A 60948-nucleotide genomic window follows, 5' to 3' on the forward strand; every position below is an offset into this window, starting at 1 on the left:
GGCTCTCCCACTAGGAGCTGCAGCAGTAGCCCTACCACAAGGCCTGTCAAGGCACCATACCCAGGCAGAGAGAGGACGCAGATCAACTGGGCACACACCACCGTGTACATCACATCTCCACTGAGAATCCAGAAGACATACACAGAGGAGGTCGTCATTGCCAAGCCTGCCTCCAGCAAACCAAACAGTAGGATGGACACCATTACAACCAGTAGAATCTCTTTCTGAAGAAGAAATACATAGTTACATTGTCACGCCCTGGCCTTCGTTATCTTTATTTTCAGTAATTTTTGGTTAGGTCAGGGTGTGACAGGGGGGATGTTTTTGTCTTGTCTTGGGTGGTTGTAGTGTCTAGGGGGTTTTGGTTAGAGTGTATGGGTTAGTGTTGAGTGTAGGTTTCTAGGTATGTCTATGGTTGCCTGAATGGTTCTCAATCAGAGACAGCTGTCATTCATTTGTCTCTGATTGGGAGCCATATTTAAGGCAGCCATAGGCATTGGGCTGTTGTGGGTAATTGTCTATGTCTAACGTTAGTAGCTGTGTGTGCACTTTCGTTTGTAGCGTCACGTTCGTGGTTTTTGTATTAGTTTGTATAGTGTTCGCTTCGTCTCTAATAAAAGAAGATGTATTCATATCACTCTGCGTTTTGGTCCGATCCACGCTCTTCCTCAGACCAGGAGGAGAACGAACGTGACATACATAGAATAAACTAAGGTGTTTGTAAGTAGATTCTACAACTTTCTCTCACCCTTTTGCTGAAAATGTTTTTGTAGATGTTTCGGGGGGAAAGGGATGCAGAAGACAGCAGGGCAGAGTCAATCGATGACATCACGGCAGCAGCAATGGCGCAGATTCCGACAAGAGGTTGGCACAGGTGGTGCAGGGAGATGGGCAGAATCATATTCGCCTTGCCCTGCTCGTAGGGAGGAGGTCACGTTATTGAACGTGACCTCAGCAAAGAAAGAACCGTCCTCTCGCTGTCAACTGCGTTTATTTTCAGCAAACTTAACATGTGTAAGTATTTGTATGAACATAACAAGATTCAACAACTGAGCCATAAACTGAACAATTTCCACAGACATGTGACTAACAGAAATGGAATAATGTGTCCCTGAACAAAGGGGGAGTCAAAATCAAAAGTAACAGTCAGTATCTGGTGTGGCCACCAGCTGCATTAAGTACTGCAGTGTAGAGGTCGACCGATTTAATCGGAATGGCCGATTAATTAGGGCCGTTTTCATAACAATCGGAAATCGGTATTTTTGGACACCGATTTGGCCGATTATTATTATTTCTTTTTTTTACACCTTTATTTAACTAGGCAAGTCAGTTAAGAACACATTCTTATTTTCAATGACGGCCTAGGAATGGTGGGTTAACTGCCTTGTTCGGGGGCAGAATGACAGATTTTTACTTTGTCAGCTCGGGGATTCAATCTTGCAACCTTACGGTTAACTAGTCCAGCGCTCTAACCTGTAACGGTCCTGACCTGTTTTATGTTGTTTTTTGTATGTGTTTAGGTCAGGGCATGTGTTTTGGGTGGGCAGTCTATGTTATCTGTTTCTATGTTGGTTTTGGTTGCCTGGTATGGCTCTTAATTAGAGGCAGGTGTTTTGCGTTCTCCTCTAATTAAGAGTCATATTTAGGTAGGGTGTTCTCACTGTTTTTTTGTGGGTGATTGTCTTCCGTATCTGTGTTATGTTTGCACCATACGGGACTGTTTGGCTGTTCGTTTCGTTTTGATGTAGTCTGTTCCTGTCCGTGAGTTTTACGTTAGTGATGTAAGTTCATGTTCAGTTTTCGTCTACGTCGTTTTCTTGTTTTGTAATTTTGAAAGTGTTTTGTTTTTCGTGTTGCCATCGTCGTTACAAATAAAGAGATGGCTTATTTCCCTAATGCTGCGTATTGGTCCACTGATCCTTCTCTTCTCTCCTCGTCCGAGGATGAGGAGAACGACAGCCCTTACATAACCACCTGCCTTACATTGCACTCCACGAGGAGCCTGCCTGTTACGCGAATGCTGTAAGAAGCCAAGGTAAGTTGCTAGCTAGCGTTAAACTTATCTTATAAAAAACAATCAATCAGTCAATCAATCATAATCACTAGTTAACTACACATGGTTGATGATATTACTAGTTTATCTAGCGTGTCCTGCGTTGCATATAATCAATGCGGTGTGCATTCGCGAAAAAGGACTACCTAATCATGTACCTAACCATAAACATCAATGGCTTTCTTAAAATCAATACACAGAAGTATATATTTTTAAACCTGCATATTTAGCTAAAAGAAATCCAGGTTAGCAGGCAATATTAACCAGGTGAAATTGTGTCACTTCTCTTGCGTTCATTGCACGCAGAGTCAGGGTATATGCAACAGTTTGGGCCGCCTGGCTCGTTGCGAACTAATTTGACAGAATTTTACGTAATTATGACATAACATTGAAGGTTGTGCAATGTAACAGTAATATTTAGACTTATGGATGCCACCCGTTAGATAAAATACGGAACGGTTCCGTATTTTACTGAAAGAATAAACGTTTTGTTTTCGAAATGATAGTTTCTAGATTCGACCAGATTAATGACCAAAGGCTCGTATTTCTGTGTGTTATTATGTTATAATTAAGTCTATGACTTGATATTTGATAGAGCAGTCTGACTGAGCGATGGTAGGCAGCAGCAGGCTCGTACGCATTCATTCAAACAGTACTTTCGTGTGTTTTGCCAGCAGCTCTTAGCAATGCTTCAAGCATTGAGCTGTTTAGGGCTTCAAGCCTATCAACTCCCGAGATTAGGCTGGTGTAACCGATGTGAAATGGCTAGTTAGTTAGCGGGTTGCGCGCTAATAGCGTTTCAATCGGTGACATCACTCGCTCTGAGACTTGGAGTAGTTGTTCCCCTTGCTCTGCAAGGGCCGCGGCTTTTGTGGAGCGATGGGTAACGATGCTTCGAGGGTGGCTGTTGTCGATGTGTTCCTGGTTCAAGCCCAGGTAGGGGCGAGGAGAGGGACGGAAGCTATACTGGTACACTGGCAATACTAAAGTGCCTATAAGAACATCAGATAGTCAAAGGTATATGAAATACAAATGGTTTAGAGAGAAATAGTCCTATAAATCCTATAATAACTACAACCTAAAACTTCTTACCTGGGAATATTGAAGACTCATGTTAAAAGGAACCACCAGCTTTCATATGTTCTCGTGTTCTGAGCAAGGAACTTAAAAGTTAGCTTTTTTACATGGCACATATTGCACTTTTACTTTCTTCTCCAACACTTTGTTTTTGCATTATTTAAACCAAATTGAACATGTTTCCTTTTTATTTGAGGCTAAATTGATTTGATTGATGTATTATATTAAGTTAAAATAAATGTGTTCATTCAGTATTGTTGTAATTGCCAAACCCACTGGCTCCAGGTCATCTAAGTCGTTGCTAAGTAAAGCCCCGCCTTATCTCAGCTGACTGGTCACCATAGCAGCACCCACCCGCAGCACACGCTCCAGCAGGTATATTTCACTGGTCACCCCCAAAGCCAATTCCTCCTTTGGCCACCTTTCCTTCCAGTTTTCTGCTGCCAATGACTGGAACGAACTGCAAAAATCACTGAAGCTGGAGACTCTTACCTCCCTCACTAGCTTTAAGCACCAGCTGTCAGAGCAGCTCACAGATCACTGCACCTGTACATAGCCCATCCAACTCCCTCATTACCATATTGTGTTGTTGTTTGTGTCGCACTGCTTTGCTTTATCTTGGCCAGGTCACAGTTGTAAATGAGAACTTGTTCTCAACTAGCCTACCTGGTTAAATAAAGGTGAAATTAAAAAAATGAATAAAATAAAAAATTCTGCATTCAAATTCATTGTGGTTTCATGTATGGAAACTATCAGACAATCATATTGTTATGTAAATAAACGGATCTTATACGATTCTGTAATATGTTTTCGCAATATTTTCATAAAACAGATCAAAGACAGAACAGTACACCCTTAAAATGTTATTTTATTTCTAAATGTCAGTCAATTATGCAAGTACAGTGTAACATTTTAATATAAATTCAGTCCTATTTTAATGTTCCAATATTAAATAGATACTGTATCACATATTTAATTGGTTTTATATACTTTGTAGTATTTCTCTTCAAGTTCAGTAGACACTTCTTTGATGTTTCAGCATTGAGACATACCCAAGTGTGCAAGTTTAAACTTACCTCAACGTGCAATTTTTTTTATCCTCTCAGAGGAAAAATCAAATGTACTTTGAGAATATCTTCTAACTCCTCCCTCTAGTCCTAGGAGTTTATTAGTGTAGTCAATATAACAAGTTAATAATTGATCATTACAGTACACTCATGTGGACTAAAATGCAAAAACAGTTGTAGTAAAACTATGTGTTGACCACACTGTGAAAAATATATTAGTGGAATTGATGATTTACTGATTTATTTTAACTTTGCACTACTACACTGAGCTGTATTCTGTCATCATCATTTACATCCCTTATAAGGAATCATTATGGTCTGGGATTCCAGTGTGCCAATTTTCTCATGTTAACCATTAAACTGCCTGGCCCATATCCAGGTAGCTATCTGAACAGACACCCTGCTCAGACCAGGTGGTCACTTTGTCAAGAGTCAGCTTGCAACTCAAGCCAAGCATTCTTGCACTGCAGGGAAACTGGGTCAATTAAAATCTAAGCTAAGTAACGCTCTGTTACTCAACTCCATAAGTAAAGAAAAAGGCAAAGGGAAATGTTGAGAGACTTTGAGCAACAACTGACCAGTGGGGGATGTTGACAAACCCAGGGGGTGACATCAACGAGAGACTTTCGAAAAAAATAAACTATCACTGGGTTTCTCAATGCCGCTAGGCTTTAGTTGCCCTGTCTCTTATTCAGCTCTCCACTGTCCTGTCCTCCATGTCCTGTTGCGTGACCACATTCTTTCACAGTGGAGAGCTGAATAAGGGACAGGGCAACTAAAGCCTAGCGGCATTGAGAAACCCAGTGATAGTTTATTTTTTTCGAAAGTCTCTCGTTGATGTCACCCCCTGGGTTTGTCAACATCCCCCACTGTATCAATCACAACTGTAAGAGGGGGATGAAATAGGACATGGCTGAAGAACAGGGGTGGATGGGGCTGCTTTTGATGTGGCTGTATCTTGTGCATGTTGCTACAGGGTTTTGTCTACATAGATGAACTGACAGGTACATTTAATATACATAGACTACATAACTTGAGTTAGTTATAAAGTAAGGCTATTTTCTATTATTTTCTATATGATAGTAAAGTGGAACCCTGAATATGTAAAACTATAGAAAGCAATGTGTTCAGCCAGCCTTGAATGTGTCATAGAAGCCTTTGGAGGGTCCCTGCCTGGTAGCATTTCTGTTTCCCTAGTAACCAGGCAGCCTAGTAATTGGACACATAATGACATGGTATGCCACCAACGCGGAGGACGGCTTGAAGGATCATGTTCAACTGGTGCTTCCTGCTAGGAACATTCCACTGCTCTCCTGGACCTTGATTACTGCTTTCTTCTGGACCAGATGTATTCATAAGCCTGAGGATCCTCACACAATTTCAATTGGAATATGTGTTAATTTGTCGGTTTGGATGACTGACGGAAATGTGAGAGGGGAGACCAAGGGACATGATACGGTGTATTCACCCTCCAAGCGGATACCTGGTGCAACAGGTGTTGTTCCTTATTGGATACGAAGGTACAGAGGAAGTGGAGTCCATGCTTTTTGAACTTTTCTCCCCTCTCCTCTGTATCTTGATGCTGCTGGGATGTGTGTCGAAGTCCCAGGGCTTGGTGAAACCGCACTCTTGTCCTCCAGTGGGACGGCAGCAGGGCCTCCCAAACCGCACAGTCCAAGCTGGGACAGCTTTCTACTTTCCACTCCCCCTGCCAGCCATACGGGGACCTTTACAGCACTATCAGGTGAGCGGACTGTACTGAAAGTTGCCATTTAAATCCAAGGCCATTAATAATGTCAACTAGAGGCTGATATTTCAATAGCTTGGTAGCGAATGTTGTTTCAAACACACGAGTGGGGACATGGTTTACTCATTTGGCTGGAGTGGTATGGACTACACAACTACAATGGAATATGGCCATATAGGCCTGGCAGAATAATTAAGTAACTCATGGAAGAAAAGGGTTACTGAATGAAAGTTCATCCTCTCCTTCAGGTCTCTTTGGCCAATGATGATGCAATACCAAGGTGGTTGGTGTTCACCGAGAAGACTGGCAAGCTATTTGGCTTGGCTCTGAGGGAAGATTGTGGGCAGTACCCTCTTAAAGTGTCCGTCGCAGGCCACTGTGTATCCATTACCTACTTTCATCTTCATGTCCTTAATGGAACAGTGGGAGAGGGGAGCCTACTCTCTACACACATAAAGTAAGAGGACATTGATCCTTTTATATTCATCATGTGCATTGCATGTATTGATTGATTAAATTGAAAAATACATTCGGTCACCCCGCCTGTGTTTCGGTAAAAAGCTGAGGGATGGGCCTGGAGAAATGTAACTACTCTCAAATTCATAGACAGAGCTATAGACGCAAGGAATTACCATCCATTATATCAAAATTAGAGTTTAAACTATGTTTGAAGGCTATACAGACTTTTTTTTACATTTAAATTGTTTGCAAACATTGGAGTAAAACATGTTTGTATTTTGAGTTCTGATGAGGTATGACAGTTGAACTAAGCTCATTAGGCACTTATAAGTTATATTCTTCAAGATTCAATAGATATATATAATTAATTTCGAAGTAAATAAATTGCATTTAAGGATTCCACCTTTAAATAAAGTTGATCTGTTCAATTTATTAATTTAATTGTTAATTTCCAATTTAGGAAATGTAGGTATTCAAATTCACTTTATAAACTGACCGAATTGAATAATACTTTTGATCCTAATCCTGGTTGGTGGTGTGTCTGATAGGGCCATTCTCGTCTGCCCTGTGGGGGAGACTGTCATCTGGGCTGATCTAATGCTTCAGGTGGACCCTGGCAGTTTGGACGCAGACCAACGTGTACGGCTGACCAGCACAATGGCTGACTATCTGCGAATGGCTCCTGGCTCCGTCCACCTCCTCTCGCTCAGGGGCCCCACTGCACTGCAGAGAGAGAAAACCAGGGTGTGCAGGCAGGATCCCCTGACTGCTGACACTACCCAGGGAAAGGGGGAAGGGACCTTGGGAAGAGGGCAGGCTGCCGAGCTCTTGTGGCCGGTCGGTTGTGGGGTGGGGGAGCAGTTATCAGACTTAGCCCGGATTTTGGAGCATAGCACTGCCTCAGGTCGGCTGACCACCATGTTGGGAGTCCCCATACTAGGGTGGAGGGTTCTCTGCAAGGGGTTGCTTCCTAGGATCAGGAGGGGCCTGCAACCTCTGCGTCATACAGCCACCCCAACTGTAGTTCTCCCACCACCAACGCAGGTGCCAGAGTCAGTCAGACTGGAGCTTTCACACATACCTGGTCCGGAGCCTTCTACTAATTTGATGATGTCATACCCCACAGCCATCCTGGAGACACACACTAGGGCCCCAAACCTAGAACTAACACAGGCCTCAAGTTACCCTCTAACATCCTCTGTTGCTTGTGAGGGTGTTTTGCAATCACCACCATCTGGCACGAGAGACGATTTGTTGTCCATGCCTTTCAAACCAACCCTACTCACCCCAGAGTGTTTCACACATTCACTGAAGAGGCCTACATTTCACGCAGCCACCAAAACTGAGATGGTATCAACTGTTAGTATGTCCAGAGAATCAAACCACTCCCAGCTAATCGCGACATCTTCAACTACATTTTTTCCAACACAGCAGACATACACATTCAGAGAACCCAGACACGTTTCCATGGACACACACACCCATAGTGTAACAACATTTGCCTCAGCTCTTCACAACCTTGTCTATGTAGCCTTTATAAGCAGGAACCCAACTTTGTTGCCAGAGTATGATTCTCATGGAAGAACAATGAACCCCTCGACTTCACAAAGTACACCAACCATAAACCTGGTAGACCAGAGCACCAGCAGTCAAAGATTTCTACCACTGACACTAGTCCAAACTGCACCACCATGGACAAAAGAGCACAGTAGACATACATCTATATTGGAGCCCTCCCAGCTAACATTAGACCCACCCGGAGACACAAGAGCACAGCTAAGCCAAGCTGCACAGAAGACTATGGTGATGAGGACCACTATGGGGAAACTAGTGGGACCAGACTCTGTGCTTACTTCAATAAACCTGGAGCATCCAGAGAGGCCTGACCCCATTTATACAGACTCCCACTTGAGCTCCATTGTTCCAGCTTCTCACTTGTCTTTGCTTAGTGCTGTGGGAGTGCCAAAACAGTCCTCCATTATTTTGTCTATGAAAAGTATATCGGCGTCCCAAAGTATCTACTCTATGACGTTACTTGAGACCCCTTGGCCTGCACCAATATTATTGGAAACCCTTCGACTCCACAGTATTTACCCTTCATTAGTATCAGAGACCGCTAGACTTGAAAGCGTTCTCTCTACAGGGTTACTGGACAACATCACTAAACAATCAAAGGGCATTCCTCAATCTCCATGCCCCCTTTTAAAGGGCCATGGATCCCTGACTGCATCAAGGCTAGCTGAGGATACTGGCTCAGCTCTTCTACCCACCTCTACTTTGGAAGGCGGGCAGTCAAAGTATGGCCTAGACTTTTTTGGTAAGTTTTATTCTTCCGGGCTTCTATCTGTGACTAACTTACTCTCCAACCCTCCTCATTGACTTGCCCTTCACGATCTGAGAGGATTTGGACAAGTGTGCGTATGTGTTGTCTGAGATTCCCAAAGATTGGAAAGCAGCTGCGGTCATCCACCTCTTCAAAGGGGGGGACACTCTTGACCCAAACTGCTACAGACCTATATCTATCCTATCATGCCTTTCTAAGGTCTTTCGAAAGCCATGTCAACAAACAGATTACCGATCATTTCTAATCCCACCATACCTTCTCCGCTATGCAATCTGGTTTCAGAGCTGGTCATGGGTGCACCTCAGCCACGCTCAAGGTCATAAACGATATCTTAACCGCTATCGATAGGAAACAGTACTGTGCAGCCATATTCATTGACCTGGCCAAGGCTTTCGATTCTGTCAATCACCACATCCTCATCGGCAGACTCGATAGCCTTGGTTTCTCAAAAGATTGCCTCGCCTGGTTCACCAACTACTTCTCTGATAGAGTTCAGTGTGTCAAATCGGAGGGCCTGTTGTCCGGGCCTCTGGCAGTCTCTATGGCGGTGACACAGGGTTCAATTCTTGGACCGACTCTCCTCTCTGTATACATCAATGATGTCGCTCTTGCTGCTGGTGAGTCTCTGATCCACCTCTATGCAGACGACACCATTCTGTATACTTGTGGCCCTTCTTTGGACACTGTGTTAACAACCCTACAGACGAGCTTCAATGCCATTACAACTCTCCTTCCGTGGCCTCCAATTGCTCTTAAATACAAGTAAAACTAAATGCATGCTCTTCAACCGATCGCTGCCTGCACCTGCCCGCCTGTCCAACATCACTACTCTGGACGGTTCTGACTTAGAATGTGGACAACTACAAATACCTTGGTGTCTGGTTAGACTGTAAACTCTCCTTCCAGACTCACATCAAACATCTCCAATCCAAAGTTAAATCTAGAATTGGCTTCCTATTTCGCAACAAAGCATCCTTCACTCATGCTGCCAAACATACCCTTGTAAAACTGACCATCCTACCGATCCTTGACTTCGGCGATGTCATTTACAAAATAGCCTCCAATACCCTACTCAATAAATTGGATGCAGTCTATTACAGTGCCATCCGTTTTGTCACCAAAGCCCCATATACTACCCACCACTGCGACCTGTACGCTCTCGTTGGCTGGCCCTCGCTTCGTACTCGTCGCCAAACCCACTGGCTCCAGGTCATCTACAAGACCCTGCTAGGTAAAGTCCCCCTTTATCTCAGCTCGCTGGTCACCATAGCAGCACCCATCTCCAGCATGTATATCTCTCTGGTCACCCCCAAAACCAATTCTTCCTTTGGCCGCCTCTCCTTACAGTTCTCTGCTGCCAATGACTGGAACGAACTACAAAAATCTCTGAAATTGTAAACACTTATCTCCCTCACTAGCTTTAAGCACCAGGTGTTAGAGCAGCTCACAGATTACTGCACCTGTACATAGCCCATCTATAATTTAACCCAAACAACTACCTCTCCCCCAACTGTATTTATTTTGCTCCTTTGCACCCCATTATTTATATCTCTACTTTGCACATTCTTCCACTGCAAATCTACCATTCCAGTGTTTTACTTGCTATATTGTATTTACTTCGCCACCATGGCCTTTTCTTTGCCTTTACCTCCCTTATCTCACCTCATTTGCTCACATTGTATATAGACGTATTTTTCTACTGTATTATTGACTGTATGTTTGTTTTACTCCATGTGTAACTATGTGTTGTATGTGTCGAACTGCTTTGCTTTATCTTTGCCAGGTCGCAATTGTAAATGAGAACTTGTTCTCAACTTGCCTACCTGGTTAAATAAAGGTGAAAAAGCTTCTTTAAAAAAAAAAAATGTATGTAGAAACTCCATCAATCTAGCCCATCCAATCAGAAGGTCAAAAGGGCAGAGGGAGCGGAGTGAGTCGGGGAATGTACTTTTTGTTTACTATGTCATGTTGAAGGACATTTAAAGATTGACACAAAAATAGATCATTGAAAGGACCTGTATCTCTATACATTTTCCCTAGGGAACTACATGGGCATCACAGAGACTATGAAAGAGCCTGAAACTCACTTGTCCGACATATCCACTCCTCATCTCCATCAACTCCTGACTGTCCCAGGCCAGGATCTGACAAAGAGTCACCTCTCCATCGGGCTTGGATCTAAGCTTACGCAACCAGCAACCACATCTCTACGGTTTATACACGAGAGGTCTCTGACCATGTCTTCACTTACAAAACAGCAGAGGCAAACATTTATGCTCTCTTCTCTTGAGAAATCAAGGACCAAGTCTGCATCACCTTTGGAGGGTTCAACACTCACACCAAACTTACCTTCATTGGCCATGTTCTTAAAGTTAGAACTGGAGAAGATCATATCACATACCACATCGTTGCCATTCAATCTAGAGAGGTCAGTGACCACAGTTCCACAATCTGAAAATGGGAGATTAGTAAGCACGCCTCAACAGGTTGACCTTAACCGATTAACATCGACATTCAGTAGAGTAAATGGTAGGCAGTTAGTCTTTGACAAAACCCCTGTAACAACATACGTTTCCTCACCTCTTTATCTGTACGAGGACCTGCCCCGAGTGCCTTTGACTCACAGCGGTCAGCTTGTGACTGTCTTAGCAGACGACCATAGACCTAAATCCCACAGTGTTCAAATAACTGCAGGACCACTGGGTGACAGGCCAGGATCGCAGACAGTTGACCTCAGCCAAAAGACACAGCATACTGGTGCACAATCCATAGCCTCACTATCACAGGTACCTCGCCTATCGCCAATATCAGCTAAGCAATCCTGGCAAATGGAGAGCAACATGACTCTGGAGCCTTCCTTGACTCAAATACCATTAGCTGCTCCAGCCACAAGTGAACTGTACTCTCAAATAACCTCAGTACCAAGGACGGAATTATACATAGATTCAGTGTTATTCATGATGACGCCAACAGCGGCTGATCTTGAATCAGACTTTGACAGTTCATATAGTATTCCACAGGCTACTGTAGAGATCCTGGGTACAACAGCTCACGGGCAGCTCTATCCAATAGAACTGTCTGCTGTTCAAAGACTATACACAGAATCCTCCCTCCTTCTGTTGCAGAGTCTGGATCCCTCTTACCCTCAGTATACCCAGTTCATAGCCCAGGAGAACACGCTGGGTAACTCCACTCAGACTTTTCCCACCGATTCTCTAGATTTCATGTCACAGAGTGCGGAGACAGAACAGACTCCGCTCCCATCAAAGTTCAGTGATTTAGAGATAAGAGACCACTACTCTGATCCAGTTTACATCCAAACTGACACCTCAAGGCAGTTTTCCTCAGAGTCACACAAGGATCGTCCACAAACAGCTGCCATAACAGATAACAATTCAGAATACGGCTCTTCGCAGTTCCTCTCCAAGACCAATCAGCTTGTAACTGCTACATCGTTCTCATCCCTTCACTCTTCCCAAAGTCTACCCAGCATCTCAGTAACCACACAAACCTCCAGCATTCCAGCATCTGTCCTCAGTGCCACAAACAGGTCAGCTGTGTCATCAATGCACCAATCACTGCCCAAGACTCACGGTATCACAAGCATGGGCAGACCAATCACCGTGTGTCCAATCACAGGTTACTGCCCTTCGACCTCCCTACTGATTCTCAGCACCGGCTGGAGAGAGTATGACGCAACTTCAAGCTTCTCATCAGGTCCAGTTGAGATGCGAGAGGTTTCTTTGGGCCTTGCTCCAACTGGAGTACTTAGAGCATCTTCCCAGCCCATGTCTCCTTCAGCTGCCTCCTCGGGTTAGTTTACTACTAACTTTCACATCACATTTCTCATGCATAACTTCCCCTCTGTATGAACTTTGGCATGATGTAACTGTCTTTCTAAATATGTACTGATGTTATTCCAGGGCCCTCCAATCTCCCTCCCAAAGTGTTGCAGTCCATCCCACTTCTGGAAGCCACAGTCGGCTTCCCTTTCCACCACACAATACCATCAAGGACCTTTCTGGATCCAGAGGATGGAGCAGCAGAGTCCCTCTCCCTGGAGCTGACGTTCATAGACGGCCCTCCTGTGACTCTGGGGTCCTGGGTGGCCTTGGATGGACTTGAGCTGCATGGTGTCCCTCTGGAAGTGGACCTGCAGTTTGCCCCTCAGCAGCTGCTGCTGGCTGCACGGGACAATCAGGGCCTGGCTGCCTGGCTCCCCCTCACCTTGGACCTCCACCGCAGCCATGTGGAGCCCTGCCACAGCTTTAGCCTCATAGCTCACCGGAGCCTTTATTCCCTCCTCAGCCAGCGCCACAGGGTGGAGCTTCTCCTGGACAAGCTGTCCCGCTTCTTCAATGACTCTGGCAGCCACCACCTTGCCGTGCTGTCCCTGGCACCTGGTTCCACTATTGTGTCTTGGTACAACTTCACCCTATGCCAGGTGGGGGGTGATGGTGTCGAGGGACGGTGCCCTGTCAGTCAGGTCTGGCGCATGTGGGAGGAAATTAGTTCAGAGGCCAGACAGAGTAGCCCTGCGTTCAGCCAGGCAATGCTCCCAGAGTTCCCCATCAGCAAGGTAGGCCCTGTGAGCTTCAGACGTGACTGTTTCTCCAGCCCAACTACTGCCACAACTACAGCCTCTAGTCCCACTCTTTCCCCCAGTACTCCATATCCCACTTCTGTCAACACCATCCCAGCCTCGGATCCCACTGGTGCATCAGTGCGACAGACAGACCCCTATCATTGGATGGCCAGTGTGTTGACAGCTCTGCTAGTGGTCTGCTGCCTCTTTCTGGCAGTCACCCTTACATTTACAGTTTTCTATTTCTGTAGAAGCCGTTTGAGGGTAAGGACTCTTGCGATTTGGCCCTCAGAGGGGGTTGTCCCAGGTCACACCATGGATCTGAGGGCAATAAGGCCAAGGATGCCCCCCCTGTTCCAACCAGAAGTACCCCCACCTCCCCCAAGGTTGTGGCTGAACACCTCACCAGCCAGTGGAGAGAATCTCTCTCCCACATATCTCCAGGGCAGACTGCCTTATCAAAGAGCAGTGTCTTTTCACCCCCCTCCACAATACCAGTTCCCACCACAATACCCACATAAAAGACCATGGGAACACAAATCCCAAGAAGAAAAGCATACAAACAAATGAATCCATTCTTGGAAGTGAGGTTGTGACATGTTCATACACACACTAGTCATGCTACTACGAGGGTTGTTGAGACAAATGTGTTGCACAACCGTTTGGAAGACACAGTATTAATGGATCTTAGGAGGGCAATTATAAATGTACCTTTTATACTGGAACGTTGTATTGCTGTGATAATCTACACACATTTGCACTTCTATGTACCAAAACGTACAACATAAAGCATGAAAATTGTCGCTTTTCTTTTCATTGGGGAATCTTAAAGTAGAATTAAGATACAATATCCATCATAGCTGGATTTTACTATATTTCAGACAAAAACCTTCCAAACTGACAAAACTGCATTTTGTTATATTTGAGACTTGATGCCAACCTTTCACGGTCACCGTACCATTAACCTAACCATGAGAAAAGTAGAATGGCACAGAAAGAAAATACTGCCTGTTGACAACTTTATTGCTTCATACAAATGTGGGTAGAAAACGAACAAAAATCACTCTAAAAATTACAAAGTCTGACTGTTATCCATTCAATTATGCCTGGTATGGACAGAGTAGGGGAGGACAGTCCATACACCTCAGATTGACATGATCTCTGGTCCAAGCTCATATTCCTGCTGTGGTAAGGTGTTCGGTGGAGTGGGTGCATCCTGTATAGAGACAGGTCACATCATCTGGTGGCTTTCCCATTCTCGTGGAGGTCCATTCTGTTAACAGTAGAAAAAAAGTAAACTAGATTATTTATCATAAGACCGTCTACTCCATAACAGGCACTGGACAATCAGATTTCAGTCAAGAAAACAAACTACAACATCTCTATCAAACATTATAAACTGGGTGGTTCGAGCCCTGAATGCTGATTGGCTCACAGCCGTGGTACATCAGACTGTATACCACGGTTATGACAAAACATGTATTTTTACCACTAATTACTTTGGTAACCAGTTTATAATAGCAATAAGGCACCTCTGGGGTTTGTGCTATATGACCAATATACCATGACTAAAGCGCTGTATCCAGGCACTCCGCGTTGCATTGTGCAAAAGAACAGCCACTAGCCGCAGTATATTGGCCATATACCACACCTCCTCGGGCCTTATTGCTTAATTAGAACTAGGGGTTATAATACACTGTGATGTGGGGAATGGTTATATACAGTACATTATCACACACCCATTCTCATCTTTAAGGTGCTGGTATAACTCTGCCTTGTTGTTCACAGAGCTGATCCTTCCGGCAAACTCCTGGTGTTTCTTGGAGTTGGCCACAGTGATTCTGTTAGTCCACATGGTGAGCAGGGACATCGGACCTACATTGTAACCACAGGGCGAAAACACACACAGAGACAGAAAGAACAGTGAAAAGGAACAATACTGGTACTGGCACGCCTAATCAACGTATTGTCCCTGAATAAAAAAGGTAATGCAGTGATGATACAAAACGAATAATAATAATAATAGAATACTACTCATTGCAATGATAACCATGAACTTGGCATTCGACAAACATGCCAGGTCACACCATGGAGCTGAGAACAATAAGGTCAAGGCCAACCAGAAGGTGGGGGGGGGGGGGGGGGGGGGGGGGGGGGGCATGCACCTTTGGCTTTTTCAGGTAGTTGAATCTCTTCCAGACGGGGCTTCTTGTTGAGAGGCTCTGGCGAGTCAGGAGAATCCTTTATGACCTCCGACTCCCCCTGCTCTTCCTTTCCACGCTCTACCACCCCCTTCAGCCTGGTGAAGGAATCAAATCAAATTTCATTTGTCACATGCGCCGAACACAACAGGTGTAGACCTTACAGTGAAATGCTTACTTAAAAGCCCTTAACCAACAATGCTTTAAGATGTTACGATATTTAAAAAAAAAAAAAGTGTTAAAGTAAAAAATTGCTAAGTGGAAAATAAAAGTCATGAATAATTAAACAGCAGCAGTAAAATAACAAGTGAGGCTATATACAGGGGGTACCTGAACAAAGTCAATGTGCAGGGGCACCGGTTAGTCTAGGTAATTGAGGTAATATGTACATGTAGTTAGAGTTAAAGTGACTATGCATAGATTATAAACAGAGTAGCAGCAGCGTAAAAGAGGGGTCTGGGTAGCCCTTTGATTAGCTATTCAGGAGTCTTATGGCTTGGGGGTAGAGTGCAACACAGTATGACACAGTGACCAGGAGAATACCATGGTACAATCCTAAACTGGTATATACAGTACCAGTCAAAAGTTGGGACACCTACTCATTCAAGGGTTTTTCTTTATTTTTGCTATTTTCTACATTGTAGAATAGTGAAGACATCAAAACTATGAAATAACATATATGGAATCATGTAGTAACCAAAAAATGTGTTAGTTAAATCAAAATATGTTTTATATTTGAGATTCTTAAAAGTAGCCACCCTGCCTTGATGACAGCTTTGCACACTCTTGGCAATATCTCAACCAGCTTCACCAGGAATGCTTTTCCAACAGTCCTGAAGGAGTTCCCACATATGCTGAGCACTTGTTGGCTGCTTTTCCTTCACTCTGCGGTCCAACTCATCCCAAACCATCTCAATTGGGGTGATGTCAGGTGATTGTGGAGGCCAGGTCATCTGATGCAGCACTCCATCACTCTCCTCCTTGGTCAAATAGCCCTTACAAAGCCTGGAAGTGTGTTGGGTAATTGTCCTGTTGGAAAAACAAATGATAGTCCCACTAAGCGCAAACCAGATTGGATGGCGTATCACTGCAGAATGCTGTGGTAACCATGCTTGTTAAGTGTGCCTTGAATTATAAATAAAATCACAGACTGTCACCAGCAAAGCACCCTCGCACCATCTCCGCCATGCTTCACGGTGGGAACCACACATGCAGAGATCATCTGTTAACCTACTCCGCGTCTCACAAAAACACAGCGGTTGGAACTGATGGATTCTATTAAAATGTAACATGTTTCAAGATAAACTGTAGTTTGTTTGTATCCTGTTTAGTGAGTATTAATGGAGTTTAGGCCATGAAACTGTGTGTATGCTAATTCAGAAAGGTTGTTGACCTAATCAGATAAGAAGAAATTGCCTAGGATCAGAGAGCAGGGTCAGGCCCTGGACAATGAAGATGGACGGGTTGTGATTCTGATATCTAGCTAAACAACGAGAGGACCATGGACATTCCACAGGGGAAAGGAGGGAAACTCATTGCGGTCATAAACTGTATAGCTGGGGAGGTGACACCTACATGAGGGTGGTGACCAAAATGGTGACCAAAAGGAGGGAAGAAAATAAGATGTTTTGTGAACTTTCTAAATGTATGCACTCAGCTGACTGTATCCTTGGTATTAAACACTTGAAACTTCTCTTGAGCTTTTGGGCTCAATTCCTTATTGCAAAGAGGTTGCAATAGCATTTTTCTTTTTACCAGAACCAAAAATCTCAAATTTGGACTCATCAGACCAAAGGACAGATTTCCACCAGTCTAATATCCATTGCACGTGTTTCTTGGCCCAAGCCAGTCTCTTCTTATTAGTGTCCTTTAGTAGTGGTTTATTTGCAGCAATTCGACAATGAAGGCCTGATTCAGGCAGTCTCCTCTGAACAGTTGATATTGAGATGTGCCTGTTACTTGAACTCTGTGAAGCATTTATTTGGGCTGCAATTATTTCTGAGGCTGGTAACTCTAATGAACTTATCCTCTGCAGCAGAGGTAACTCTGGGTCTTCCTTTCCTGAAATGCATTCCAGGTAACTACCTCATGAAGCTGGTTGAGAGAATGCCAAGAGTGTGCAAAGCTGTCATCAATGCAATGGGTGGCTACTTTGAAGAATCTCAAATATAAAATATATTTTGGTATGTTTAACAGTTTTTTGGTTATTACAGGATTCCCTATGTGTCATTTCATAGTGTTGATGTCTTCACTATTATTCTACAATGCAGAAAATAGGAAAAATAAAGAAAAACCCTTGAATGAGTAGGTGTGTCCAAACTTGACTGGGACTGTATATATCTTTTTTTTAAACATTTAAAATCGGCCAGAATTTTTTTCAGAATCACACAGTTGATTGGATGCAGGTCTGTTGTTAAAAACAGTAGGTCAGGCTTAGGTCCAACAAAATGTGTGTTGTGTCACCCTGACCTCTCTGACTCCTGCCAGCTCTTGTCCTCTGAATCCTTGTTGATGTTCTTTTCTGCCTTGTCCTCTTTGTCCTCCCTCTTCCTCCCCCGTTTCTTCCTCTCCTCTTCCTCGGGGGGTTTGCTGCGGCAGGCGATGATGCAGTCCAGAACCCTCTGGTGTCGCTCACTGCCAGCCACGTGGGTCTTCACCAGAGTCTCCAGCTCGTTCCACATGATGCGGTACTGCTCATCCCTAAAGCCCGGAGGAGACATTAACCATTAGTCAGGACAGGAGACCAGGCACACACACTGAACTTAGGGAGCGACACAGTTACACTTTGACTCTCTCCCGCACACATCCTAAACATACAAACACACATAAAAACAAACATGTACACCCACCCACCCACGTACAAACACACATGTACATACACACACGCTGTTCCCACCCCTAAACACTCAGGGTGTGACACTAAGTCACAACATCAGTCTCTCTCTCACACAGAGCCAGACTACCTTTTAGGGCCCTTTCCCCTGGAGCCCACAGTGGAGATGGGAAGAGGGTCGTTCTTCCTCTCCATATCCACCAGGTTGTAAACGGTCTTCTGGCAGGTCAGCAAGTCCTCCTCACTCAGACTCTCCTTCACTATGAGATTAGCCAGCGGAACCACCTGGATCAAACACACACACAGTTAACACACAGACAAAATTACACACACGGTTAAAAAATAAACAAACAGTGCTGTGAGGTGAACAACTGTGCAGTGTGTGAAGGAAGACTGCGGTCCTGCTCACCGCCTGCATGTTGAAGATGGTGGTCTGGGAAATGATCATTGGCCAATAGCGAGTGTAACGCTCCAGCTGCGCTTTAGCCCTCTCCGCCGGGGGCTTCCCACTAGCCTCAGCGTCTGGGGACTCTGGGACAGGAGTCAGACGGTTCTCCCTCATGAACTCTCCAAAGTCCTGCAGCAGACACACCAAAAAGACTGGTATAAAACTTCTGGTCCCACTTTAGAATAAGTGTCTTTTATACCTACCAGTGTTAACATGGTAGTTACATAGACACAGTGTAAATATAGGACATTACATTGCAGGTACACAATGTTATATAGAACACGGTATACAGCTGCTATACCAATTTGTTGTTCGTGTGTTTTCACGTTGACATTTTATTTGCATTAGATTTTTAATCAAACTCCAATTAGTTGTGACTAAACCTCCTCTGCCCCTTACAGTGATGTGGTAGTCAGTCACTATGAGGTAGAGGAGGAAGAGGTAGAGGGGTTTACATTGATGTGGTAGTCAGTCACTATGAGGTAGAGGAGGAAGAGGTAGGAAGGGCTTATAGTGATGTGGTAGTCAGTCACTATGGAGTAGAGGAGGAAGAGCTTACAGTGATGTGGTAGTCGGTCACTATGGGATAGAGGAGGAAGGGGTGGGAGGGGCTTACAGTGATGTGGTCACAAAGGGGTAGAGGAGGACGGGGTGGGAGGGGCTTACAGTGATGTGGTCACAAAGGGGTAGAGGAGGACGGGGTGGGAGGGGCTTACAGTGATGTGGTCACAAAGGGGTAGAGGAGGACGGGGTGGGAGGGGCTTACAGTGATGTGGTCACAAAGGGGTAGAGGAGGACGGGGTGGGAGGGGCTTACAGTGATGTGGTAGTCAGTCACTAAGGGGTAGAGCAGGATGGGGTGGGAGGGGCTTACAGTGATGTGGTCACAAAGGGGTAGAGGAGGACGGGGTGGGAGGGGCTTACAGTGATGTGGTAGTCAGTCACTAAGGGGTAGAGCAGGACGGGGTGGGAGGGGCTTACAGTGATGTGGTCACTATGGGGTAGTGGAGCATGGGATGGGAGGGGCTTACAGTGATGTGGTAGTCAGTCACTATGGGGTAGAGGAGGAAGAGGTAGAGGGGCTTACAGTGATGTGGTAGTCAGTCACTATGGGGTAGAGGAGGAAGAGGTGGGAGGGGCTTACAGTGATGTGGTAGTCAGTCACTATGGGGTAGAGGAGGAAGAGGTGGGAGGGGCTTACAGTGATGCGGTAGTCAGTCACCCGGCCCCCGCAGCCCTCGCTAATGGAGGGAGGGTCCTCCAGGGTGGAGCGGGTGCTATTGAGCACGTGCAGGAAGATCTCCCCGCCGTGGCTGCTCAGCATGTGGCTGATGACCTTTGACCCGGACTTCCTGGGCTGCTCCAGCAGCACTGAGCGACCTGCAATGCAATCAACCACCATCTGTATTTCAACTACATTTCTTTTGTATTCTCCATATGCAAGTAGTATTAACATTTAGGGTAGGTGGTAGAGGCAAGGGGTCAGGGCAAAAATATTCAGGCTCACCGTTCAGCAAGAAGTTGGTCAAACACGATGAGGGTCGGCTGTTGACGTCCGTAGGCGATATCCGATAGGCTCCAGTGCAGTAGTGCAGTTCTGAGCCACCAGTTCACACACAGACACACGCAAGAAAGATGGAAAATATCCAGATAAGCCAAAGGAGAATATTACATGAAATGCTCTTGGGATTTTGATGTGTCGATATCAAGGATATTTTCAGTCATTTTTCAATCGCTTCTTTTATCTTTATAATTTCAAACATCACTCAAGCCCCACCTCTACCGGGACTTTTCTTTCAGTTAGCGTGACATCAAACATACAAAAAATAACTACGTTTCCCAGGGTTCATGGTGCCTACCTACACTGTTGGTGCGAGGAGTGCACCACTTAAGAGTAACCGTCTCCTTAAGTCCACTGTCTCGACTCGTACTACCAGCCATGTGCAGGTCGCCTGAACAACAGAAAAAGAGAGATGAAAGGGAGAAAAAGTCTTACTGAATGTTTACTGTAGTGGTTTATGGCCAAGCCACTAAAAGCCACAATAACTTAGTGGCCAAAACAATACAGATTATTTTATTATTATTATTATTTTTTTTAAAACCTCACCACTTTTGAAGAACTCAAGATGGGCGTCCCTGTGATGTAGGAGTTCTACATCGTAATTGGCCGATGTGTTGGCGTGCTGCTCCTCCTTCAACCCAATGGGAGAAAGGGAAGACAAAAAAAAACAGACATCAGCGAGTTATTATTTTCATTGACATTGTAGTCATTTGGCAGACGCTCTTATCCTACTTGCAGTAGTGAGTGCCTATCCACTGCTGCCATCAAGACAAACAAACATTGCTGCTTTCTTGTTAACAACAAGGGTTCGAGAAGTACCAGCAAATGCATAAACCACTGATCTTTGCATCGTCTCTGGCTCCCTCTCTTTTGTTCTTCCTATAAGGTGATTCCAGTGATGTGAAGATTGACAGCTGTGGTTGTTGCAGTCTAAAGTTTAAGGGTCTGACGTGTATTTCAGTGAAAAGGGCTGTACATGTTTTCTAACCCAGATGAATAACATGGGACTACATGGAGGACAAAAACATTTGGGGTGAAAGTTAGGAGATAGGCGTCTACCTGCCTGTCATGGCTAAGGACTAAATTACTTACTATTCAAATGAGGAAGAAAGAGGAAAGAGAGAGAGAAAGGAGAGGAGGGACAGAGGGTGGTCTGATATCAATACGTACTACTCAACACAGCACAAAGGACCACAACAAAACACTACAAGGAGGGACTGCGACCAATCAACTCTGAGGTAGAGAAGGCACCAACAAGGAGTCAGACAGGACATGAGGCCGGGGTGGGGGGGGGGAAACTACAGGGCACATAATGTGTACATTCTCATCCACCAAACATGCTAACACTCTCAACTCTGATTGGCTGCTGGAATGTCACGTGGACAATCGGCGGTCAATCAAAAGTGAGGGCCGTTGAGCGTCCGATGGATGGACAAAACCAATCCACACAGCCTTGCGTTCTGCGGTCCCTCTTGGTGTGTGTTTAAGAGTACTGACCTGCTCGCAAATATTTAATGTCGGCTAGCAAAACAGAAAATACAGCATGAAAACAGCAGCGGTTCCAAGAGTCATTTCAACATGATGATGAACAAACAAAGAACCGTGTGTAAAATTATAGTGCACAATGGCTGACGGGGAAGAAGGAAGTTTGTGACATTTTGGGGCTGAGGATGGGGTGGGGGTGTGGCAAGGTTAGGGTATCAGAAGGTTGAGGCGAGTGAAGCGATAGGTGCATTGGGTGGAAGGGCCAATAGAAATGTGTAATGTGTTGGTTTGTGGATGCAGAGAAAACAAGTGGGCGGGTCAGGATAGGTCATTTTGCAGACGGGATTTCGCCCTTTTCAAACATTCGTCCAGCCATCAAAAATAGCCCACCTTATACCTTAAATAGCTAATCTAACATCAGTCATGACATGAAGGAGGCGGGAAAATAGTAACCTCAAGACTGCTGGGACACAGCCCTGAAGGAAGTAATGGGTGGGAGTTAGTGAAAAGGGTGAAAGGTTATAGATGGGGCTGGTGAAGGCCTGAACCTTGGGAGATCTAGAGGAGAGAAGATGTACCTTCATTGGGATGTTGGTGATGGTGGTGGAGGCAAGGTCAAAGTGCTGCTGCACTAGAATGTTGAGTTTGGTGGCCAGGTGCCTCCCTGCCCGCACACTGTGAACCTCGCTGGTCAGCAGAGAGGAGACCTGCCGGTACAGAGGAGGACTATGTAGGACTAACACTAACAGAGTAGCATGCCATTTTTTTATGGTATGGCATCTCTAAGGAACTTGGTAACTACAGCATGTGGAAATGAGCACACGTTAACAGGGTACTTACAGTATACTTTATCTCCATCAGATTAAGTATGCGTTGATATGACAAAGTGTGTTTGGAGCGATGTTATACATATCTAGATTAACTTTAAGACTAGGTGAAAACAGAGTCAATTTAATGCAACCCTGAGCAGGTTTAAACCTACCTCTTTCTTTGGTCGGTCTGAGACCAGGGTGTCCTCTCCTTGAGGGAAGATGTGGACGAGCACCAGCTCACACTGCTGGATAGACATCAGTCTGAAACACAGAGACACATTGGAATGCATCGGAAGGATTCAAGATACTTCCTTAGGATCCTCTCAAAGCCCTTCTAAGATGCCCAATGAAATTACCCCAGTGTAACAAATCTCCTCCTCTAAATCCAATTGAATTTTCCCATCAAAAATCTGACTTGTGAAGTTTATCTTTTATCCCCACTAAAGAGTGTAAAAACAGTGTCATTCTCTTCTCAATCTCTCATACCTGTCTGAGCCTGCTGCCATTTTGTTTTGCTCTAGAATGGTCTCTTGCACACAGTCCTCCAGCATTCGCACATGGGTGTCACTGTGTAACAGACAGAAACACACAATACCCCATTAGGACGTCCATGGATGCCTTCAAAGATGGGCATTACTTCAGTATCTACAGGTTCTCAATTAATAACCAGGTTTAACAAAATCAATAGATAATCTCTTTTGGTACTGTCCTTCGGTGGCTCGCTTTTGGAGACAGGTCCAGGAGTGGTTAAGTCCTAATGTCTGTGTTCAGAGGGACCTACAAACAGTACTGTTAGGAGATCTGAAAAAACCACCAATCAATGGTAAATATGAGTATTTATTTTAAGGGAAATCTTGGTACAAACAGAGAGGTTCAAGACCTTTGCAAGTCTTCACAGTAAAATAGAATAATGTATTGCAAAAGGAAATATTAAAACTATAGTGTACTGGGAAAGATGGGTTAGTCTGTGGACATCTGAGGGTTGGAATTAAGATTGTAGTGGTCAATTTGTCAGGGCATGGACTCAACAAGCTCTCGAAAGCATTCCACAGGGATGGTGGCCCATGTTGACTCCAATGCTTCCCACAGTTGTGTCAAGTTGGCTGGATGTCCTTTGGGTGGTGGACCATTCTTGATATACACGAGCAACTGTTGTGCGTGGAAAACCCAGCAGCGTTGCAGTTCTTGACACTCAAACCGGTGCACCTGGCACCAATTACCATACCCCATTGAAAGGCACAACTATTTTGTCTTGCCCATTTACCCTCTGAATGACACATACACAATCCATGTCTCAAGGCTTAACAATCCTTCTTTACCCTGTCTCCTCCCTTCCATCTATACCAGGGCTCCACAACCCTGTTCCTGGAGCGCTACCCTCCTGTATGTTTTTTTTCCAACCCCAGTTGTAACTAACCCGATTCATCTTATCAACCAGCTAATTATGAGAATCAGGTGTGCTAGATTAGGGTTGGAGAGAAAACTTGCAGGACAGTAGCTCTCCAGGAACAGTGTTGGAGAGCCCTGATCTACACTGATTGAAGTGGATTTAACAAGTGAAATCAATAAGGGATCATAGCTTTCACCTCGATTCACCTGATCAGTTTATGTCAGGGTTCCCCAACTGGCGGCCTGTATATGAACAGTAATTTTTTACAATTATTGTTGGACATAAAAGATTGTAAAAAGACCAAGAAATCAGCTCCAAGTGATTTTAATTTCGGAAATCTGTTCCAAAGTATTACCACGCATAATAGAAATATGTAATTGTATACAAATGTCAGCAAGGTTTGAAGTGATTATGTTTCAGTCTTCTGTTTGGGCATCTTGCGGTCAATGTCCAGCCTATACATTAATTGTAATTATGTTACAGCCCCCTGAACATTCACTCATGAAAAAAATAAATAATAATAATTGGCCTGCAGCTAAATCCAGTTGATGATCCCTGGTCTATGTAAAGTACACTCAGTGTATATTTAGAATTGTAATGTTTTCCACAGGTCCTCCAACTAGGTGAGAGGGGGGGTAGTGGAATAATAAAAAAATAAATATATACAGTACCAATCTAAAGTTTGGACACACCTACTCATTCAAGGGTTTTTCTTTATTTTTACTATTTTCAACATTGTATGAAAAGTATGAAATAACACAAATGGAATCACGTAGTAAGCTAAAAAGTGGTAAAAATATATTTTATATTTGAGATTCTTCAAAGTAGCCACCCTTTGCCTTGATGACAACTTTGCACACTCTTGGCATTCTCTCAACCAGCTCAAGAGGTAGTCACCTGGAATGCATTTCATTTAACAGGTGTGCCTTCTTAAAAGTTCATTTGTGGAATTTATTTCCTTCTTAATGTGTTTGATAGCCCGATTTGGTCCACATTATGGCAAGAACAGCTCAAATAAACAAAGAGAAATGACAGTCCATCATTACTTTAATACATAAGCCAGCAGCATGCCACCCTGCATTCTACTGCTGGCTTGCTTCTAAAGCTAAGCAGTTGGTCCTGGATGGGAGACCAGATGTTGCTGGAAGTGGTGTTGGAGTGCCAGTAGGAGGCCCCCTTTCCTCTGGTCTAAAAAAATATCCCAATGCCCCGGGGCATTAACTGGGGACATTGCCCCATGTAGGGAGCCGTCTTTTGGATGGGACGTTAAACAGGTGTCCTGACTCTCTGTGGTCACTAAAGATCCCATGACACTTATTGTAAGAGTAGGGGTGTTAACCCCAGCGTTCTGGCAAAATTTCCAATCTGGCCGTCATACCATCACAGTCACCTAATCATCCCCAGTTTACAATTGGCTCTTTCATCCCTCTCCCCTGTAACTATTCCCTAGGTTGTTGCTGTAAATGAGAATGTGTTCTCCGTCAACTAACCTGGTTAAATAAAAAAAGATCAGTCAATCTGGAAAATGTCAAGAACTTTGAAAGTTTCTTCAAGTGCAGTCACAAAAACCATCAAGCACTATCATGGAACTGGCTCTCATGAGGACCGCCACAGGAAAGGAAGACCCAGAGTTACCTCCGCTGCAGAGGATAAGTTCATTAGAGTTACCAGCCTCAGAAATTGCAGCACAAATAAATGCTTCAGAGTTCAAGTAACAGACACATCTCAACATCAACCGTTCAGAGGACTGTGTGAATCAGGCCTTCATGTCAAATTGCTGCAAAGAAACCACTACTAAAGTACACCAATAAGAAACAGAGACATGCTTGGGCCAAGAAACACGAGCAATGGACATTAGACCGGTGGAAACGTTGTGAGACATGGTGTGGGTGAACGTATGATCTCTGCATGTGTATTTCCCACTGTAAAACATGGAGGATGAGATATCATGGTGCTTTGCTGGTGACAGTCTGTGATTTATTTAGAATTCAAGGCCCATTTAACCAGCAAGGCTACCACAGCATTCTGCAGCGATACACCATCCCATCTGGTTTGCGCTTAGTGGGACTATCATTTGTTTCTCAACAGGACAATGACTCAACACACCTCCAGGTTGTGTAAGGGCTATTTGACCAAGAAGCAGTGACGGAGTGCTGCATCAGATGACCTGGCCTCCACAATCACCCGACTTCAACACAATTGAGATGGTTTGGGATGAGTTGGACCGCAGAGTGAAGGAAAAGCAGCCAACAAGTGCTCAGCATATGTGGGAACTCCTTCAAGACTGTTGGAAAAGCATTCCAGGTAATTGCTGGTTGAGAGAATGCCAAGAGTGTGCAAAGCTGTCATCAAGGCAAAGGGTGGCTACTTTGAAGAATCTCAAATATATTTCGATTTTTAAAACACTTCTTTAGTTACTACATGATTCCATATGTGTTATATCATAGTTTTGATGTCTTCACTATTATTCTACAATGTAGAAAATAGTAAAAATAAAGAAAAACCTGTGAATGAGTAGGTGTGTCCAAACGTTTGACTGGTACTGTATAAAAAAAGGGGATTAGAAATGATTCAAGTAATGTTAACTGATCTATCCCTCAAAAAAATGGTATTATAATAAATAAACAGGTTTACTAACTATGTTAATGTTTACCTCTTGGCGTTTGTGAGGCAGATAATGCGCCCCCTGTTGGCCACCCTGTCAGCCGTGTCCATGAGGATGGTGCGTGCCTCGTGCTGGTACTCAGTGATCTTACACAGTGACTCCACCGCTGCCACCAGGCCGTGCAGGACGCTGCAACACTCAGGGTCCTCCTGCGGGTTAGGTGGACCCACAGCTGCCAGAGCAGACATGAGCTATCACATGAATACAAAGGGAAGCAAGTTAAGTCAACCATACATTACAACAAAACCTCTATCACGACAGGATTGGTTAACCTCAAAATGAGACAATGAGATTGGTAGTAGTAGTGAGTGGTGCAATAACAAAAAGCTGCAGACTTTCAACAATAGATTGTACAGCACTAATTCTATGATTCTAAGAAAAATTGTTGCCCTGTTGATAAATAAGCATCCATCTCTCGAAGATGGAAATAAAGTACCTCATGAGTGCTTTGGTCCTCTTGCCTCCAGCTGTTCAGAATGTGGAACTCTGAATCACTCACAATGTAGTTGATCTGAAACATAACCACTGAAGGAATATAATGTGCTGTGCCCAACTCAGAATATGAATGAACACAGACGAGTTGGCCATCGCACAGACAGACTATACTCTGTTCTGACCTGGGCTAAAACAGACTAGACCGCCAGGCTATGGGATGGAGGGACTCACCAGTTTCTTGAGGGGGTAAACGTCGTAGAGGATGCGGCAGTACTCCATGGAGCACTCCACAGCACAGGTCCACAGGGACTTGGACACTGGGGCCAGCGGGATCATGCCCTGGCCACGGCTTTTTGTCAGCACGTCACACTCCACCTGCTGCCGACTGGACTCTGCCATGTAAGGGCAGTGGTCGACCACGAAGGCCGTCTTGTGGGAGACTGAGAACATCTTCATCTCTGGTTCAGCCCTGTGTGAGTTCTGCTGATGTGATAGGAGGAGATATTTCGTCTGGTGTTAAGATACCACCTCTTAATTTAGATGAAAAGAGCAAGGCACCAGTAACGTTAGCTAGCTACAGCCTATGTACTGACACCAATTTACATTGCTAATATATACTGTAGCTAACTAGGTTGAAAGAGAAACATGCCCTATGACAATGTCCTTTAGCTATAGATTTAGCTAGCTAACGATAGTTAGCTAAAATAAGTTACCCTGGCCCCGGCAATGTCGTTAGGATAACGGTCGTTAGCTAGCTTGCTTACTTTACTTGGCTAGCTAGATTTACTTACTAGCGTTAGCTAGCCAGCTAGTTTCCAGAACCGATTAAAACACTTCATTGGTACGTTAGCTAGCTAGCTAAGTAGTGTGTGAGACGTCTGCAGAAGTACCTTGGACCAATGAGACTGAGGCGCGTCGATTTGCTGACGTTAACCCAAGCTAATGTTAGTTTATTTTGCTAGACAGATTAGCTATCAAACATAGTTAGCTAACAAATTAGTCTAAAATAAAATCAGGTTTTCACACCATATAGCACCCGTACTGTATGGTTCCTTTCCACCAACGAAAATACGGACTGTAGTTGTACAACTAAGTTAATAGGTATGTAGGTAATAAAAAAACGACATAATGCTGGAGCAAAAAATCAAAGGCGGACGTAGATGTTATTGATGGAACCATGTCCGTCGTGTATGGATGGTCCGTGTCTTACTTCAATATCTTTTCATGGTTCCTGTCTTCTTTGCTGATAAATTGAGCAGGGTTCCCCAAGTAGAGGCCCGCGGACCAAATTTGGTTTTATTTGGCCCCCCAAGATTTCTGAATGTTCCTTGTTGGACATAAAAGACCAGGAAATCAGCTCCGATTGATTTTAATTTTGGAAATATGTCCTCAAATATTCCCATTCATATTTTTTAAATTTAACTAGGAAAGTCAGTTTAGAACAAATTATTATTTACAATGACGGATTACCGGAAAACAGTGGGCTAACTGCTTTGTTCCGAGGCAGCACGACAGATTTTTACCTTGTCAGCTCCGGGATACGATCCAGCAACTTTTCGTGACTGGCCCAACGCTCTAACCACTAGGCTACCTGCCGCCACGTATGTGATTGTATACCAAAATATATCAATTTATTGGGTTTATATAGCACTTTTCTACCGACTAAGCAACCATTTTTGTGTCAGAACGTTCACCACACATCAGCTATCAGGTGGAGAGGTGAGGAGTGATGTATGCCAATTAGGAATGAGGGGGGTGATTAGGCGGTCATGATGGAATGTGGCCAGGTTGGGAATTTAGCCATGACACCGGGGTGAAAACCCCTACTCTTACAATAAACTTCATGAGATTTTGAATGACCACAGAGTCTAAACTCCAGTTTTAATGTCCCATCCGAAAGACGGCACCCAAATGTTCCCAAATGTAATCAAGGTTTGAAATTATTCTGTTTTAGTCAAATATTATATCTGTTTAGGCTTCTTGTGGTCAATTTGAAGTCCACAAATATATTTTTATTATGTTACGCCCCCCAGACCATCCACTCAATAAAAAATTGGCCCATGGCTGAATCTAGCTGATGATCCCTGCTGTTGAAAATTTGCACAATCGATGTGCAGCATATGACGCGTTCAATATTAAATATTTTTCATTTAATCGTATAAATAATGTATTTCAAAAATAATGTATTTGCTTTCATTTCAATTTGTCATCATGGCAATACTCTGTATTCTGATAAGAAAGGTTATAACAGTATTTGTCAGGGCACTATTATGATGGGGAACAGTATAAGGAACAGTTGACACAAACCTATCTGATGGGGTATCAGTATCTGATAGGAAGCAAAGATGGGAAAGAAAAGTATCTGCGAACACTGTGATATGGAACTTATCTAATGGGAAACCGTATGGTGGAGAACAGTAGGTCTATCTAATATGGAACAACATATGGAACAGCTTAGCGATCACTGCACCTGTACACAGCCCATCTGTAAATAGCCCACCCAACTACCCCATCCCCATATTGTTATTTATTTTTGCTATTTTGCACCCCAGTATCCCTACTAGCACATCATCATCTGCACATCTATCACTCCAGTGTTAATGCTAAATTGTAATTAATTCGCCACTATGGCCTATTTATTGCTTAACCTTCCTAATCTTACTTAATTTGCACACACTGTAAATATATTTTTCTATTGTGTTATATTGACTGTACGCTTGTTTATCCCATGTGTAACTCTGTGTTGTTGTTTTTGTTGCACTGCTTTGCTTTTGTCACGTTCCTGACCTGTTTTCTGTTTAGTTTTGTGTGTTAGTTGGTCAGGACGTGAGTTTGGGTGGGCATTCTATGTTGTCTGTTTCTATGTTGGTTTAGGGTTGCCTGGTATGGCTCTCAATTGGAGGCAGGTGTTTGGCGTTCCTCTAATTGAGAGTCATATTTAGGTAGGCGGTTCACAGTGTTTGTTTGTGGGTGGTTGTCTCCTGTGTCCGTGTCAATGTTTGCACCATACGGGACTGTATACGGTTTGTTCATTTCATGTAGTCTGTTCCTGTTCATTTCGTTCTTCACGTTGTATGTAAGTTCGTCGTTCAGGTCTGTCTACTTTCGTTTTGTTATTTTGTATCATTTTCAAGTATAGTTCGTTTTCTGTCTACGTCGTGTTTGTTATTTTGTCGTGTCTTCAATAAATCATTATGTCTTCACAATCCGCTGCGCCTTGGTTCCCTCAATACTCCTCCTTCTCCGAAAATGGAGAGGAGGAGGAACATCGTTACAGAACCACCCACCAATCCAGAGCCAAGCAGCGGGTTAAACGGAGTAAGGGACAGCGCAAGAAGGAGGAATGGACTTGGGACGATGTATTGGACGGTAAAGGTTGCTACACATGGGAGGAGATCCTGGCTGGAAGGGATCGCCTCCCATGGGAACAGGTGGAGGCACTGAGGAGAGCAGAGGCTACTGGAGTGAAGAACCGGAGTTATGAGGGGACGCGTCTTGCACGGAAGCCCGAAAAGCCCGTGAGTAATTCCCAAAAAATTCTTGGGGGGGGGCTAAGGGGTTGTGGGCCAAGGGCAGGTAGGAGACCTGCGCCCACTTCCCAGGCTAACCGTGGAGAGCGGGAGTACGGGCAGACACCGTGTTACGCAGTAGAGCGCACGGTGTCTCCTGTACGTGTGCATAGCCCAGTGCGGGTTATTCCACCTCCCCGCACTGGTAGGGCTAGATTGGGCATTGAGCCAGGTGTCATGAGGCCGGCTCAACGCGTCTGGTCTCCAGTGCGTCTCCTCGGGCCGGCATACATGGCACCTGCCTTACGCATGGTTTCCCCGGTTCGCCTGCATAGCCCAGTGCGGGCTATTCCACCTTGCCGCACTGGCAGGGCGACCGGGAGCATTCAACCAGGTAAGGTTGGGCAGGCTCAATGCTCAAGAGAGCCAGTACGCCTGCACGGTCCGGTATTTCCGGCGCCACCTCCCCGCCCCAGCCTAGTACCTACAGTGCCTACATTACGCACTAGGCTACCAGTGCATTTCCAGAGCCCTGTTCCTCCTCCACGCACTCTCCCTGTAGTGCGTGCATCTAGCCCGGTGCCTCCAGTTCCGGCCCCACGCACTAAGCTACCAGTGCGTCTCCAGAGCCCTGTACACACTATATATTCTCCCCCTACTAATCCTGATGTGCTTGTCCTCAGCCCGGCGTCACCAGTGCCGGTACCACGCATCAGGGGTAGAGTAGGCTTTGAGGATACAGTGTGCCCTGTCCCTGCTCCCCGCACTAGTAGGAAGGTGCTTATCATTAGCACGGTGCCTCCAGTTCCGGCACCACGCACCAGGTCTACAGTGCGCCATATCCGGCCAGAGCCATCCGTCTCCCCAGCGCCATCTGAGCCATCCGTCTCCCCAGCGCCATCTGAGCCATCCGTCTCCCCAGCGCCATCTGAGCCATCCGTCTCCCCAGCGCCATCTGAGCCATCCGTCTGCCAGGAGCCTGCAAAGCCGCCCGTCTGCCATGAGCCTGCAAAGCCGCCCGTCTGCCATGAGCCTACAGAGCCGTCAGCCAGACAGGAGCCGCTAGAGCCATCAGCCAGACAGGAGCCGCTAGAGCCGTCAGCCAGACAGGATCTGCCAGAGCCGCCAACCAGACAGGATCTGCCAGAGCCGCCAACCAGACAGGATCTGCCAGAGCCGCCAACCAGACAGGATCTGCCAGAGCCGCCAACCAGACAGGATCTGCCAGAGCCGCCAACCAGACAGGATCTGCCAGAGCCGCCAACCAGACAGGATCTGCCAGAGCCGCCAACCAGACAGGATCTGCCAGAGCCGCCAACCAGACAGGATCTGCCAGAGCCGCCAACCAGACAGGATCTGCCAGAGCCGCCAACCAGACAGGATCTGCCAGAGCCGTCAGAGCGCCATGAGCAGCCAGAGCCGTCAAAGAGCCATGTGCAGCCAGAGCCGTCAGTGAGCCATGAGCAGCCAGAGCCGTCAGAGCGCCATGAGCGTCGTGAGCCGTCAGCCTGCCATGAGCGTCGAGAGCCGTCAGCCTGCCATGAGCGTCGAGAGCCGTCAGCCTGCCATGAGCGTCGAGAGCCGTCAGCCTGCCATGAGCGTCGAGAGCCGTCAGCCTGCCATGAGCGTCGAGAGCCGTCAGCCTGCCATGAGCGTCGAGAGCCGTCAGCCAGCCATGAGCATCGAGAGTCGTCAGTCAGCCATGAGCTGCCCTTCAGCCTGAAAAGGCTGGATACCCAGAACTGCCCATCAGTCCAGAGCTGTCTCTCTGTCCGGAGCTGCCTTTCAGTCCGGAGTTGCCCCTCTATCCTAATCTCCCTCTATCTTCATCTATCTCTATAGTCTTATCTATCCCTCTATCTTGATTTATCTCTCTGTCCTGGTGTTATCTTTATTTAATATATTATTAAGAGAATTGTGTGGGGGAAGAAAGAGGGTGGACATTCTTTGTGGGAGGAAGTTAGGATGGATTATGGTGGGGTGGGAACCGCGCCCGGAGCCTGAGCCACCACCGTGGTTAGATGCCCACCCAGACCCTCCCCTAGACTTTGTGCTGGTGCGTCCGGAGTTCGCACCTTGTGGGGGGGGTACTGTCACGTTCCTGACCTGTTTTCTGTTTAGTTTTGTGTGTTAGTTGGTCAGGACGTGAGTTTGGGTGGGCATTCTATGTTGTCTGTTTCTATGTTGGTTTAGGGTTGCCTGGTATGGCTCTCAATTGGAGGCAGGTGTTTGGCGTTCCTCTAATTGAGAGTCATATTTAGGTAGGCGGTTCACAGTGTTTGTTTGTGGGTGGTTGTCTCCTGTGTCCGTGTCAATGTTTGCACCATACGGGACTGTATACGGTTTGTTCATTTCATGTAGTCTGTTCCTGTTCATTTCGTTCTTCACGTTGTATGTAAGTTCGTCGTTCAGGTCTGTCTACTTTCGTTTTGTTATTTTGTATCATTTTCAAGTATAGTTCGTTTTCTGTCTACGTCGTGTTTGTTATTTTGTCGTGTCTTCAATAAATCATTATGTCTTCACAATCCGCTGCGCCTTGGTTCCCTCAATACTCCTCCTTCTCCGAAAATGGAGAGGAGGAGGAACATCGTTACAGCTTTATCTAGGCCAGGTCGCAGTTGTAAATGAGAACTTGTTCTCAACTGGCCTATCTGGTTAAATAAAGGTGATTTTTTTATTTTAAAAAGTATCTGACAGGGAATTTGATTGGGAACAGAAAAGTTAACAAGATGTGCTCGATATTCATTGTCAACACTCAAGATATAAAATTCAAAAGGCCCTCGCACATCTGAGCTATCTTTGTTACAGGTGCATGGTAACAGTTGAATAAGATGAGAAAAAGAAGCAACCCGCACACTGCTCTTGCTAGTATCAATGCTCTTTATTAAGCTTTACGTATCGGCTTCTAGGCCTTCGTAAGAGCTTTTTAATTTTTTTGAAAAAGCTCTAACGCAAGCCTTGAGGCCGATACATACTTAATAAACCGTAGTGATACTAGCAAGAGCAGTGTGCGGGTTTCTCAAGACATGAAAGTGCACAATATATGTATGGATGTCAAACGATTGTTCAATTAAATGTGATTTATTTTGGCCTTCCTACTGTTATGTTCATTTTGTTCGTTATATCACTGCCTTTTCAAGACCCCTAAACTCTTTGATGCCCCCCAGAGCCCCCCTGGTTGAGAATCACAGACCTATTAATAACCAGCAAATGCAATAATAACATTTCCCAATGAGAATCATTCATTGCATATGGAAACTGGAAACAGTTTCATATTACAATACGGGCCTAAAGAATGCTGTTGTTATATATATATATATATATATATATATATATATATATATATATATATATACAGTCAATAATTCAGACAGTATTTATGTGGGCATAACAAAGTTGCCCGTCCTACAAAGTCGCTCAAAAACTGATCTCGGAAATGGTAGACCTACATTGGTTTGGTAACAATATTGTGGGAGGAAACCCGCATGTCTGAGACTACTAAAAAAACTCCTCATAATGTACCCATAGTACGTATAGGACTACCCCACCCATTCTCTCAAGTTTGAACTTGATCTAAAAAACATGCAATGTTTTTTCTTTTGAAACGATGTTGAGAAATAAAGTGGGAACTTTTGGAATACATGGAGCTCATTGGCAGTGATCTTACATGATGCGTTAATTCCGCCGTGCCATTTTGCTATCCAGGTTTAACCGTTGATGACTTGTTGTACTATGTGACATATTTGAGATGAGTGAGAGTGGGGACAACATTCTTGAAATGGATTCTTTGTCCGAGACAAAATTGGAGGGCGACACGGAAATAGAGATGGGAATGGAAGTTGGTGAGTTAACGTGGATTTCATTATATTTTGCAACGGGAGACGATTAATTGCAAGACAAAAGGGCGGAATAATGTAGCCTTCCTCTGTAACCTATCGTTTCCGCCTTTCACGAACCAACATTTTATTTTATTTGTTCAAATGTTATTTTGTTGTGTCCCTTATATATTTTCTCCTTGGTTATTTCAAACTTTAAAAAGTATGCAATAACAGTATTGACTTTTGGCACCACCATTGCCCTCTGTAATGAGAGGGTTCTGCTTAGCTGAGGAACGCTCAACTCAGGTATCTTTTTTTATCTGCCTCAATATACCCTACACTATACGTTATCATAAACTTCATTATCATCAGTGTTTATAAAACTGTAGTAAATTAGCTTGGACTCAAACTGTCTCTGCGATTGTCAGTCCAAGGTCACTCATGCACACTTTCGATACTTTCAGTGTTTACCATGAAGGGTGCTCCATACCACTTCTTACAATGCAGCGAATTTGGGGTGTCGTGACCGGGACTCAAACCTGAATATCTGTGGTGCTCAGACTAACACGTTAGCCATTACACCAATAAATCAGACTCATCTGACGAGGTCGCTAGTTCTTGTACTAAGGTCGCTGGAATACATACATATTCCTTTATTACACTGGTGGACAAAGCATAGGCTAACAACCAAACTGATTCACAGATGCAATATTTCAGTCATAGCCTATGGCTGGCTGCACAGCTTGTCCCTACTATTATTGGCCCAATGTACACTCCCACTTTCCCACACAATCAAATATCCTTCGATCGTCGGGATCTTCGGGCAGTTTGTTAATAATTAGATCATTACTTTGTAGTTATTTAAGAGTTTATTTCCAAAATGCTATATCCACCAATTTTTCACATTTGTGTTAAAAAAACTAAATAATCAGAAATGATTGCTTATGGGTACCTTCATGTGTGTGTAAAGTATTACTATTTTCTATTCATACATTTTGGATGTGTATGTTAAACACTATATATATATTAAAACAACAATACAATGACAATACCAATGGCTGCTCCCATCAGTGGGTGCTCTGGTCAGTGGGTGCGCTCGCCCCCACCTGCCCCAAGAGGCCTGAAGGGCGAAGCCACTTCCCTGGCCCAAAGGGATTTTCCAAGGGTGGGAAGGACTGAGCCCCTCCCAACGTCCGGGAGGGCATGGAAGCGAGCGCACCGATAACCACCAGGACCAGCACAGACACCACTCACAGTATGAAACCAAAACACAAAACATAAATAACTAAACACAAAACATACAATAATCACATCCCCACCCTCACCCCTGATTGGAGAACCTCAAACCTTTATACTGTGCATGTGTGTATGTATTTATTTCCACACTCATTAATTCAAACCTTCAGACAGCCACAGATCAACCCAGTTTTCCCAGTAAATCATAATTCTACCATTTTCTCTTGCTACATCCCTCCATTCTCCCATGGTGTGTCACTAGGGACTTGAAACTCCCCATCTACAACATTTCTGCTGAAATTGACCCAAAAATAAACATTTTACCCAACAGCACAATGATATTTCCTATTGACTGACTGTGGTCCTTCAAATCCCCCCAAAATTCAGTTTGTAGGTCAAACCGTGCCCTGATATTAAGACATAACATACCATTCCTGCACAGGGCTGACTGTTTAATGCCCGATATACAGAGCATTCTTTTTGTAGCAAGAATTTCCTATAATAGCTTAAATTGAAAAGAATGGATTGATGCGTCAGTTGCAGTGGTGTAAAGTACTTAAGTAAAAATACTACTCAGTTAGTTTTTTGGGGGTATCTGTACTTTACTAAACTATTTATATTTTTTGACAACTTTTACTTTTACTTCACTACATTCCTAAAGAAAACGATTTACTTTTTACTCCATACATTTTCTCTGACACCCAAAAGTCCTCCTTACATTTTGAATGCTTAGCAGGACAGGAAAAGGGTCCAATTCACTTGCTTATCAAGAGAACATCCCTGGTCATCCCTACTGCTTCTGATCTGGCTGACTCACTAAACACACATGCTTTGTTAGTGAATAATGTCTGAATGTTGGAGTGTGCCCATGGCTTTCAAAAAAATGGGGCCTTCTGGTTTGCTTAATAAAAATAATTTGAAATGATTTGTACTTTTACTTTTGATACTTAAGTATATTTTAGCAATTACATTTGATACTTAAGCATATTTTAAACCGAATACTTTTAGACTTTTACTCAAGTAGTATTTTACTTGGTGACTTTCACATTTACGTGAGTCATTTTCTATCACATGCTGACCAGACCGAACACGTCACGTGCGCGAGCGTCGCAAAATAAATTTTGAAATCCATGTTATTCAATTATTGCACCCACACTGCTTGCGCGTCTGCGACACCAAGGGCTAAAATATATGTCGTTCCTATTTCTGACGCAGATCGCGCTGCAAGTCCTGCCTCTCCCATCTCCTCATTGGTTTATAGAAGCAGGTACCTGCGTGCCATCTCCTCATTGGTTATACCCACGTGGGTGATAGAAAGACGAACTGTTTTGCCGGTAGTCGTGGTAATACAATGAAAGTTTAGATGCGATCACCATATAATTTAAACGATGAAAAAGCCTGGAAGGAGGAGAGGACTAGAAACGATTCAGTTGGCCATTTTATGTGTGAATTAATTGTCGGAGTAGAGATCCTTGTGCATTTCAGGTAAAATAACAACTCAATGTTTATATCCCAGGACAAATTAGCTAGCTAGCAACAGCAAGCTAGCTAAATAGGACAAATTAACGTTAGCTAGCAAGTGCAAGCTAACTAGCTAAATTACCATACATGTTTAATGCTTTTCGACCTGTCCCCAAATTAATGTCATTGGTTCAGAGTTTGTTTTGATATTTGAACCTGCTTGTCGTGATCGCGTTTGGTGTGGGGGGCAAAATCAATTTATGCACGATAGCGCACGATGGCGTACGTGCGCAGCCGGTTTGGGCAAGGTGTTTAGGGTATCTTTACTTTTACTCAAGTATGAAAATTGGGTACTTTTTCCACCACTGGTCAATTGTTGTTTTGTATATCGGTTCATAAACCTGATGCCATGGTGTTGGGATATCGAAAATCTGTTCCCAACTAGCTTGAATTTTATGCTGCATAGTGTTCCACCCTCTTGACTGTAAGTGAAACTGATACATTTTACAATTTATATTGGTCGTTTTAAGCCATTTATTATTTTTAAAACTAATTCATTATTTTCTCTTTTAAGTAATTGCCCCTTCCATTTTTGTGGCAGAGCTCAGATTAGTTTATTATAATTTTGTATTTAGCATACATCTCCATACACCTGGATTAATTGCTTGTGGGACAGAATTTTACCGTAACTGTTTACAATGTACACTACCGTTAAAAAGTTTGGGGTCACTTAGAAATGTCCTTGTTTTTGCCGTTGGAACAAAGGAGTGATGGTTGCTGATATTGGGCCTATGTAGATATTCCATAAAAAAATCAGCTGTTTCCAGCTACAATAGTCATTTACAATGACTACAATTAACAATGTCTACACTGTATTTCTGATCAATTTGATGTTATTTTAACAGACAAAAAAATGGCTTTTCTTTCCAAAACAAGGACATTTCTAAGTGACCCCAAACTTTTTAATGGTAGTGTATATTTGCTTTACATTGTTTGCAAACTGATATGTGACACGTATTAATGCCAAAATAACATGCAAAACAGGCAACGAATGATGGGTCGCCACTGAACTTATCTAATGGGGAACAGTATGGTGGGGACCCGTAGGTCTATCTAATATGGAACAGTATAGGGAACCATATCTGACAGGGAATTTGGTTGAGATCCGAACAGATAACAAGGGGTCACATTTTAAGAGTAAAATATGTGGTCTATATTTATTGTCAACACTCAAGATATGAAATTCCACAATATGGATGTCAAACAATCCTTCAATGAAATGTGAGATTCTTTGGCCGTACTGTTATGCTCAATTTGTTCGCATTGTCCCTGCCTTTTCAGGACCCCAAAGCTCTTTGAGGACACCCACGGACCCACTGGTTAATAATAACCAGCAAATGCAATAATAATATTTCCCAATGAGAATCATTCACTGCATATGTAATTCGGAAAACGACAACTACACTACCGGCCTAACGAATGCTATTCAGACAGTTTGTGGGCGTAACAAAACTGCCAAATCGCTCAAAGGCTGGTGGGAGGGAACCGGTATGTCTAGAGAGACTACTCAAAAACCCTCCTCCTAAAGTACTCATAGTCCGTATAGGACTACCCCACCCATTCTTTGAAATTAGAATTTGTTCTGAAAAGCATGCAGCGTTTTTTCTTTTGAAACAATGTTGACAAATAAAGTAGGAACTTTGTAAACAAATGCAGCTCATTGGCAGTAATCTACATGATGCGTTATTTCCGCGGTAAGATTTTCCAGACAACCCTCCACTTTTAACCATTGATGACTTGTGATATGTGACAGTTTTATTAAAATGAGCGAGGACGGGTACAACGACATTTTAAAAATTGATTATGTGTCTGAAACAGAATTGGAGGGCGACACGGAGATAGAGATGGGAATGATAGAGGACTTAGGTACCATACGAGATATTTTATCGCAAGAGAAAGGGGCAGAAGAATGTAGGCTTCCTTTGTAACTTTTCGTTTTCACCTATCATGAACCATATGCTACACTATTTAAAATATAATTGTTTTTGCAAAAATGTTTCTTCTCAAATGTTATTCTGTTGTTTACCTTATATATTTTCTCCTTTGTTATTTCAGACATTCAAAAATTATGCAATAACAGTACTGACTTTTGGCACCACCATTGCCCTCTTTAATGAGAGGGTTCTGCTCTACCAGACACTATACATTATCATAAACTTCATTATCATCTACCACAGTGTCTATAATACTGTATTGAATTCGAGGGTATCATAACTGGGAATCAAACCCAGTCACTGACTGGTCAATCCTTCCTTTGGAAAGTAAGCTCCAATGTTTCCAAATCTCTTTATGCACAGGCACACCTTTGATGGTCTCAGTGTTTACCATGAAGGATGCCCCATCCCACTTCTGACACCAGTGCAGCGAATGTTGGAATATCTGTGGTTGTCAGGCTAAGGCCTTAGCCATTACAGTGACTTACTTGACTAAGTTGCTAGTTGTTGTACTAAGGTCGCTGGAATACATAAGTATTCCTTGATCACACTGGAGGACATAGCAATAGATAGGCATAGGCCTAATAACGGCACTGATTACATTCACAGATGCCAGATTTCAGTCATAGCCTATGGCTGACAGCACAGCTTTCCCCTACCCCAGTCTAAATTCACAAAAAACGAACCTATTATTGGCCCAATGTAGACTCCCACTCTCCTACAATGTATCAATTCTCTGGGATCAGGCAGGTTTTCATTAATTGATAATTACGTGATAATAATTGTAGTTATATATATGTAATGAGGGAAGGGCCTGAAAAACATTCACATCCATTTAGTGTGTTTTATACTCTCCATTTAACAAAGTACTTTGAAAGGGCTTCCAACAAGTGCTGGTGCTTCATCAGTTTGTCTTTCTACCATGAGCTAGTAAACATAGCCTTTCACCTGGTCTAGCATCAGTACAATCAGGCTCAGCGAAGCATGTCTGTTCCTAGGGAAGAACTCTACAGGGGGAAAAGGGTTGCCTGTATAAATCACATAGCTAGATGGTTTTGCTGAAGGTAAATATTGTATTGCGTTTCATATGTTCACAGTCAAACTTGGAGAAATACATGACACATGGCATGCAGTATGCAAGTATCTAAGTATTTCTGGTAACTTCAAAGGATCTGCATGCCAAACAAGTGAGAGATATTGCATACAAGCAAGTCAAGTGAAGTACATCAGGCATGCTTCAATTCAATAACATTGTGTCACGTCCTGACCATAGAGAGTCCTTATTTTCTATGGTGGAGTAGGTCAGGGCGTGACTGGGGGTTTAGTCTAGTGTATTATTTCTATGTGGGGTCCTAGTTTTGTTTTCTATGTTGGTGTTTGGTATGATTCCCAATTAGAGGCAGCTGGCTATCGTTGTCTCTAATTGGGGATCATATTTAAGTAGCATTTTTCCACCTGTGTTTGGTGGGATATTGTTTATGTGTAGTTGTATGTCAGCACTCCATTGTCGTCACGTTTCGTAATCTTTTATTGTTTTGTTATGTAGTTCACTTACTTTAAATAAATAAAGATGTGGAACCCAGATCACGCTGCACGTTGGTCCGAGTATGCTTCTAGCGAACGTGACACATTGGAAGATTTTAAAATAATGTTTTCAGCACAGTTTTATTAGCACAGTTGCTATTAACTTGTCGAATGGAGGAATTTGCCTAAGAGACTTAAACTATTCCACCATGGAGTATCTGAGTTTGAACATTTACAGTCTTTTCCAGGGCGTTACTAAGAGTAATGTCTTTCAAACACCATCTGATTCCAGTTACATTAGGTTCCAGTAGTATTTTCTACCATGGGATGTTTGGAAGTTTTCCTGATGGAATGTTATCTGTTGTGTAAAGTATGAATGTAGTACCAGACACAATAAAATGTAACATTTAACTGAATGAACACAATTTAATGTGGGTTGTTGAATGTGCTTTACTTTGGTATTATATTCCCCTCTGAAATATAGATGTGAGTACTTTGCACTGGTGCATATGCTCAGTAAATCTGATCATGTGTATCTGCTGGGCCTTGTCAGAGTCTTACAAAAGATGGTGGTTAAAAAGAGTCAAATCTCCATCAAGATCTTGTCATGCATGTCTCTTATGTCTTTAATACATGTTTTTGTTGGGGGGGGGCAGTCTATTCTCAGGAGTTTTTGCCAACCTATGAGACTATACCTGAGGGGGCATCAGTGCCCAAAGTGGAGAAGGTGAGTCTCAACCCTTTAAATTGTATAACATTTCTGCATTATGAAAATGATTAGTACTCATAGCTTTGATAGTAGTTGTAGTATTAGTTTGAGCTGCCAATGAATAACTTTACAATTAATACCATATTTGTATAATATGGCTTGTTCTTGCATGTATTTCACCAAGAGGGATGTGGATTGATTCGCTTTTGTATTTTCATATGCAGAAAATGCGTGAATCAATGTGGCAAATATCTGTAATTACAAGAGAGGTCTATGTTTGATCCCAATCCAAATGTGGACTGTTATTATTCATGGAACAAAAAAGGGTGTGTCACTTTTTGCCGTTGTAGACTCTTCCCTCCCTCTCCCATCTAAGTCTGATGTCAGTTGAGAAAGACGTAGTCTTGTAGGGTCTCGTACAAGCACAGTGAGGCTGTCTGTCAGTCCCTCTCTCGTTAAAGGACATGTATGATATCATGGAAGAAGAAGAGTTTGAGTTTGAGGCTGTGGAGCTACCAGATATCACTGTGGAGCTACCAGATATCGCCTGTTGTTTTTGCCCACAGGTTGAGTTCAACGGCAAATCTGACTCTCTGTTCTTCAATGATGGGGTTAGACGGATCGACTTTGTCTTAGTCTATGAAGATGAGGACATGAAGGAGACTGACAAAAATAGAACGTTCCAGAAACGTAAAGTAAGTGCATTTCTGGTGGCAGATTGTGAGTCTAAGCATCCTTATTCACCTTCAACATGGTCAGCAGGTTTCTGTCTGGCAGAAGTTAAAAACAGTATTCCTACTGTGCTGTGAAAAAGCTTGTTTGAAATTAAATGCAGTTTCACAATGTAAGCATAGTTTTGAGGAATATGTGAATCTAAATGTGATTTCTTATAGCTTAAGAGGAGTACTGTATTATCTATGAAACAAGTTACTAAAGCTGCATTCCATCAAAGATGTTAACTTGTAGGAATCAGTGTTATGTTCCGTCATAGACGCTGGTGTTGTATTATGCCAGGACCTAAGGCATTCACACAACACTTTCTCATTGTACACCCGGAATATTGACTCTGAATATTTGTACAGGGAGTTTTTCTTTGCTTCAGTCACTGTGTGTCAAATCTAAGGTAGCCCTATGATTATTATGAGGCTATTTACATATATATATATATATATACTGTATTTACAATTCTTTACAAGTATTGTGGATGCACTTAACAGAAGCATACAGACGTATATAGTAACAATGTATTTTGATTGACCAATGAGCTTTTATTTATTTGACGTGGTTTTATCAGAAGGCGTCTTGTATCGTACACACAATTCCCATATAGATGTAGTCAGTTTCATACATGGTTGAAATCAGTCAATGCATTGCTATCCATCGAGGGGAAATCAGTCAATGTAATGTCAATATAATTACACTTTTCATTCATTATTTATTATACACAACCACAGTTAAGATGGGTTAATAGTAATAATGTAATAAGCACTTTTCATTACAAGAGTAATAAGAGAAACAGATTGGTGTCAGAGCTACTAGGAGTGCTGGGTGGAATGGAGTCAAACGCAGAGAGCAAAGTTAAGGAACGTGGAATTTATTTTCCAATGCACGGGAAAATCATGCCCTAACACATACGGGCACATAAGAAAAGTCCAATAACACCAGACTAAACTCTTCCGAGGAAAATAACAAAATCCACTACAAGATCCTACACCAACATAACAGAAAGTAAGCCCGCACAACAGCCAGCGGGCTACCTAACCTTATATAGCCTACCCACCAAACTAAACTCAAAACAGGTGCACCCAATCAGCCCAAATTAACAGAAACCAAAAAGAAAGAAACGATGGCAGCTAGTAGGCCGGTGACGACGACCGCCGAGCCCCGCCCGAACAGGAAGAGGCACCATCCTCGGCGGGATTCGTGACAGTACCCCCCCTCTGACGCGCGGCTCCCGCAGCGCGCCGACCCCGGCCTCGAGGACGACCCGGAGGGCGAGGCGCAGGACACTCCGGGTGGCGACGGTGGAAATCAGCCAAGAGGGAAGGATCTAAAATATCCTTCCCAGGTACCCAGCACCTCTCCTCCGGACCGTACCCCTCCCAGTCAACGAGGTACTGCAGGCCCCTCACCCGGCGTCTCGAGTCCAGAATAGCTCGTACAGCGTACGCCGGGGACCCCTCGATATCCAGAGGGGGCGGAGGGACCTCCGGCACCTCACCTTCCTGAAGGGGACCAGCTACCACCGGCCTGAGGAGAGACACATGAAACGAGGGGTTAATACGATAGTAAGAGGGGAGTTGTAATCTATAACACACCTCGTTTATCCTCCTCAGGACTTTAAATGGCCCCACACACTGCGGCCCCAGCTTCCGGCAGGGCAGGCGGAGGGGCAGGTTTCGGGTCGAGAGCCAGACCCTGTCCCCTGGTGCGAACACAGGGGCCTCACTGCGGTGGCGGTCAGCGCTCCTCTTCTGACGCTCACTGGCCTGCCTAAGAGAGGCCTGGACTGCCCGCCAGGTCTCTCTAGAGCGCTGGACCCACTCCTCCACCGCAGGAGCTTCGGTCTGGCTCTGATGCCACGGAGCCAGGACCGGCTGGTACCCCAATACGCACTCAAATGGCGACATGTTAGTTGAGGAGTGGCGGAGTGAATTCTGGGCCAACTCTGCCCACGGAACGTACCTTGCCCATTCTCCAGGCCGGTCCTGGCAATACGACCTCAGAAACCTACCCACTTCCTGGTTCACCCGTTCCACCTGCCCATTACTTTCAGGGTGATACCCAGAGGTAAGGCTGACCGAGACCCCCAGACGCTCCATAAACGCCCTCCATACCCGGGACGTGAACTGGGGACCTCGATCAGATACGATGTCCTCCGGCACCCCGTAGTGCCGGAAGACGTGGGTAAAAAGAGCCTCCGCAGTCTGTAGGGCCGTAGGGAGACCAGGCAATGGAAGGAGACGACAGGACTTAGAAAACCGATCCACAACGACCAAAACGGTAGTGTTCCCCTGAGAAGGAGGAAGATCAGTCAGGAAATCTACCGATAAATGAGACCATGGCCGTTGTGGAACCGGGAGGGGTTGTAACTTCCCTCTAGGTAGGTGCCTAGGAGCCTTACTCTGTGCGCATACCGAGCAGGAAGAAACATAGAGTCTCACGTCCTTAGCCAAGGTGGGCCACCAGTATTTCCTCCTAAGATCCCGCACTGTTCTCTCAATCCCCGGATGACCCGAAGAAGGTAGTGTATGAGCCCACCGAATCAAACGATCACGAACACCAAGCGGTACGTACCTACGGCCAGTAGGACACTGGGATGGCACAGGTTCTACCCTTAACGCCCGCTCGATGTCCGCGTCCACCTCCCATACCACCGGGGCCACCAGACACGAGGCTGGAAGGATGGGAGTCGGATCGATGGACCGGTCATCCGTGTCATAAAGACGTGACAGCGCGTCAGCCTTGGTGTTAAGGGAACCTGGTCGGTAAGAGATCTTAAATCTAAAACGAGTAAAAAACATGGCCCACCTAGCCTGACGCGGACTCAGTCTCTTCGCCTCTCGGATATACTCCAGATTTCGGTGGTCAGTCCAGATGAGAAAAGGGTATTTGGCCCCCTCAAGCCAGTGTCTCCACACTTTCAGGGCTTTTACCATAGCTAGTAACTCCCGATCCCCCACATCATAGTTCCGCTCCGCCGGCTCCAGCTTCTTAGAAAAGAAAGCACAGGGACGGAGCTTCGGTGGCGCGCCCGAGCGCTGGGAAAGCACGGCTCCAACACCAGCCTCGGACGCATCCACCTCCACTATGAACGCTAACGAAGGGTCCGGATGCGCCAACACGGGAGCCTCAGTAAACCTTGCCTTCAACTGGTTGAAGGCTCCATCTGCCTCAGCCGACCACCGTAAACGCACCGGCCCCCCCTTTAGCAGTGAGGTAATTGGTGCCGCCACTTGACCAAAACCCCGGATAAACCTCCGGTAGTAATTGGGAAACCCTAAAAACCGCTGCACCTCCTTTACCGTGGTTGGAGTCGGCCAATTACGCACGGCGTTTACGCGGTCACACTCCATCCTCACCCCCGAGGTGGAAATGCGATAACCCAGGAAGGAAACGGCTGGTTTGGAGAACACACATTTCTCAGCCTTGACGTATAGGTCATGCTCCAGCAGTCGCCCAAGCACCCTGCGCACCAGGGAGACATGAGCGGCGCGTGTGGCAGAATAGATCAAGATGTCATCAATATATACTACCACACCCAGCCCCTGCAAGTCTCTGAGAATCTCATCTACAAAGGATTGGAAAACGGCTGGAGCATTCTTCAACCCATACGGCATGACGAGGTACTCATAGTGGCCTGATGTGGTACTAAACGCTGTTTTCCACTCGTCTCCTCCCCGAATACGCACCAGATTATACGCGCTCCTGAGGTCCAGTTTTGTGAAAAAACGCGCTCCGTGGAATGATTCCATCGCCGTAGCGATCAGAGGTAGTGGATAACTAAATCCCACTGTGATTGAATTTAGACCTCGATAATCAATGCACGGACGCAGTCCTCCCTCTTTTTTTCTCACAAAAAAGAAACTCGAGGAGGCGGGTGACATGGAGGGCCGAATGAACCCCTGTCCCAGAGCTTCCGTGACATATGTCTCCATAGCCAACGTCTCCTCCTGTGACAAAGGGTACACGTGACTCCTGGGAAGTGCAGCGTTCTCCTGGAGGTTTATCACGCAATCCCACCGTCGATGAGGGGGTAATTTAGTCGCTTCCTTCTTACTAAAAGCGATAGCCAAATCGGCATATTCTGGGGGAATGCGCACAGTGGAAACCTGGTCTGGACTCTCCACCGAGGTGGCACCGATGGAAACTCCCACACACCTACCTGAACACTCATCTGACCACCCCTGAAGAGCTCCCTGTCGCCAGGAAATGAGGGGATTGTGAATGGCTAGCCAGGGAATCCCCAACACCACTGGAAAACCAGGTGAATCAATAAGGTAAAAACTGATCTGCTCCCTATGATCCCCCTGGGTTACCATGTCCAGCGGAATCGTGGCCTCCCTGACCAGTCCTGACCCTAACGGTCGGCTATCTAGGGAGTGCACGGGAAAAGGTGGGTCTATCTGCACCAGCGGAACACCCAACCTACGGGCGAGTCCGCGATCCATAAAACTCCCAGCTGCGCCTGAGTCGACTAGCGCCTTATGCTGAAGAGAGGGAAAAAACGCAGGGAAAAAAATAACCAAAAACATATGACCAACAGGGAGCTCTGGGTGAGTCTTGTGCCTACTCACCTGAGGTGGCCGAGGAGTATTCCGCCTGCCATCCCGACTCCCAGATGGACTCCTCCAGCACCGGTCCGAAGTGTGTCCTCTCCGGCCACAGTAGGTGCAGGAAGAGCCACCTCCTCCGGTCCCCCTAGATGCAGCTCCTCCCAACTCCATCGGAGTTGGAGCGGGAGAGCTGGAAGGTGGAATGGACAGGACCCCCTCTGAACGCCCGCGGGCAGCTAGCAGGTTATCTAGTCGAATCGACATGTCGATCAGTTCATCTAGAGATAGTGTGGTGTCCCGACAAGCTAGCTCCCGCCGGACGTCCTCCCGAAGGCTACAACGGTAATGGTCTATTAAGGCCCTGTCATTCCACCCCGCTCCAGCAGCCAAGGTCCGGAACTCTAAAGCGAACTCCTGGGCGCTCCTCGTCTCCTGTCTCAGGTGGAACAGACGCTCACCCGCCGCTCGGCCCTCTGGTGGGTGGTCGAACACAGCCCGAAACCGGCGGGTGAACTCTGCATAATGGTCCCGAGCAGAGTCCGGGCTGTTCCATACCGCGTTGGCCCAGTCCAGGGCTCTCCCCGATAAACAGGAGACAAGGAGGCTTACACTCTCTTCCTCCGAGGGAGTCGGACGCACGGTAGCCAGGTATAGCTCAAGCTGGAGCAAAAACCCCTGGCAACCAGCCGCTGCTCCATCGTACTCCTTCGGTGGGGTGAGACGCAATGAGCTGGTCCCAGCCGATGACCCTGTGGGAGTGGGTTGTGTCGTCTGCAGGGGAGCTGTAGGGGGCGTCGGGAGACCACTCCTCTCCCATCGTTCCATCCTCTCCATCATCTGGTCCATCGCTGATCCGATACGCTGAAGTACCGCTGTATGATGCTGGACACGCTCCTCCATAGTTGGGAGAGGGGTGGTCGTGGCTCCTGCTGACTCCATAGGTGGTGCGGGCTTCTGTCAGAGCTACTAGGAGTGCTGGGTGGAATGGAGTCAAACGCAGAGAGCAAAGTTAAGGAACGTGGAATTTATTTTCCAATGCACGGGAAAATCATGCCCTAACACATACGGGCACATAAGAAAAGTCCAATAACACCAGACTAAACTCTTCCGAGGAAAATAACAAAATCCACTACAAGATCCTACACCAACATAACAGAAAGTAAGCCCGCACAACAGCCAGCGGGCTACCTAACCTTATATAGCCTACCCACCAAACTAAACTCAAAACAGGTGCACCCAATCAGCCCAAATTAACAGAAACCAAAAAGAAAGAAACGATGGCAGCTAGTAGGCCGGTGACGACGACCGCCGAGCCCCGCCCGAACAGGAAGAGGCACCATCCTCGGCGGGATTCGTGACAATTGGACCTTATCCAATAGGGAAACCGAAGGGACAGTGTTACAAACACGGGATCCATTGATTTAACATCCTGTATTCTCTTTCCTAGCAACGCAGAGAGTACTTTGAGGCCAGCTTGATGAAGATGGGGATGGAACTAGAGGCTGCCAGATCTGTGAGTGGCCACATAATGCATTTTACAAGGACTGGCTTTATGTATTGACTTTGCTGTTAGCTTGCAGAGTGGGGTTGAGTGTGTCGATCTTCAGGGACGATTGGGTGGAAACAATATTTAGTATCTTACATTCGTTTGGTCTTAAATGGTAGAGAAACACCTGTTTGTTTTTGTTACACAGTTTTATTATCATACTGCTTATTTAAGTGACCTTGTGGGTCTTGTTTTTGGCTGCATTTTAGATGGCAGACAGAGTTGTTTTCCTTTAACAGCCAACTATTTCCTCAGAAAGGGTTGAGAGTTTTCCACTGCAATTCAATGGCACCAATTCCATTAGAGTAGTTGACCAATTATTGGCAAACTTTAGTGGTATTTCATGGAAGAGGATCAATGAGTTAACATTGATAAACACAGAGCCAACTTCTGATTTTATAGATAATAAAGCATTACATTAGATTAATGTGATGTTTTAGTACTTGTTTTATGTGGAGGATGTAATTTATGATCATGGCAATATCTTCTTAATTTCCCGTTAGGGGATTACTTAAGTTGTAATATATTTAGTTGAAATGAAAAGGGCTGCCTTGCTGTTTTATCTTCATCATTCCGACAAGGTGGTGGATGAGAAGCTGTTGTTCGTCAAGGTGCACATGCCTTGGGACATGCTGTGTACCTACGCCGAGGTTCTCCACATCAAGCTGCCCATTCAGCCCAATGACCTGTCCACCACGTCCTCGCCCTTTAACTTCCTCAGTTGCATCACCAAACACTTCTACCCCAGCGAGGACCTCATAGCCAAGGAGACGGAGTACTTCACCGCCCCATTCGAGAAGGACAGACTGGAGTACTTCTACGTGAAGGACCGGGACCTCTTCTTCACGCCGTCCATGAGGAGTAGAATGGCAAGTGCGCTGCTTTCTTCACCTCATCATGGGACATAAACCCAAAAGTCAATCAATAAGAAGTTAAAGATGCAGCAGCGCACTAGATTTTGATGGAGATTAAAAATAAATCACTAAACAGCAGTCACCTCATTGACTTTCTTTCGGTAGTTTAAGCATCTCAGGTTTCTGATGCTGCTCAATGGTATTAGAAGATATTTGGTCGGTAGACCACTTAGATTGGTTATTCAGCCCTTGCTCTACAAAAATATCAATGTACCTATACTTAAAACACAGTGTTAATGCTCTTTTCCTTACACTTCAATGATAACAGAATGGTTGGTCTTCCTCCTCAGGCCTACTACATCCTCAGCCGAGCCCCCTATGAGGTGCGAGAGAACATCAAGAAGTTTGGTGTCACCAAGCTGCTCGATGGGGGGGTGTACAAGGCTGCTTATCCCTTACATGATGTGAGTGGCGGTGAAGAGCGGGGTGGCACTAGTAACTGACAACATAGTACATTAAACACCCATCAATCTGTGAAAAGACTGAGCAGTGTTTTTATGAACTTTTTAGTTTTGTTTTCTGTGAACTTACTTTAGTGCAGATTCAACGTCAGGTCGAAGGAAGATGAGTGCCCCAATGAGAGATACCTCCTGTATAACGAGTGGGCTCACCCTAAAAGTTTCTATAAGATGCAGCCACTTGATCTCATAAGGTAATTCATGCTTTAATCTACTTTTGCAAAAAATGCACATTGCATGCACATCACTCCTTTAGTTTAATAAGGTGTTGAGAATTATTCTTCCGAACAGAATGTGCTTAGAGGCCTAATCATTGTAATTATAGCAAATAAGGGATGGAAATAATATTTTCTTTCATTTTCTCACAGAAAGTATTATGGGGAGAAGATTGGCATTTACTTTGCTTGGCTGGGCTTCTATACAGCCATGCTCGCCCTCGCTGCTATTGTTGGGCTTGGCTGTTTCATTTATGGGTACACGACTCAAGAAACAAGCACCTGGAGGTAAGTTTAAAACTCAAAAGAAAGTACTTCAGAAACCCACAACACCATATAAATATATTACAAGTTGCTACATCTAGTGTATATCAAATGAAGATCAATTAGTGCAGGACAGGACACAAGGTAAGTAGAGTAAATATAAGTTGATTGATGTTCCTTCCATTCCGTTCCCTGACAGTGTGAAAATCCAATGATTAACAACTTTGTTGCATTTTGTTGTTGAGTTTTTGGTGAAGTTTAACCCATCTGCTCTGCTCATTTATTGGACAGCAAAGAGGTGTGCGACCCTTTGATTGGAGGGAATATTGTGATGTGTCCGCAGTGTGATAAGGAGTGCACGTACTGGAGGCTCAACAGCACCTGTGAATCTTCTAAAGTAAGTATTGCATACATTAGGGTTCAATAATTCCGGTCCATGGCTGTACAGGTTTTTTCTCATTCACTCACATGGTCAATTCAGAGTGATTATGATTATGAAAGTGACTTATATGGATAGTGAGTCCCTTAAAATTTTATTTGCCAATGCTTTTTATGTCAGACCGTTTTCTTAGACTCTTTGGCCCATGAGACATGCTACAAGACATATGAAACCTTTTTGAACAGGGTTTGTTTTCGTATATATTTACAAAGAGTCATGGATGGAGAGAGAAATTATGTGAAAAGCTAAGTATTTCATGAGACCTTGCCTTCCTCAGAAACTGTGCATATTTGATAACTATGGGACGCTCGTGTTTGCTGTCTTTATGGCCATTTGGGGTGAGTCATTTAATTCATTCAACTTACCAAATGTTCAAATGTAGAGCTTTCAGAAACTGGATTAGTTTATTGTGTAGTTTTGTCTTTCTAAGCTTATTAGCAATTAGATGTTGCATGATAATGATATTAAAGTTTTCCTCAGCACATGCTACAGTCTAGGACCAAATAAAGCTTTACACTCTTGTTCCCATCCTGGTTCTAGTGACCGTGTTTCTGGAGTTCTGGAAGCGCTACCAAGCAGAACTGGAGTATGAGTGGGACACCGTGGAGTTCCTGGAGCAGGAGGAGCAACCTCGTCCCGAGTATGAGGCCAAGTGTAACCACGACAGAATCAACCCTGTCACACGGGTAAGGAAGATGTGTTCGTCACACAGTCCCTATGGTGATTCCATAGCATCAGACTCAGGAGGCTAGAAGAACACTCCACAACCGATGATAGTAATGTTATATACTTGTTTTAAAATGAAAATATTACCTGTATCATTACTTCATTCTAAAGCATGTTATTCTTCATTTAGGTAAAAGAGAAAGTACCTTATACAGCCTGTGGACGGTGTGTAAGAGTGTCTTTAGGAATTGGGACTGTCTTATTCTGGGTAAAAACTTTTGGATTTCTCTACTGGTATCTTGTTCTGAATAGGCCAATTTATATGCACTCCAACAGAAAAAAATGTTTTATATAACCCTAACCTTTGTTTCAAGTCTGACCCCTCCAATTCTTGTGTTTGTGCTTGTGTTCAGATTGTGTTGATCCTAGCGTCAGTGGTGGCCATCATCGTATACCGACTGGCAGTGTTCTTCTCATTTTCGACGAGACTCCAGTCTGACCTAAAGGAGCTCGAACCGTTTAAGGAGTATGTGACCGCACAAATGGCCACCTCCGTCACTGCTTCTATCATCAGCTTCGTAGTAATCATGGTGCTCAACATCCTGTATGAGAGGGTTGCCATCTGGATCACTGACTTTGGTGAGACGCCCCAATGTCAAACAATGTCAAACAGGAAATATGTGGTTTGCTATACAGAACTATGGTGTTTCTCAAACTGCTTTCAGACAAGAGCTAATATTCACTCAAACGTGTCTTAGCAAGGTTTATGCAGTGCCCCAAACATTCTGCAATTATACAATGGTATGAGTAAATATTGCACGCCAATAGGTCTGAAGTAATCCAAATATATGTATGCCAACAGATTTATACTCTAGGAAATTCACACCACTACGATAGCCCTTAGCTGATGTCTTTATCCAGAGTCACTTGCAGAATCTGGACACAGCAAAAGCTTGATTTAAGCCTGATGTTTTTTTGATGAGACTGAGAAGATGCCTTACTTCATTTTAAAGAGCTACCAAGGACCAGGACGGATTATGAGAACAGTCTGACTCTGAAGATGTTCCTGTTCCAGTTTGTCAACTACTACTCCTCCTGCTTCTACATTGCCTTTGCCAAAGGGAAAGTGGTTGGTTACCCTGGGCAACCTGTTTACCTGCTGGGCAAGTACAGGAATGAGGAGGTACGTACACCTATCAGTTGACTGAAAGATCAGTTGATTGAAGGCTCAGTTGATTGGAGCTTGGTGCTTGGTACAGAATATGTGATAACACAGTATGACAGTGTTTTGCTTTTCCACTTCGCTTGTGTTCCAACTTCATTGACAAATTATTAGATGTTGCATTCTGTGGCCTTTGTGTTTGACTAAAAGAGACCTTCATATTTCAAATGAATGAACCTGGAAATCTTCCACTAAATACAAGTTGTTTGAATGGAGGTGCTTTATCATGTAATACTACAAGATGGCCGACATTGGTTGATGCATTGTTTGTGTCTTATCCTTACCAGTGTGATCCAGGAGGATGCCTGATTGAATTGACAACCCAGCTCACTATCATCATGGGCGGTAAAGCCATCTGGAATAACATTCAGGAGGTGTTGCTGCCGTAAGTTTTTGGTTCAATGGAAGAACAAAATGGCCAACCACATCAGCTCTCTAGGAGCCCAGCAACCGTAAAGTTTCCCAGTTACATTGGATCAGGGTTGGTTCAATGGTTTATTCCATCCCAACTCAAAATGGAATACCCCCTTATCTTCAAGTGTATCTGTATCCAGACATCATTATTATCTGATTCAGAGAGCAATCATAAAGGCGTCTCCTTGTAGGCACTAACGGAGACTAACTCCGCCATGGCTTATTGGCCAAAGCCTATGGGGAAATTAATGTTTTTTTGTTGGGTTTCTGGATAAATGCCAAAAACACAGGCTTAGGAGATCTTATACGTTTTGTTCTATGAGATCATCTTCATCAGCTAACATCGCTTTTTGTGAATTTTAAAGCATTTATGTAATCAAAACAAAAACATAAAGCACATAAACGCTTCATAATTCATTAAGGTCATGTTAACTGACTGATATTATCTCATAGGACAAAACGTATAATATCTCCTAATCCTATTTCAACTTCAGACCTTATTTTTGGCGTTTATCCCAAAACCCCATTCTTTCCCTATTAATTTTCCTCATAGGAAATGCTAACTAATTTCAGTTTTTTATGATGTTCCCATTAGAAAATACTAACTAATTTCCGTTTTTTAGGACTACAAGCTGGCGAGCTCTATTACCTTGTTATAAGCATCATGATTCTGCGATTGACATGTTTCTCATCATCAGGTGGATGAAGAATTTGATATTCCGCTACTGCACACGTGTGGGGTCTGAAAAGGTGATTCCTCGCTGGGAGCAGGACTATCAGCTGCAGCACATTGGGAAGCTGGGCCTCTTCTATGAATACCTGGAGATGGGTAAGATATGAAGAATGATGCAAACTCTCTCCCTCTCTCCCAAATCAACCCCTAGCCCCTATCCCCTGGCACCTCTGTAGATCTGAGAGGATTGGATAGGTGTGGACACAATATGGTGGTAGCTATATGCGTATGCTCGGGAAGTTTTTTAAGCTGATCCTGCTATTTCTTTGGATTCTGTCCAGAAACCACCTATAGCCCCTATCCCCAAGGCACTTACTTAATCTAGAAGGGTTGGATGGACATAAGCTATATGGTGCAAATCCCCCCTAGCTACTATCCTAGTACCAGGTGTCCCCATAGCTAGCCTATCAACGACTATCATAGTATCAGGTTCCCCCCTAGCTAGCCTATCAGCTAATAGCATAGTATCAGGTTCCCCCTAGCTAGTCTATCAACTACTAACTATCATAGTATCAGGTTCCCCCCTAGCTAGCCTATCCACTAATATCATAGTATCAGGTTCCCCCTAGCTAGCCTATCAGTACTAACTATCATAGTATCAGGTTCCCCCCTAGCTAGCCTATCCACTAATATCAGGTTCCCCCTAGCTAGCCTATCAGTACTAACTATCATAGTATCAGGTTCCCCTCTAGCTAGCCTATCAGCTAATATCATAGGCTAGCTAGGGGCAACCTAATACTATCAGCTACTATCATAGTACCAGGTTCCCCCCTAGCTAGCCTATCATAGTATCAGGTTCCCAGATCTATTGATGTAAAGGCTTTTTTTCTGCAGTGATCAAATTTGGCTTTGTGTCTCTGCATGGCTTTTTCCTACAGTGATTCAGTTTGGTTTTGTTACTCTGTTCGTGGCCTCCTTCCCCCTGGCTCCTGTCCTGGCTCTGGTCAATAACCTCTTTGAGATCCGGGTGGACGCCTGGAAGATCATCACCCAGTTCCGCCGCATGGTTCCAGAGAAGGCCCAAGACATCGGGGCGTGGCAACCCATTCTCCAAGGTGTTGCCATCTTGGCTGTGGCATCAAATGTGAGTGATGGCTCCTCCATTGGATTATGAAACATACATATATTTTTTAAGATGATGTATTTATCTTGGTTTATTTTCCATTGCATAATCCCATCACTGGATGTCAGTCATATAATTTTATTGTTACCATGCTGATGTAGTGACATTCTTAGATTATAATTCATCTATTATGATGAGCACCAGTTTAAAGTGCACTGTCTCCTCCACTTCCTTGTATCTCTGCCAGGCCATGATCATTGCCTTCACATCAGACATGATCCCACGATTGGTTTACTACTGGTCTTTCTCTGTGTATCCCTATGGAGACCATTCCAGTCACACCATGCAGGGCTACATCAACAACACGCTCTCTGTGTTCGACATCCAGGACTTCTCCAACAAGAGCCGGCCCTTGCAAACACCTTACTGGTTCAATAACAGCACCACCTGCAGGTAATGTGAATGTATATGAGATGAGTTTAAATGAAATCGTGTTAGACATCGAAATATTTCATGCAGTCTCTCTGTCATACTTTAGATATCGAGATTTCAGATATCCACCAGGACACCACAGACAATATGAATACAGTATCTACTACTGGCATGTGATAGCTGCCAAGATGGCTTTCATAATAGTTGTAGAGGTGAGTAGAAATTTCTCTGAAACGTTGACCTGATTTTTCTTTCTACTGTATAGTCTAATGCCAGATGGACATTTTCTAGCCTTTCAAGAAATTCCCTCCTTCCGACCCTTATACCCTTGTCCCCTCAGCACATTGTATACCTGACCAAGTTCGTTCTGTCCTACGTGATCCCGGACGTGCCTTACACAGTGAGGGAACAGATCAAACGAGAGAAGTACTTGAGCCAGGTCATCCTTCACGAGACCAACCTCAAACTGGTGACCAAACGCTTAAAGCCTTTCGCTGATAAGATACTTAAACAAAATGAGGACAAGGAAGAGGAGATTATGGACCTTTACTTTTAATCTCTGAAACTTTTTCAGAGAAGAGAGAGTCCTGCCTTTGTCAGGACCTACAATATTTCCAAGTATTGTTGAGCAGCTAAAGATGTATTCAATACATGTTTTAATAGCTTTAATTAATATTAATTAATATTATTAGTAGCATAATAGCTTGGTGGGGATTACGACCAACCAAACCAGCCATGAAGCTCAGCTCTGTTGCTCAGATCTCTGGATCTATTGCATATTTAGCACTTTTATGTCAATGATTGTTACATGTACACTGTTACATTTAATGTGTTTTGTATTGTTACAATGATGACATATTTTGGAGGTCTTAACTTAGACACTTCTGGGAGGAACACAACAGTGCCTGGGTGTTACATACAGCACATGTATACACTGTTACATTTAATGTGTTTTGTAATGTTAAAATTAGGATTCAATGCCATATGGAAGACTATGAATGACAACAATACTTTTCTTCTTTAAACAAAGCATACAGATTTGTATACAATTTGTGGCCTAGGCCTATCCAAACATTTCTAATACTCAAGGTGTGCTTGATTTAGTCAGGAATAATTCCAAAAGCTCAAATTGCATTAACCAGGCAAGCCATCAAGAATGGAAGCTCGTTCCCGCCACCCAGGAAAAAATATCTGACTATGAGTTATGAGATAGAAAGTCATAATTATGAGAGAATGTCTGGATCATGGACATTGAATAGTCCTGCAAGTCGACCCCTTTTAAAGGGTCAATCTGGGATTCACACAATAACAAAGCTTTTCCCACCACAGCTGAGGAATGGGGCAGGGGAAATGTAACCAATCTCAAATACATAGACACAGGACTCACATATGGATGCAAGGACTGACCATCCATCAGATACAAATTATACACTGCTCAAAAAAATTAAGGGAACACTTAAACAACACAATGTAACTCCAAGTCAATCACACTTCTGTGAAATCAAACTGTCCACTTAGGAAGCAACACTGATTGACAATAAATTTCACATGCTGTTGTGCAAATGGAATAGACAAAAGGTGGAAATTATAGGCAATTAGCAAGACACCCCCCAAAACAGGAGTGATTCTGCAGGTGGTGACCACAGACCACTTCTCAGTTCCTATGCTTCCTGGCTGATGTTTTGGTCACTTTTGAATGCTGGCGGTGCTCTCACTCTAGTGGTAGCATGCGACGGAGTCTACAACCCACACAAGTGGCTCAGGTAGTGCAGTTCATCCAGGATGGCACATCAATGCAAACTGTGGCAAAAAGGTTTGCTGTGTCTGTCAGCGTAGTGTCCAGAGCATGCAGGCGCTACCAGGAGACAGGCCAGTACATCAGGAGACGTGGAGGAGGCCGTAGGAGAGCAACAACCCAGCAGCAGGACCGCTACCTCCGCCTTTGTGCAAGGAGGTGCACTGCCAGCGCCCTGCAAAATGACCTCCAGCAGGCCACAAATGTGCATGTGTCTGCTCAAACGGTCAGAAACAGACTCCATGAGGGTGGTATGAGGGCCCAACGTCCACAGGTGGGGGTTGTGCTTACAGCCCAACACCGTGCAGGACGTTTGGCATTTGCCAGAGAACACCAAGATTGGCAAATTTGCCACTGGAGCCCTGTGCTCTTCACAGATGAAAGCAGGTTCACACTGAGCACATGTGACAGACGTGACAGAGTCTGGAGACGCCGTGGAGAACGTTCTGCTGCCTGCAACATCCTCCAGCACGACCGGTTTGGCAGTGGGTCAGTCATGGTGTGGGGTGAAATTTCTTTGTGGGGCCGCACAGCCCTCCATGTGCTCGCCAGAGGTAGCCTGACTGCCATTAGGTACCGAGATGAGATCCTCAGACCCCTTGTGAGACCATACGCTGACACATGCACATTTGTGGCCTGCTGGAGGTCATTTTGAAGGGCGCTGGCAGTGCACCTCCTTGCACAAAGGCGGAGGTAGCGGTCCTGCTGCTGGGTTGTTGCCCTCCTACGGCCTCCTCCACGTCTCCTGATGTACTGGCCTGTCTCCTGGTAGCGCCTGCATGCTCTGGACACTACGCTGACAGACACAGCAAACCTTTTTGCCACAGTTCGCATTGATGTGCCATCCTGGATGAACTGCACTACCTGAGCCACTTGTGTGGGTTGTAGACTCCGTCGCATGCTACCACTAGAGTGAGAGCACCGCCAGCATTCAAAAGTGACCAAAACATCAGCCAGGAAGCATAGGAACTGAGAAGTGGTCTGTGGTCACCACCTGCAGAACCACTCCTGTTTTGGGGGGTGTCTTGCTAATTGCCTATAATTTCCACCTTTTGTCTATTCCATTTGCACAACACCATGTGAAATTTATTGTCAATCAGTGTTGCTTCCTAAGTGGACAGTTTGATTTCACAGAACTGTGATTGACTTGGAGTTACATTGTGTTGTTTAAGTGTTCCCTTTATTTTTTTGAGCAGTGTATTTTTAACCATGTTTTGAAGCTATATTATTGTAAACATTTGCATTGTTTACACACAATAGAGTAAACCAAGCTTGTATTTTGGGTTCTGATTGGGTAAGACCGTTACTCATTTCTAAGTTACAGTATTGAATAATCAGTGGCTTTACACTGAGTGTATGAAACATATTTCCATGACCAGGTGAATCCAGGTGAAAGCTGATTCCTTATTGATCTTACTTGTAAAACCCACTTAAATCAGTGTAGATGAAGGGGAAGAGACGGGTTAAAGAAGGATTTTTATTGAGTCATGGATTCTGTTTGTGGGCCATTCAGAGGGTGAATGGGAAAGACAAAAGATTTAAGTGCCTTTGAATGGGGTATGGTAGTATGGTCCAGATACATTGGTTTGAAAGTGTCAAGAACTTCAACGCTACAAGGTTTTTTACGCTCAACAGTTTCCCGTGTGAATCAAGAATGGTGCATCACCCAAAGGACATCCAGCCAACTTGACACAACTGTGGAAAGCATTGAAGTCAACATGGGCCAGCATCCCTGTGGAACGCTTTCGACACCTTGTAGAGTCCATGACCCAACAAGTTGAGGCTGTTCTGAGGGCAAAAGGGAGTGCAACTCAATATTAGGAAGGTGTTCCTAATGTTTTGTACATATTAATTAAATCTGATGTCAACCAGATGTCATCAAACAGGCACCAACTCACATCAACAAAACTCTTCAACACGTTAATATTGAACAATATCACCACAATCTCTCTTTCTTACACACACACACACACACACAATGTGTGATTGACTAGGATATGCATAAGGTTATCTTAAGTTGAGGGCCTGATGCAAAGTGTACATTGGATTTATATGATACAGATCGCCTGAACGTATCTCATAATAACGACTTACTATCTCATAATTATGACTTACTATCTTATAACTCTTAGTCAGATTTTATTTTTTGGTGGCGGGTACGGGCTTCCATACAAACTCATGGTCACCTCAAGTATTTACAGTAACATTTTTGACATATGTATTTGATTTTAAGCATTTTGATAGAAGTCTATCACCATAGACTAACCTCTTATACAACCTCTCAATATATGTTGCTGTATTATATTGTCATTTTTTTTAAACCAAAGGTATATATGAACTAACAATCTGCCGCTGTGTACAATATTTGTCTTTCAAGTATTTTGTCAAGTGTACTGTAATTTGTATGTTATGCCAAATAAAATCTAAATTCTTTGTATTTTATATAGAACTGTGATTGTGTTGGTCGTCATTTCAAAGTTCAGGTCAGATACAGCTCATCTTCCAAAAAACTGCACATGTGTAATGATGCTATAATGGCACATCTGTGCCATTATAGCGTCTGACTGCATTTTAAAGTAGTTCGTTTACTTCTTTAAATGATTTCTCCTAACTTATATGAATCCCCACCCAGTTGACAACTTTAAAATGGTGGAAGCCCTCAATGGCAATGTCCAAGGCTAAAACAGGTTATATCCATGATGAGTCCTCTATCTATCTCTGTTGCAACAGGGCTCCTGAGTGGCGCAGCAGTCTAAGGCACTGCATCTCAGTGCTAGAGGCGTCACTACAGACCCTGGTTTGATTCGAGGCTGTATCACAACCTGCCGTGATTGGGAGTCCCATAGAGCGGTGCACAATTGGCCCAGTGTCATCCTGGTTATGGTTTGTCCGGGGTAGGCCGTCATTGTAAATAAGAATTTGTTCTTAATTAACTGACTTGCCTGGTTAAATTAAAAATAACCTCTGATATAACGTTTTTTTTGTCAAAGACGCAGAAATGTCACGTGTGTCCAATTATATCGTTGCATTCGTAACAACCTAACCTTATGACACGTTTATTAGATCAAATAAGCCTCAAGTAGCAAATTAGCAATTACATTTTTTGTTGAGCAAATTCGATACTCTCATTGACCTCAATGACAAAATTCCTCACATTGTGGGATTTTTTTAATGGACAGATTTTGGGCGGAGTAAAACATCTCGCTTCGCCTCTTCCTCTCTGGTAGTAATCAACACAGTATTTTGTTCAGGCAAATGATTGAACACCCCGGTGTGAAGGACTGAGAAGAGATGAGATGGTAGCGGATGTCCGACAGTCTGCAGTGAATGCCATGCAGGAGAAGGATCTCGACAGTGAAGGAGATGGACTTTGTTGCGTTTATAGCGCAAGTGATACATTGCACTAGTCAAACTCATAAAACATGTAAGAAGTTAGACGTCATTGTGAAGGCGGCAAATATATTTCTGAATCTCCAGGATTTACAGCAGAAATGTTACAGGGAATGCTGAATAAAGAGGTTACCCCCTCCCAGGGTCCCGAGCCTGTGTAGGGATCTGAATAGACATTTAAATCTGACTGAAAGAGTACAGTTTTGTGGTTTTGTTCAGGGTTAGTTATTAAGAGGATATTGATTTCACTAGCTTGAAATCATTGCCCAATTTAATAAATGGAACACAAATCAAATTTGATTTGTCACATTCGCGGAATACAACAGGTGTAGTAGACCTTACAGTGAAATGCTTACTTACAAGCCCTTAACCAACAATGCAGTTTTAAGAAAAATACCTGTTAAGTAAAAAAAATTGATAAGCAAAAAATAAGAAATAAAAGTAACAAATAAGAGCAGCAGTAAAATAACAATAGCGAGGCTATATACAAGAGGTACCGGTACAGAGTCAATGTGCGTGGGCACGGGTTAGTCGAGGTAATATGTACATGTAGGGAGAGTTATTAAAGTGACTATGCATAGATAATAAACAAAGAGTAGCAGCAGCGTAAAGGATGGGGGGGGGGGGGGGGGGGGGCAATGCAAATAGCCTGGGAAGCCATTTGATTTGCTGTTCAGAAGTCTAATGGCTTGGGGGTAGAAGCTGATTA

At 44.2% G+C, this 60948-nt stretch overlaps 2 protein-coding genes across 9 annotated transcripts; one reads left to right on the top strand and one right to left on the bottom strand.

Annotated features, from left to right (window-relative positions):
* Positions 1–14329: 14329 nt before the first annotated feature.
* On the bottom strand, positions 14330–28368 carry LOC129838483 (integrator complex subunit 13-like). 7 transcript variants are annotated; one of them, XM_055905467.1, is made up of 17 exons: positions 28188–28366; positions 27393–27641; positions 27163–27237; positions 26715–26917; positions 23158–23238; positions 22842–22932; positions 22438–22566; positions 20921–21005; positions 20673–20765; positions 20321–20410; positions 20015–20193; positions 18776–18943; positions 18497–18651; positions 18003–18233; positions 15498–15631; positions 15072–15207; positions 14330–14605 (listed from the first exon to the last, which is right to left on the bottom strand). In XM_055905467.1, exons 1-17 carry the CDS (start codon positions 28188–28190, stop codon positions 14569–14571), a joined length of 2139 nt encoding a protein of 712 aa, XP_055761442.1. In that variant the 5' UTR covers positions 28191–28366; the 3' UTR covers positions 14330–14568. The 7 variants fall into 7 exon arrangements, with proteins under 7 accessions (XP_055761442.1, XP_055761441.1, XP_055761445.1 ...); XM_055905466.1 differs by having other exon boundaries at positions 27393–27644; XM_055905470.1 differs by lacking the exon at positions 28188–28366 and adding an exon at positions 28052–28181.
* Positions 28369–34221: 5853 nt separating this feature from the next.
* LOC129838498 (anoctamin-6-like) lies at positions 34222–59298 on the top strand. Of its 2 annotated transcripts, XM_055905491.1 has the most exons (21): positions 38839–39094; positions 41176–41206; positions 41371–41430; positions 41979–42107; positions 48136–48201; positions 48816–49103; positions 49439–49552; positions 49685–49800; positions 49975–50109; positions 50377–50482; positions 50802–50862; positions 51065–51210; positions 51381–51458; positions 51604–51829; positions 52204–52373; positions 52700–52797; positions 53525–53655; positions 54438–54643; positions 54870–55075; positions 55161–55266; positions 55395–59298. In XM_055905491.1, exons 1-21 carry the CDS (start codon positions 39009–39011, stop codon positions 55608–55610), a joined length of 2775 nt encoding a protein of 924 aa, XP_055761466.1. In that variant the 5' UTR covers positions 38839–39008; the 3' UTR covers positions 55611–59298. The 2 variants fall into 2 exon arrangements, with proteins under 2 accessions (XP_055761465.1, XP_055761466.1); XM_055905490.1 differs by lacking the exons at positions 38839–39094; positions 41176–41206 and adding an exon at positions 34222–34512 and having other exon boundaries at positions 41360–41430.
* The last annotated feature ends 1650 nt before the right edge of the window (positions 59299–60948 follow it).

Source organism: Salvelinus fontinalis, chromosome 39 (assembly GCF_029448725.1).
Source record: "Salvelinus fontinalis isolate EN_2023a chromosome 39, ASM2944872v1, whole genome shotgun sequence".
NCBI lineage: Eukaryota > Metazoa > Chordata > Actinopteri > Salmoniformes > Salmonidae > Salvelinus > Salvelinus fontinalis.

What these genes read in the sequence shown, in the direction of transcription:
- LOC129838483 (XM_055905466.1), bottom strand. An exon ending in ATGGCAGCAGGCTCAGACAG is followed by an intron (nt 22,933 to 23,157) that starts GTATGAGAGATT and finishes TCTGTGTTTCAG; the next exon opens with ACTGATGTCTATCCAGCAGT. An exon ending in TGACTGACTACCGCATCACT is followed by an intron (nt 18,944 to 20,014) that starts GTAAGCCCCTCC and finishes TGTCTGCTGCAG; the next exon opens with GACTTTGGAGAGTTCATGAG.
- LOC129838498 (XM_055905491.1), top strand. Translation starts at nt 39,009, where the DNA reads ATGAGCGAGGACGGGTACAACGACATTTTAAAAATTGATTATGTGTCT. An exon ending in GATGTGAGTACTTTGCACTG is followed by an intron (nt 41,207 to 41,370) that starts GTGCATATGCTC and finishes GTCTATTCTCAG; the next exon opens with GAGTTTTTGCCAACCTATGA. An exon ending in GAATCAACCCTGTCACACGG is followed by an intron (nt 51,211 to 51,380) that starts GTAAGGAAGATG and finishes TTCTTCATTTAG; the next exon opens with GTAAAAGAGAAAGTACCTTA.